The 72,089-nt window shown below is 39.5% G+C and overlaps 4 protein-coding genes across 7 annotated transcripts in view; 2 read left to right on the forward strand and 2 right to left on the reverse strand.

The window, feature by feature from the left end:
* Positions 1-1,865: 1,865 nt before the first annotated feature.
* zbtb7b (zinc finger and BTB domain containing 7B) lies at positions 1,866-36,891 on the forward strand. The gene is made up of 4 exons (XM_084726749.1): positions 1,866-2,373; positions 6,909-7,017; positions 32,714-33,792; positions 34,475-36,891. The coding sequence occupies exons 3-4, from the start codon at positions 32,720-32,722 to the stop codon at positions 35,097-35,099; spliced, it is 1,698 nt and encodes a 565-aa protein (XP_084582875.1). The 5' UTR covers positions 1,866-2,373; positions 6,909-7,017; positions 32,714-32,719; the 3' UTR covers positions 35,100-36,891.
* Positions 36,892-41,469: 4,578 nt separating this feature from the next.
* Positions 41,470-46,762, forward strand: LOC146321537 (NADH dehydrogenase [ubiquinone] flavoprotein 1, mitochondrial-like). The gene is made up of 10 exons (XM_084726753.1): positions 41,470-41,706; positions 42,955-43,037; positions 43,130-43,300; positions 43,427-43,610; positions 44,845-45,034; positions 45,167-45,379; positions 45,486-45,652; positions 45,753-45,834; positions 46,187-46,332; positions 46,435-46,762. Exons 1-10 carry the CDS (start codon positions 41,620-41,622, stop codon positions 46,528-46,530), a joined length of 1,419 nt encoding a protein of 472 aa, XP_084582879.1. The 5' UTR covers positions 41,470-41,619; the 3' UTR covers positions 46,531-46,762.
* A 545-nt stretch (positions 46,763-47,307) lies between these two features.
* khdc4 (KH domain containing 4, pre-mRNA splicing factor) lies at positions 47,308-59,727 on the reverse strand. Of its 3 annotated transcripts, none has more exons than XM_084726750.1 (14): positions 59,567-59,727; positions 58,933-59,116; positions 56,696-56,824; positions 56,513-56,592; positions 56,366-56,418; positions 56,095-56,273; positions 53,942-54,153; positions 53,770-53,830; positions 52,527-52,587; positions 52,045-52,355; positions 51,547-51,690; positions 50,858-50,967; positions 49,038-49,123; positions 47,308-48,114 (listed from the first exon to the last, which is right to left on the reverse strand). In XM_084726750.1, exons 1-14 carry the CDS (start codon positions 59,593-59,595, stop codon positions 47,882-47,884), a joined length of 1,872 nt encoding a protein of 623 aa, XP_084582876.1. In that variant the 5' UTR covers positions 59,596-59,727; the 3' UTR covers positions 47,308-47,881. The 3 variants fall into 3 exon arrangements, 2 of the variants coding, with proteins under 2 accessions (XP_084582876.1, XP_084582878.1); XR_014771404.1 differs by having other exon boundaries at positions 48,052-48,114; positions 50,858-50,939; XM_084726752.1 differs by lacking the exon at positions 47,308-48,114 and having other exon boundaries at positions 48,981-49,123; positions 50,858-50,939.
* An 11,775-nt stretch (positions 59,728-71,502) lies between these two features.
* uts2r3 (urotensin-2 receptor 3) overlaps positions 71,503-72,089 on the reverse strand; it is a 2,975-nt gene continuing 2,388 nt past the window's right edge. For both annotated transcript variants that reach the window (XM_084725693.1, XM_084725692.1), the window contains exon 2: positions 71,503-72,089. This exon is cut by the window's right edge. In XM_084725693.1, the coding sequence (XP_084581819.1) occupies positions 71,545-72,089 (545 nt within the window). In that variant the 3' untranslated portion in view covers positions 71,503-71,544.

Here is a 72,089-nt window from a genome sequence, read left to right on the forward strand (position 1 = left end):
AGAGAGGTGAAAGAACAATAGAGGAATATTGTACTTTTGACCCTACTACATTTATGTCACATCTGCAGTTACTAGTTAATTTTTAAATTTAGACTTTACATACAAAACACACAATCAGTTTCTAAAATATGATTTAGTTGTTACAGATTAAGCTGCCAAAAGTACATGAAGTACTCCACATCAACTAATGACATTAAAGTAACAATTACAAATTAATACATACATAATAATGATGCAAAAATGTAATATTATAAAACTGATGGTAAATGCTCTGCACTAGGAGTACTTTTACATTTCATACTTAAATAATTTTACTTTGATAGATTAAGCACATTTTATTTTGGATACTTTTGTACCTACAAAAGTGAAATTTTGAATGCAGCGTTTTTACTTGCAATGGAGTAGTTTTATTCTGTTTTTTTAAACTCTACTTTTACTTAAATAAAAGATGTGAATAGGGGATACTGCTAGCAATAATAATTGGGGCTGTTACACACTCAATTCAGAAACTAGATAGAGTGATGACACTTACTCTGCACATGCTCAGTAGGATTCTCTCTCTGCCTGTAGAAGCCAGGAGCAAGATCTGATGTATAAAAGCTACTTTTTGGATGTAAGGTACTTTTGTTCTGCAGTCTAAAGTTTAGATGACTGCGAAATTAAACTTAGATCAATCTTATCTCTAGGCTATTGGCTAAAAATGAACATGGACAAACTATGCTATTATGATTGTTGCTAGCTAGCATGTAATATTTTTCATAGCTGCAAGGGGTTAGATGTAACGCAGTGTTTGAATTGCCCTTCAGGCATATGGCCCAGAGTAAGGTCCTGTCTGTCTGTGCTGACACAAAATGTACACATTCCAATAAATCCGAATGTAAAATGACTTTTAATTCAATTCAAATAATTAAAATCTAGTTATAGACATTTGCTTTAAATGCATATGATGCCTGTCATCTACAAGCATCTGAACCATAAACCAAAAATAATCTCATATTATTAAATACTACAGCAGTAATGCGATTACATTGAGGTGTGCAGATGCAGTGGTTAACATGACTTATTTTTCAGTTTCCCCACCAGGGAGGCAATTATAATAATCTGACTTTTTATATAATCTAAATATTATAGTCTTTTCCTTGTTAGTGGAAATATGTCAGCTGTATTATTAATAAGTGCACATATATATGTTTCTTATATCAAAAGATGACAAGTGTATTTCAAGCAGGGGTGTAGTGGTAAATTCAAAGGTGCTTCCCCTCATTGATTTATGCAGTTGATCTAAAAATAGATGAGTAAACCCTCAGTCTAATTTCAGAAAGGCAGATAACTGAGTTCACTTAAGTTTACCCCCCACTATACTTTCAAGTAGTCTGTGATATGAGGGAAATGTTAAAAAGCCCCATTATTGTTTTTCCAATTGTCCCCTGTCTCCCCTACACGCAATTTCAGTTAGTTTAATTTATTTTTACTAAAGTCTAGTTTTTATGTCAGCTAACTTGAGTGTTTTTTCACATCTAGTTTTTAAGTTTAGTTTTAGTTAACTATAATAACGTTGCTCTCAGCCTCAGTCCAGCACTTGTGTGGACTTGTGTGCTGGCACTCTTCCTCCTCTCCATCCGTGGTCACCTCCAGATGGCTTCACAGGGAATATTGCTGAGTCATGAGGAGGCTGTTTCCACTGAAAATGCTTTTGTATCTGACAGCAATAAGCAGATATCCTTCAATCCGCTTTCGCTGCCCGCTGTAGGCTACTCAACCCACCTCTGCAATCATGCGCTCGACGATGCCCAAGGGAGAGAGGAGGAGGAGGGAGGAGGAGGGAGGAGCGGGGTCTCCAAACCAAACCTGCCCACCTCTCTCCTCCCTCCGACAGACACCGCTGCTGGCCTATCGCACCCGAGCTGGACCCCCTCCCTCCCTGCCTGCCTGTGCCCTGCCCACCCCGGCGGTCTCTTCTCCAGCCCTGCCAGAGCCAATCCGCGACTGGGTGTAAGTAGGGCAAGCCGCTTCCTGGTTCTCAGAAAGAAGGAGCAGAGGGAGTCGGAGTGGGCCAGCGGAGCGGAGGCAGCACACAAGACGCACAGGGGGGTCAGAGCAGCCCAGAGAGGAGCCGGCCGGCCGGGCTGCACAGAGAAGAGACCGGAGCGAAAGACGCACGAAGAATAAAAACCTCCTGGGTGTCGAGCTGAGGTAGGCAGGAGCGGTGACCCCCCCCCCTCCCCGGTGGAAGAGAAGAAAAGACGAGCCGAGAGGATAAAAAAGAAGAAGAAAAAGTAGAAGTAAGAAGGGTGGGACGGAATAATCCAGGAAGTGTGGAGGCCGGTCAGGTGGGAGGCGACGAGTCTGAACAGGTGACACACCGGCACTCAGGTAAATGAAAACTATAGCTCACCTGCGCTGTGCGTTGAATGTGATTTAGGTGACATGTCAGTTTTGTCATGCCAGTCAGCACCGGCTTCTCGTCTCAACCTATAGCCTCCCTCCCCCCCTCCCTCCTCCTCGGTTCTGATCGGGGTCACGGGAGGACAATCCACGTCACGGGTATTCGGTAACTCCCGTCGACGTTCATTCCCCCCTTTATAACGCAGCCAGAGCTAGTTTCTGCCTCGGGTTTTTAGCGCTCAAATGGGGGAAGAAAAAAAAGAACACGCAGGCTGTACGGTAGTGTTTTCTTGTTTTTGGAGCAGGTGTTTGATATGTGCGTCTGCGCGCGGCGGCCAGGTGAGATACAGAGGGAGGAGAGAGCGGGGTCGGCGGGTACATTTCTGGAGACTCGGGCTGCTAATTATAGCCGAGAACACCGGCTGACATCCAAAACCTAACCTGCTCTCTCTCACGCACATCACCTGCCTCTCTGCAGCTCCATGGGCACGCAGAGCAGTGTGGATCTGGTGGACTTCAGCCCAGTGTTGCCAGACTGGTTTGATGTTTTCCAGCCCATCATATTAAAAATCCGCCCCAAATTGACAAAAATCTGCTCAAAAACTGTCTGTAATGCAGTGGTTCTCAGCCTTTTCTAGCCATGACCCTCCAGAAGGAGTTTGTGACTACTACTAAAAATCCATATTGAATAAAGTCAGGGTGATATAGATATAGAGCCCAAGTCCCTCCCTTCCAGTGGACCACCATGGGACCTTACTTCAGAAAAAATATGAATGGTAGTCAATGCAAATCATTTTACGTTCCTGTTTGAATTGTGCCTTGAATTGCACACAAGCTGTCTGTCAATTTAAAGTATAATTGTAAAAATCAAGAAATTTGTTTTAGTGTAGTTTTGTTTGAAACCACCCATTCAACTACATGTTTTGTCTCGCACAATATACATCACCAACGCAGACATTACTGTCCCTTGTAATGTTATCTTACCTCATTTATTTTTATTCAACGATTCCTGGTGCTTTAATCAGCCGGGAAGCAAGTGAGAGCTTGCAGCTTGTGTGACTACATCCCAGTACGAAAACACACATCGTATCTTCAGCGGCCAAGGTTAGCTTTTGGAGGGAGAAAGTTATGACATCACTTATGCCGCCATTGGGTTTGTAGTCTCTCTAATTATGTACACTCACAGTCTGATGCTTCAACGGTTTTTGCATCAAACACCGATTTTCTTGACATGAAAAATTATCTTATAAACTGACAAACATCATATTTGTGACTCATGGCACAATTCAAACAGGATCAAAATGTCTGCCTTTTGTCATTGACTACCATTCATATTTTTACCAAAGTAAGATCCCATCGAGGTCCACCAAAAGGAGTGTGACTTTGCTTCTGTATTTCAGAAAAAATATGCAAGACTCAGGGGTGAGAGGCCTCGTGTTTCTCAGTTGATGGTGGTGATATCTGACTTTCAGGTTAGACTGACTCTCTAAAACACACTCTATAAAACCTGTTCTAAGGCAAATTATATCATTGATACAGGGAATGTAATGTAAAGACCATTCCCCAGTCTATGACAAGGAACTTTTGTATTGTGGGTCAAACAATTTGACAGAATGACATGATAATATAATAACAATTATATGTGCTAGAACACAGATAGATGGCTACATCATACAGTGCAATGATAAAACAATTTTCCAAGTTTGCTCTCTGCCTTAAAAATAAAGGGAAAGTTCTAATAATGAAAATAATAAGTTTTATCTCAGCTGCTGAGCTGTAAGAAACCTTGACAGTATCCCAGCTTAAAGGGAAAACTCAGCACAGCATGTGGTTGTCCAGTAAGTCAGTGTTGATGGTAAATGTAGTGAATACATTTCTCAGTGTGTGTGGTGTATTGACCCAAAAAAAAAACTGAGTTCTGCTAAATCTGTTGTTCTTCCTGCATCCAGTGATGTCACAGTGATGTCACTAGATATGAGGAAGAACGTGTGTTTATAGAGTGAACCGTGGGTGGATGGTAATAATATCATCTCTTAGCAGCAAGAAAGAAAGTAATATCAGTGTTTGGTTGAGTGGCTGGATGTGTTTGCATAACTAAAGGTATAAAATTATGAGTATTTTTTTAATATACTGTCATTTTTGATGCACGAAAAAAAAACAGCCCTGCTCATAGCAAACCAGCCCAAATCCTGTCCACCCACTCAAGCCCAGTTTATCCCTCACAGTGCACTGCACAGCGCAACACTGATTTAGCCTCTTGCACCTAAATGATCCCTCTTCAGTGGTCTGTTAATCATCATTATCATTATCATCATCATCGTCCTCATGGCGCACCCAGTGTTTTATGTTAATCCTGCCACTATCCTGTGTTACAATAGGATGTGCTCAGGCTGTAATGTTAGGTTAAGGCTTCTTTCTGCCTACCTCATGGGTGGGGAGGGCTGTCATGCCAGTGGGCTTTTGTGTGTGTGTGTCATTACAGAGGTAGATGTGTTACTGCTGACTCGCCCCTCTGACAGACCGGCCTAACAAGCTCGACTGGCTTGGGTTTGGTTTCCCTGTCTTGGGCACAGCCTGTAAAAATCTTTAGCCGGCCATGCAGGTAGTTAATGCCTGTATGCCCTCTAGGCTCAGGTGTTGTCGCAGCTCTTTTGGCAAGCCTCTCAATTCTCAGAGGGGCTCGAGTGGGAGGCACCAGCTCTGGGCCTCTGTTTGTGGGAAAGTTTCTGACTGGAAAAAGAAAAAAATCATGTTGCAATTATTTTGACAGATTGACAGATTTGACAGATTGCAATATGATATGATTAGTGACGATCGTTTTTGCAACATCATTTTCACTGAAAAAAACTAGGATGATGTGACATTTTTTGTGGTCTGTACCAAACAAACATGTTTTCTTATCTAGAGAACAGGATTTGTAGGCCAGGACGTCTCTGCAGCACTACAGTTCTTCATTATAATGCTGTTTTGTCACGCATTTTTCATTTATCACAAAATTGCAGCTTCTGCGATTTGGTTTTTGCACTTGGCCATATTGTGATTTTGATAATATTTTGATTAATTGTGCAGCACAATTAATCAGTCCATCATTTTCTAAATTAATCAGTCAGTTATTTTGTCCATAATATTCCAGAAAAATGATCACTGCTCCCCAAAGCACAAGGTGTCATCCTGAAATATCTTGTTTTGTCCCCAACCCAAAGATATTCTGTTTACTGTCATAAAGGACTTAAGAAAGCAGGAAAAAAATACATTTCAGAAACTGAAATCAGAGACATTATTTCTAATTATAAATGACTCAAAATGATAATCAATTGTCAAAATAATTGGCGCTTAATTAAATAGTTGACAGCTAATCAATTAATCGGGCTGGGTGATATGTCTAATCAATAATATCTCAATATTCACTTTTTCTCTAAAATAACATACCCTGAATTCTAAAATAGTGCAAACATATGATGATCTATTAGAATATGATGCATTGCTGTAGATTAAAGTTCCCAACAGTATATAAAGTAGTTGAGGCTGGGCAATATGGACATCGGTGCTTTCACAAAATATTAACACAATGAAACTTTTGATAATTAATCGTCAGTAATAAGGTTCAGAAATGACTGCACTTGACTGTATTTCAGCATTTAAAAACAGGAAAAGACAACTCTTACACCATAACCAAAATCTAAGCCGTTATCTAGTCTCACATTACAATATTGATATTTACTGATCCGGCACTAGACTGAAGGGAACAAAGGAGGAACAGAGGAGACAGCCTTTTTGTCTCTCTGTAGTTTTCCTGTGCGTGCTGTCGTGTGAGGGGACATTTCTAATGCTCCCTCACACTGGGATGCTTCCCCACACATGGAAGAGCCATCAGGCTTTTGAAATAAATTCTTAATGCCAGCTCTGTTTGCCCTAACTTTGTCTGCAACATAATTAGACATCTGTGCTTCATCCCTTGTTCCTGTCGTCCTGACATGACCTGCATCCTGCTCTGCTCTCTACAGCCTTTAGTCTGCATGTCGTCCCCTGCATTTCTTGAATATTTCTTAGAGAGCTGTGCAAATCAGAAAAATGCATGCAGACAGGCCATCACCTCTGTACAGTGTGGTGTTGTGTGTGTGTGTGTGAGAATAGATGTCTGTGTGTGTGTACATGCGTGGGCTTTCCCAACCATTACTGACTGTTGTAGTGGTTCTTTTCCGAAGAAGTCAAAGTAGGAAGCGGTTGGTTTCTATCTGTCTTTTACAAGAACCCCCCCCCACTCCACCCCAAATTACATCTGATGCATCATGTGATTGCTTGTGGGTGTGTGTATGTGTGTGTATCCACATGCACCATGGCTAACCTGTTTCACAAAAGAAAAGACAACATATGCCTCAATTAGTAAGCACCTCGTATTTTCTTGATATCACTTCATCACATCCCCCACCCTGACTCACAGCCCCTTCCTTTGGGATGAATGATGCCCAAATTAAATTAGGTTCATTTTTTTATACTTCTTCTGTGCCTTTTTTTTCTCTCAGGTGTATGTGACCTCTGCTGACCTCTGAGCAAAGCACCAGAAGAGGAGGGGGACGAGTGAGAGGCAGAAGAAAGCAGGCACCCATCTCCTCCTGGGTTTATGGACTGGAGGTAGGAATCATGACATATACCTCTGTGTATATTATACCATAAGTCCCAAAATTAAATGTACAGTAGGACAAAAGATTATCTTGAGGGTTCAGTATCCCTCAAACAAAGTAGTTGGTTTAAGTGTCATGTCAACGCTTCTCTAGGCAGAGGTAATAATACTTGTACCAAATGGTCACACTCGAAAGTGGGGCAAAAGAAGATGTGATTAATTGTGCAAGTGGAGATAATGTTGCATACTTGATGACGCACACTTTTTCTTAATCATATATGCTATTGCACCGAGTTCAACACCAGAAAAATTGTGTAAGAATGCTAAAGGAGCTTGAGACATAAGTTCAAACCCTGCCTATTTTGTCACCTTTGCAGCCAGCCAAGTGCTGGATGATGTGGACGTGATCAGGACTGGGCTGAAAAATTGATCACGATAAAATGTTTCATTTCAGGTGATATTTATAATTCAAAATAATTTTTAATATCCTATTTTTAATAAAGACTAGGGGAAAAAGTAGTCTTAAAAAGTTACCAAGGCACACAGGTAATTGACTTAATAGACCAAAAAAAAAAAAGAAAAAGTCATGCTGATGAGCTGAACTGTCGTTCTGTCATTCATTTTCCTCACTGGCTAGAACCTTCTTCTCACTGCACGCTGTTTCTGTTGTATTACATGTCGATGGCACAACTGAACAACACAACACAACAACTGTTAGCGTGTCACTCGTAGCACACTTCATTATAAATGGATGGATTTGTAATGAGCTTTAATCATGTGTGTTTAGTGCATTTAAGTGAAAATATTTTAACATTTTATTGAACAATTTTATTATTGTTATTGATAAAGTGTCCATTTCTGATACATATAACTATTGTTTTATTGCCCAGGTCTCGATGTGACTGTTGGACTGTGTGTTTTTGGAAATTTGCAATAATTCTGCTGATCCCTTAACAAGCTGTGTGGGGGCGGTTTTAATGCTTCCACAGGTGTTTTGTTTGAATCATACTGATGTCTTTAAGATACCTTCAAGAAATGGGGCTCAAGCTCAGCTCAAACAAACAAATGCAATATGAAAGTAATGAGATGACTGGTGACAAAATATTTATTTAATCATCAAAAATGCTTGTTATCAAATGAAAATGTCACCTTGAAAGGTGTATGATAAACTTATGTTAATTAGCACCCCTGGCATGCACAACGATAAATCAGAATATCAGCCTACATGAGTCTAGTATTTTTTAACTTAACATTTTAATGCCTTTCTTCATCATTTTGGATGTGAAAACATCAGATCACAGTCAGAAAAAGTAAAACTGTGCGTCCTGCAGATCTCAGTGCACCTGCCAGGCAGACAGACTGGAGTCAGCTGATCTTTGTGTTTATCACCTTTCTCCGCTTCCATCACAGTTAATTTGGGACTCTATTTGTAATGACATCAACACAAAAAGAATCAAATTACAGATGAGTCTTGTGCCTCCTCCTGCACAGTCTATATGGATTATTTCAAACGTGTGTGAACACGTCTGACAGGGATGATCTCGTAGTGCGTACTGCATATGTGAAAGGGTACATTCGGACGATGTCCTGACCTGATTCTCAGGGCATAGTTTGGAGTGCATGTGTGAAGACGGCTTATGCAAAGGCTGAAAGCCGTAATTTTCTGCACATTCACATTACAGCAAAAATAACAAAGTATCAAGAGTCACATTTGTAAAGTTGTTTCACCTCTTTGTTGCTGTTTATGGGGTGTTTTCAACCTCATCCAACGAACCCAGTCAACATTTATTTCGTATAAAGAACACTTCTAACCACACTAATTCCACTATTTTTTAGTGTTTCAACATACTACCATACAAATGAATTAAAAAATAATATACTTATAGAAAAAGATTTCAGCTTTAAAAGAACAGCAAACCTGCTTTCATCCTGTTTAACATTAAGCTGCACACACAGATAGTTACAGATGAAAACAAGTTAAATCACTTCCTATATGAATGAAATTAAAACACACTGAGATCCTTTGAGTTTATGGAGTGCAGCCCAGCCTGTGTCCGAGTAACACAAATAAAATGTACTTAGAAAAGAGCATGACTAATTTCCCTGATGCGAATCATCCAGAACTGCCAAATCGGTATCCGTTTTATTCAGTCCGTCGCACATTTTTTATTCCTTTCTCACAGTTTAGACCATAAACACACGGCTGTGGGAGTCAGACCTCACGGAGGATTGTTTTTTATAGGATCGCCTTAGAAAAAATATGAGCTGAATAAAGTGGTCAAGCAGTTAAATATTTTATAAGGAACCTGGAAGTTAACTCCTCTGTTGTTTGTTGGCTGCAGCCGCTCTATGACCGCAATCGGCTTTTAAAGATTGCTCAGGAATGATGCCAAAAATAAACTCTTGTGTTTAAAACGGGCCTCCGATATTTATAGGTTTTTTTAGGAGGTGATCACCACAGAGCAACACTGCTTCTGAGAAGATTTAAAGCCTTGTTGATAGTAGTATAAGAGGAATACTAGGTCAAAGCTTCAGGCTAATGTTATGCTAAAACCTGCAATAAAATCCAACTGTAAAAATCAGAATTTGTAAATCTATAATAAATACAATAGGCATCAGTTTTTTACACAAGCCCGAAGCGCAAAGTTCAATTTCCTGCCATGTATTTTATCAGGGAATATAACAGCCCAACAACTGAAAAATCCATTTACTATTTAAACAACATTGTTTTTTTATGTTAAAAATAAAGAATTTTACTATTAGTATTTGTTATGCACAGATGTATTTCAGCTCAACCATTCAAATGGTAATTATTGTTCAACAGAGGAAACCTGTGGCTCAAAAAATAAATCTATCTCTAGATTTTAAGATTTAACACTGGGCCACATACACACACACAGCAGACAGCAACAAACCAAACAAGGAATACATATTTTTGACACACCTTTCTTCAAATTATCATCAACTCACTGAGAATACTATATAGTATAGTATAGTAGTATAAAGAACATCTCCAACTACACTTAATGCTTTGTTTAGGTTTTCAATGCACAAAACTTTAGCATGAATCTCTAACATTTCCCCTCGTCCTAATCCACATAAAAAAAGAGGGAGAGGTTACAGCTCAACTCTTCTCATAAGAAAATTAAATGTCCACTGTGAATAGGAAGCAAAAAACATAGTTACCTACTCCCAAATATTACAAATGTAATATAAGTGAAATTTTCTGCATTTTAAATTATCCACACGTTTCAAATGATGAACTTATTGCATTGCTCACTGTTTCTGCAGCATCTTAAAAAGTCTCAAATCCAATAATACGCTGAATTTTAGGCCTTAAAAATTGAGTTACAAAGTTAATGTTTCCTTTTATAAAGTTGGATCAACTTCAGTCTCGCTTTTGAATGTGTTTTTGTGAAAGACTTATATTGATCAGACTGTAACAACTTCAAAATGAAACCAACATCGGACCTAGAAACACTTACTGTGCATACACTTTTTTGCCAGTGTGGACGAGAAACGGATCTTAAATGATATTCACAGTGGTCTTAAAAAGTCTTAAATTTAATGTGTTGAAACCTGCAGAAACCCTGATTACTGTAAATATGAGCTGTAAATACATCAGTCGCTGAATATGTCTTCAGTGAACGATGTAAACGTCTGCTGTTTTACATATGAACTTAAATCATTGCATTTTTATCTCTACAGGCTTTTACACATTGTATTGAGTTTTTAACACACTCCAGCACACAGATGAATTTAATAATGATATATTAATTAAAACGTTTCCGATTTCAACTCTAAAATAACTACAAATATGCCTTTGTTCCCTTCCTGATTACTGCTGATCGTCCTCAGAGGCAACACGGAAATTCCTGCTATTTCAAACAAATTATATGCACGATAGAGGACCATGTTCGAGCATGAAAAACGATTATATGTTACATATAGTTATTAACACTCGTATTTTATTTGGATTATATGTTACATATAGTTATTAACACTCGTATTTCATTTGAGCTGAGCATGAAATTTTTTGTGACTTCGGTGTGTTTGTGTGTGTGTATAAATATATAAGTATGTGTTTGTGTGCTTCTGTGTGTGTGCGGTGGGCAAGTTGGTGTGACAGATCATGTGACCTTGGCTTTGCTGGAGTATGACTGGTGACAAGCATGTGTCCGTGAACTGGTGGGTAGAGGGAAGTGAACTCGAGTGGTCTGTCAGGCGAGGAACACACACTCACACACACACACACACACACGCGCACTCCAACACATGCATATATACATGCATGCACACAGTTCCAGGAAATGCTTTAATTAGGGCATGTGAGCCCATATAAATTCCCCCTTTTCAGACTTTGGGTCTTTCAGTTTCATGCAAACCGACTGAGTGGGTGGAAGGTGGGGAGAGAGAGACTGTTGGGGGAGGGATGATGGGAGATGAAAGAAGTTAGGTTTCTTTCTTTTTGGCCGTAATATTTCAGGGTGTCTCCCTTTTTTCTCAGCTTCTATCGATTCCACCCCTCTCTGAAAACATCTAGTTATTACAAGAATATCACTCGAGTCTCTGTTCTTACTTTGAGTTTTGTTCATGAAAAGAGAGAAATTACGCCTCCGCAGGCAGACTTGTGTGTCACCCAATGCAAGAAATGGGGCTTCGCTTGTCGAGAAGACAGGGTTCATATGGGTGCCGGCGATCCTTGAAAAGTCGGACTGAACGTGAATTTTAATGTCGTGATTTTTGCAAAGTCTGAAACACTTGCTTGGCTTTTGGGTAAAGTGCTTGAACTTGTATTTGCATTACTTTCATAATAAATCACTATCTGACTGAATAGCTCACTTTCTAGATAAAGAAATAAGATAAGTTCCAAAGAACCTGATTGTTTTTTTCTGTTCCTTTCTTTGCCAAGTCTGTGTGTGTGTGGCTAAGTGTCTGGATTGTTGCATTGAAAACAAAAAAATAAGTAAAAAATAATTAAAAAAAAAAGTCATTTTTGAGACAAAGACCAAAACAATCCTTGATCAGCCTCCTGTAAAATCTGCAAAAAGATATGTAGATTTTCACCACGTAATTGGAAATTTTTGATTAGGCTAACATTACATTAAAGTTGGCTATAATTTTGTTTAGCTGGCAAATCCACAGTCTAAATGAAAAAAGTCAATTTTCAGGAGGGATTGAGAGTGATACAATATGGTAGTATTGGTATTGTATGTCAATTATGGCAGCCATTCTCAACCACCGTGCTGCGGACGACTGGTGGGCCTCAAAGCCAAGTGGTTAGATTAAGAAATTTCTTTAATTTGGGGGAAATTTACAAACTACCGTTCTTTATATCCAAATGTGCTCAAGAATTCACAAGAATAAAAAAACGTCCAATTAAAATGCATAATTTCAGTGACCATTTAAATTGCAATATTGTTATGCCAATGAAGATATATCATCAGGCAGAGACAAGCATGTTGGCTGGCTGATGTTCCCTCAGATGAAGTGACACAAAATGGAGCACTTTTTTGGAAAATGGTCCTCAAAATATTTTTTAACCCCAGAAGTGGGTCTTAAGTTACAAATGGTCGAAAACCCCTAAATTACGGCAGATTCATTCATGGAATATGCAGTGGAACAGCTAACGTTACCACAAAATGACATAGCTAACAATTTTAACTATAATATTGTTCCGTTCCACAACTGAAACCGTAGCAAACATTAAACCAATGACTATCTAGCAAATCAGTGGTTAACGTTGCTTATGCTTTACAAATAAATTAGAAACGTAAACTTCCGCTGCATTTACCCCCTTTAGTGTCGTGTCATCATCTCATATAACTGGCCTAGTTTAGACTAGTCTCACACAGCCACACCTCTTTCCAGAGCACTCAGCGCTGGAGAAAGGTCTGCTATGGCTTGTTCATATTTCTCTAAACCAGTCACTACCATCTTGGGCGGAGCTAAACCCAGGATGCAGTGACGATGATCCTGCCACATAGTGTCAGAGAGGAGCTTGTTTTAGTGCAACATTTGCACATGGGGTGGCGAGCCCTGGCATTAAAATGTTAAATCACCGCAAAAGAAAAGGTAATAGCTGGTAGTTTGTTTATGTTCGTGTCATTAGTGAGCCAGGGGCCAGGGGCAGCCATTTTTAGTGTGTTGGTTCCTAGCTCGGAGGTTGTTGTTGTTTCCCAGGGACGCTGAAAATGCAGACAGCGGAGGCCAACTGAAACAAGCAACCTATGGCAGGCCACAGAGTACATCCGGTGAGTCAGACTAGGTTTAGGCCATCATTAGATACAGGTAAAGCTGCAAAAATTTGATTGGAAATGAAGTTACTTGTCAAGTCATTGTTTGCAGTGACTCAGGTTAGACAGGTGACACATTTTGAAACATGAAACTTTGTTTTGTTTTTCTTTACTTTGCAACCGTTCTGTTGAAGGTTATCACAAAAAATCATTTTGGTTGCTCATAGCACAATAACATCTGATTTAATTTGAAAAAGAAGTGCAATAATAATTTTTAGTATGTATAAATTATGTATATAAATATTGTGCACATAAATAGGTAAGCCTAATTTACCACAGGTGTATGGTGCAGGAAAGGCTTGAAAAATGCTTGAAAAATGCTTGAATTTGACTTTGGAAAAGGGGGAGGGACTCTGAGAAGAATATATTTCAGTTGATGTTTGGTCCCATGAAGTCATGCCAATTATTTCACTGCCATAACTTATTGGTATAACAATTGGAAGTCCCCTCGGTATCCCTCTGACCTCTGTACACATTTTCACCATATATGGCAGTTGCTTCTCCACATTGAGGCAATAATGGCGCAGGGGTGACTACATGGTGTCCGTAATCCAGTCTGCTGCGACTACCGTTGAGTCTTGCCCCCACTCGATCTGTGTCAATAGAGGAAGTTCTCTATCAGCCATTTCCTCTTTTCAGTCATGAGTTTCTGTAGCATTTGACAGCCTCCCTCGCTCTCGACCACCAGCCAGCCTCGCAGCCCACGCCACCCAGTGCTAACCAGACAGCAGGTGGCCGTGACTCTTCTTCTTCTTCTTCTTGTAAAGAGTCAGAAGCCAGGCCTGAGAAAAAAAAGCTACCGGCTGAAGGAGTGATCATGATTCAGCTCTTCTAGTAACAGTGTAATTGTTTCTGTACACATTGAGCGGGCGGTTATCATAAATAGGTACAGTGAGACAACACTTCAGGGAAAGTGAGAATAAACACCCAAACACAAGCAGGCGAAGGGAGTCATTGTTGCTGAAACTGACCCCTTTCATGTGTGATGCTCAGAGGGGAACTCCAGCACCAAATGGAGGCTTTTTTTTCCAAAAGGCTTGTGTACCACCATCCTGTGTGGAGAATGAAATCACTTTTTCTTTTCTTTTGTTAAAGGGATGGTTTGGATTATTTAAAGTGGGGTTTGTATGAGGCTCTTATCGACAGTCGGTGTAATAAATAGAATAGACATATATAGAACTAGAATAGATTGACGTGCCCTCGGTTTGGAGAAGCAGGAGGATTACCAGTGCAGTTAAGCAATGTACTGCTGTGGATGGGGTGAGCAACAAAATATTATTTTAGCCATTTTTTTTTTTTTTTTTTAAAAAGGTTCACCTAAAAAACACAAATTTAAGTGTATGCTCTTTTTATATGTTTTATAATTTATATTTTCACCACTTTGCTTCGCTGTCAGACAGCCTTTTCTGACGGGAAACTGCCGTTATAGAGGTCAAATATTGCTTCCTCCAAACCAACCAAACTCCATAGGTGAAATCAGTAATTTTACCTCACAGAACACGAGAGTTGCCTCTCTGACACTGCCTCCATCTGTTAGTTTGTTTGTGTTATTGTGTGACTTTGGTGTTTTAAAAGGATCATTTGGATTCACTGAAGTCACACAATAACACAAACAAACCAAATCTATCAGGGCAGCGGTAGACCACTCCCGTGTTCTGCAAGGAAAAATTACTGATTTCACCTCTGGAGTTTGGTTTGTTTGGAGGGGGTGATATTTGTCTTCTTAACAGCGGTTTCTCACCAGAAAAGGTTGTCTGACAGCAAAGGAAAGTGATGCAAATATTCTAAAAACAGTGTACACTTAAACTGGTACTGATTTAGGTGCCTCTCTGTGTTTCTTCAAACTGGAGGCATGCCGACTGCCATCTACGGAAGGTAATACTTTCACTACTGATAAGTGTCTCATACAACCTCACAACAAATAATAATCTCGGAAGAAAAAAAAACATTATTGTTGCAGACAGGGCATAATATGACCCATCAGATTGTTCATATTTTCTTCTTTCTATTCTCCACAAGAGATGATCATCAAACCTCCAGACTGTGAAAGAGAAAATCATGATTCTGCAACGATGAGACGTCCATCAGTCAGTTTAACCTCACATCTGTCATTGTTTCTGCACGTACGCAGTTGTTTAGTTCCTGACTTTTTCAACACCACAGTAGTGGGTGATGCACTTGTGCACTTGTGAGCTGGACCGCAAGTCATGTCCTGCCCCTCAAGTTCTGATATAATTTGTGGATCATTCTTACAGTAAAAACAAACGGTCTCCTCCTCCTTTCTGCATCACTACCATGCTGTTAGGCTGTTTTGTCAGGAAGGTGACACATCTTTCACTTACATCCTCTAATTGGCTTTTTACTTCTCTCTGCTGCTACAGACCTGAATATTTGTATTTTTCTGCTGGAGTTTTAGCCTGATTTCTGTGTCAGTTTGTCCTCCATTTATCTCTCCATCTCCTCTAGTGGTCGACCATCTTTACTTAGTACAGGAAGAGGAAACTGATCAGGATCAGTTAGTTTTGCGACATTTTTCTCTCTGTTATGTGTGTTTGTGTGCGTGTGTGTGTCCAGTGCTTTTGCAATATCTTCCTCTAAAATGAGAGGTCATTTGTGTGGGAGAGCAGCAGTTGTTGAGACCCTCCCAGTGGTGTGGCAACAGAATTTAATGTAAGACTCACAAGCATGTGCACAGTAACAACATTCAGTATTGGTAGGTTTTTCCAAACTCGTATTCTTATCATCAGATGTGTGCAGACTGAAACACAAAGTTCAAAACCCGTTTTTGTTGTTTTCTGCAGCCTCCATCATGTTTTTTCTTTGGTTGAAAACGTTTTCACTCATTGGGCCTCATACAAGAACGACTCGTACAAACAGATTTGTTCTTAAGTGGCGTGTACAAGTGACTTAGGAGGACTTGTTCACCAATTTTCTTGTATTTTGAATTTTCTCTCGGGTACGAACACAATGTGCGAGTGGTCCAGACCTGTCATAGAGTCATGTGCAGTCAGTCTGCTGTTATCCAAACTTTTTCACTAACGACTGTATATTTCATTAGTTTGAAGACATTTGTAGTTTGAAAAATAAATTACACTTCATAATTATGAATTATTATAATTATAAATGATGTCATCATTAATGTAATGATCTATTATGAAGTTGATGTCCAGGCGAACCTCCTCACTTATTCTGTCCTCTGTCTCCGTGATGGAAACTTCTCCTTGACTCCTTCCTCCTGCTGCTGTCATCGATTGCCCCTCACTGTGGCGAGGCATTTTTCTTTTTCCTTTGAAGCCATTTTCATATCAGGGCATGTCCTCTTTATTTCAGTGTCAGTCTGACCCTCAGGTGACATGGCATTAACGTTTCTTTGCTGTAGCACATCTCTTAATTCCACGGTTGACGTTGTTAAAATTGCAGATTTTCCTTTATGCATCTCTGAAAGCAGGACGTCAATCTCCAAGTTTTTTTTTTTACTCTTTGATGCCATCTTCATGAATAAACACTTCCTGGCCTATAGGGCAGGAAGTGCAGCCTTATATGGTGTTTTTGGGGTGTTAATTATCCTAATTTCTAATTATCATGCATGTGCACTCAAAATATGCACCAGCGGATCATTGACATAGTTATCTGAAGTTATGAGTGTTTGTTGATTTCGAATGTGGCATGTTTGTATGAGCCCTTTGTATGAAAAAAAAACTAAGAGAAATTTAAGATAAGAATATGAAAATGTTCTTGCATGAGGCCCACTGTTTTGCATGCATGGATATGCATGACTTACACAAGGAACTTTAATATTGTGTTGATTTTGGACGACCCTGTGGACAAAAGCAGTGGTGTTTCTACCTTAATAACCATAAAATATAACACCAAAAATAAAATTATCTAAATAAAAATGTCCTCTTCCTCCTTTTTTAACTAACTAATGTACTACTCAGTGTAACTTTGCCTGGAAAAACGTAAACACAGACTCTTCCGATTTGCACACTGTAAATCGTAAATCATCTGATTCCAAGGAGAATCCGACCCGGTGGCAGGCGTTAAAAACAACTATATAGAAATAGCCGAACTTCTTGCTGATGGCCTCATTTTCTTATCTAGGTCATATAGAGGCATCAGTATTAAATTGAGACTGTTACCAGTTAAAGACTTCTTGCAGCACATTTAAATCCATTACACTCAGAAACTATATGCACCACACTATAAATACACATCATTTCTTTTACATCCCACATCCCCTGGTCTACGCGTCTCCAAAACCATCCTGATTTTCCCACCACCACAACTAAGGGCAAATAAGAATGAGGAAAACGATATACTAAGGGTTGTATCTTCCAATCATTTCTGTACTCACACGGACAGAGCAGTACACCCACAGGAATCTACACATCCACATGCAAACACGTACATTCATAGATTTACAAGGAGAACAAACCTTAAATGTTTTTTGCTCAAGCTATTTTTGTGACATTTATTATATTTAGTAGGGGTTGACCAAAATTCAACATTTCTTCAGAACTGGTGTTTTTTTTTTATGTGATTGCCAAGATGATAAATGAATTTAAAAATGCCGTACTTTGGCACTGATGCATTCTGTGGTCTCACTCACAACATTATATAATTTGTTACACATCACTAGTTTTACTTATTATTATTTATTTACTTTGTATAAGATCGGGAGCTATTTTGTTTATGTATTTATTAAAAGTGTAAGTTATAGTTTTTGTTTTAAGATAATGCCGTATTTCAACAAAGATTTATTTTTTATGAAAAATGAAAATTCCCATTCAATGTTTTTTTTTTTGTTTTTTTTTTTGCTTGTTTGTTTTTTCTTTAGTTTTAATATTTTCCTACTTTTTAGATTAATACTGGAGACATCAAAACTATGGAAAATGGACTTACATGCAATTATGTAGTAAGCACAAATTGTGAAAACAAGTGTTTGTATGTTTTTGTATGTTTTTACTTTTTAAGAATCTAAAATATAAAAGACTCACACTGGCAAATAAAGATTTAAAAACACTGTTGTTATTAAATCTTTGATTGCAAGTGCATAAGATGTGTGAGTTTTTGCTTTTTATTGTGGACCCATAGTCTTCTCCCACACACCTGTGTGTTTTTTGATTTGATATTTTAGATTCTTAAAAGTAGCCACCTTTTGTTTTGATGACAGCTTTGCACACTGTTCACTGCTCTGAACCATTTCTTTTTCTAAAACGTGTTTTGGGACTTTTTTGCCTTTAATTTATAGGACAGCTGAAGATATGACAGGGATTGGGAAGAGAGAGTGGGGATGACATGACGCAAAGGGTTTTTAAGGCAGGAGTCAAACTCACGGCTACTACAGAGGACTCACAGCCTCAGTACATGGAGCAAACGCTCTACCAACGTATCAGTCAACCCCCAATACTTAGAGTTGTAGATTCATTTTTGCAGCTGCAATTTGCTGTGCTTTTGTGACAGACTGTTGTTTTCGACTGCATGTATTGTTACATAGTTTATACAATCCCATAAAATAATGTTGTGGCTTCACAAAGGAATTTATAGTAATGAGTAATGATAGAGCATTTAGAGTTTAATTAAATTATATTGTTAGTTGTTCACTGTTGTTCACTCTTTCCAACTGTAGATAGATGCACACATATAAACAGTTATATACAAACTTGGAAAAACTGAGGCTAAGATTTCTCTTCTTCATGCAAACATAACAGGGTTTATACCTTTAAATAAATGATAAAAAATATAAACATAACATAAAAACTAGACTTGACTTTGCAGCTACTTACACAACACACACATATGTATGTATAAATACAAGAATATGGCCTTTGATATCACCATATACACAAAAAAGTACATTAAAGGAACAGTGCAGCTAAATTCTTAATTGTTTTTGGTGTCTATTAGACAAAAAAAGCTGAATGCTCCTTCAAATACTGATTTTAGAAAATGATTTGAACATACAAACAATGTGTTAATATTACAGGTTTCTTAGCTCAGATTTTGAATCTGATACTGGGCTCAATGGAAAGTCTGACTGACAACTGACTTTCATGTTGTGAATGAACATTTCTGTTGTACTGTACTATGAATATTCTCCAAGCTTGTGTTTAATCAAGAAATGTATTTAAAAAGTGTTTTGCTCAAGATATTGGCCCGAGTTCCTGCGCTTGATGCTCTACTCCACTGCACAGTTGATTTGTTTGCAGCATAGGCCAACAGGTTCAAACGCCCCCGCTGAGTTACAGCATGTGCACCGATAAATTACTGCATGCATGACTGTAATAGCACTTTGTCACCCCTGCATTGTTTTCATTACAGTTTTTTTTTTCACATACAGTGTAATCAGGGGAAATGTTCCTCAACTTCATTAACTCAAATGAGCTCATCAGGCACAAACGTCATCAAAACCACACATACAAAAACACATGCTCTTGCATATTAATTGACGCAGAGTGCAGTGTGTGAGCCCACACACCTTGAAGCTTCGGCGTTCTCACACACGCACACACACACACACACAGTGTTTTGGGGGTAGAAACTGCTGACCAGATAAAGAGCACAGAGAGAATAAAGTGTGAAACCACTCCGTCAGCAGGCCTCCTCTCTCACATCTGTGTGTGTTCTCCATCTTAGGGTGAAACTCCCTTCTGGTGATGCTAATGATAGAGATGGCTGCTACCACATTTCGCCCTCAGACATCTGCACACACACACACACACACCCACACACAGACACACACACCTGCAAGGACTCTCTTGCTACTTCCTGTGGCTGCGTGCATGTGTTCACCTCTTGCTCAGTTTATCTCCCAGTCGTCATGTCACTGCTCCTCTCCCTTCTCTTCTCTTTCTGTCTCCCCCTTCCTCCTCTACCCTTGTAACTTAACTCTGTCTACTCCTGTTTCATGTCTCCTCCTCGCTGCAAACACAGATTGTTCAAGGCCGGGACTAGATTTTCCTGTCTTAAACCTCTCCCCTCTCATCCCGTGCTTTATCTTTCAAAGTATCTCGACACCCACTCCCCATTCACTCACTCACTCTCATGTGTTTCTCCTCCCCCATACCCTCCTTTTTCTGGTGTGATTTCTAAGAACATGTGTGTTTTTAGAAAACATACCTCCCTCATGTTCCTTTTGTTGTCTCTTCTCAAATCTCATACCGTTTTCCTCTTTCCAACCTCAGATTGATTTCTTTTCCTGCTCCTGCTGCTTTCTCCTTTGTTCACAACTGTAAACGTAGCAGAAATGTTGCACATTACACTTACTTCAGAAAAAATAAGCACTTAAAATGCATCCATCTTGTTTCATTTCCATATGAAATCATTTTATATTAAATTATCAGTTTCACACAAAGTAACCTTAAAAAGATGTACAGAACAAATTACTTTACATCGTAAAAGAGAAAAGTACAGGTAGAAGACGGAGTGAATGATAATTGGAATACAGATAAAATAAAGATAGAATAAAAGAATAAAAAAAATTAAAAAATAATATAAAATTAAGCCAACTACACACTCAATTTACACCAACAATAGACACAATATACACCTTTCACTTACACAGATATATGGACATATGGACAGATACATGAATAATTATGCAGGATAACTGCACACATGTTGTGAAACACATATAGTGTGGAGCATTATATTAAGAGAAAATAATATTCATCTGCACAGAGAAACAGATTGGATTACACAGAATACAAGCAACCATAAGAGTTACAAGGAAATCTTTAATCAACCTACTTGAAAAACGTAAAGCCAAGTGAGCAAAATTAACTGAAACGTACAGGTGTGTTTAATCATTATTAAATATCAACAGAGAAACAGTGGAATTAATCACAACATACAAATACTTTGGAATTGAAATAGAAACAATAAAAACATCGAGGACTGTTCCACTTCAAAAATCTGTAAACTGTAACAGAGAATGTACTTTTTACACAGATTTTATGATTTTAATGTAAGCAGTCAGGTTTTACAAATGCTTTACACATCACCGCTGCAGAGTGTTGTTTCTTTTGATTTTGTCTGTGTGTCTGGTAACGTGCGAAAAGGACCAAGCCGGGCTGAAACAACGAATCAAGACATCGGGAAAAATTATATATTATTCTATATTTTAAAGGATACGCATCCCCTTCAATACAAATTATTCTCAAGCCACTGACGTGATCAAATGTGTTCCATTAAGATTAGGTTGTGGTCTTACTGTATATGTATATATACTGTCTGGAGGGCTGGACCAAATCAGTTTTCCCATGTGGGATAATAAAGTTAAACAAAATCTGAAGATATCATGCAGGAATTTGGGGAATAAATTATGTCTTTTCCTAAAATTATGATAAAATAATATTATTATCTGCTGTCATTTAACTATTCAAAATGTATAAAATGTCAACTAATTCCTTAAAATTGTATCGTGAATAGAGCTGCAACAGTTAGTTGGTTTGTCAATTTGCCGATCGAAAGAAAAAAAAGGCAACCAATGATTAATAACTGATGAATGTTTCAGGAATTTGTCAAGAAAACATTAAATGTCTTAAGTGAGCATTTGTTGCTGCTTTTCTTTGCATTTATGATAATAGACGAAGAGTCTTTGGAGTTTGGGCTGTTGTTTGGACAAAAGAAGCAATTTGAAGGCGTCACTTTGGGCTCCTTGAAAGCGTGATGAGAATTTTTGACATTTTATAGACTACACTACTACAACTATTTATTATTTGTAAAAATAATTGTCAGATTAATTGATAATCATTAGATGCAGTCCTGCTTGTTTGCAAATATCCTCTAAAAAGCCCCTGTAGACTTTCTTCACAGCAGCCATTTTGACATAAAGTAAAGTAAACACAGGTGTTGCCAGTGATACTAATTAAATTTCAGTACCATTCATGTGCATGTATGCATGTTGGCTCACTGAAAAGTCTCTGTTACACTAAATGGAACTTGTCCTTAATTTCATTAATTAAACCTGTGTTTACCTGCTGTTTCATACCAATATGGCTGCCATGAAACAATCTTAATTACTAAGTTTAAAAAGTTTATTGTTTATTATTGGGATATTTGATGTCAGTGTTGCCGAGCTCTCACCAAGAGAGGTTAATTTCTGCAAAAAAAAAAAACTGTTTTGTTGACATTAACTTCAGGCTAGAAGATGGTGGTGGATATATTACGGGGCAGAGCAGCGAATATGTACACCCAAATGTCTTGTCCCATGTGTTGATAAGCTGATAATCCTCCTGCAGATTCACATTGGTGTTTAGGTCTGGCATGCAAACTGGCTGCTGTTATAGCTCACAGTGGAGAGTTTGTGGTGTGGTAGGGCGAGGGGATAAGGGCCTCTGCTCTGCCAGCCAAATGAATAATGTAATGTGTTCTTGGAACTAAGGCCACAATGTGCGCATGCGTTCACACACACACACACACACTCACACTCACACACACACCGTAATGCCCCAGTTACAGTAAGAACAGAGAAGGGCTAAGCTGCAGTGTCTTTCTCATGAATTTAAGACAGAACAAACTTCTGCTGAGTAACGTCCCTCACTGGACTTCTCTTTTTTTTTTTTTTTGAGAAATTCCCCTCTACATCCAGTCATGGCAGGGTGCAATCACTCTAATTATCACGATGGTGTCTCAAGTCTTGTCTCTGACAAATTCAAATGCTGATTCAAATTCTCCCTGGTTGCGTCTGTTTTTATATCTCCTGGTGGGATGCAAATGTTCAGTCCGAAGGGGACTGTTGGGACGCAGAGCGAGTGCACGGTGTTTTATCTCCTGGCAGAGTTGAACTGTATTATTAGAAGACCTGGATGTGTAGCCAGTATTCTTGGGTGTATTTGTTGCTTACATTTTTTTTTTTCCAACCGCTAACATGCATTGGTCAAAACTGAAGTCACATTGTCAAAACTCTTCACACAGTCGGGGAAACAGAAGCCCGTGTGGACCAAACTGTGAATCATTTTCCATTCCTTTCACACAGAATTCATTCATTGACCACATTTCCCACAATCCAAGAACTCTTTTCTCATTCACACTTCACCACCTGCAAAACACTTTATATTTGCAGCACATTTTTCAAATGCTAACACACTGTTTTCAAAACTGTTAGAAATACATTCAAACAGAATGATGAAATTTGTGCATTTCTGCTGGAACTATATTGAATAAATAGAACATCTTGTCAGAATATATATAATAGAATGAAATAATAATCACAATCATCATACAGCTGTTTGCAAATTCAGCTGAAAACCCTGACATCTTGTTACCAAACAGACAAAAGGACTGTACAGTATGAGTGATTTTTTTTTTCTTGTAAATACATTATCATTGCAGCCCTGGAATTTAAGAGATTTGTTGTTTGTTTGTTTGTTTCAACTTTCTATTTTTTACAAGTAAATTACTATATGCAAAGGTATTGACAAAATAAAGATTACTGAAGCAAAGTACTACATTTCATTCTTGTTGCATATACTATGATACCATCAATATAAGTTATTCTATGGCACTAAGTATACTAATACTAAGATAAAAGTTATTCATTTATGTAATGATGTCTGTTTGTAGTGTTTTTTTTAAGTCAGTGTGTTATGACTGATAATGTTTGCTTTCTAAGTGAGAATTGTCGTCTTTGTTTCAGCTGAATGAGCTGATTTTGAGGCATGTATGAAGTGTTTTGGTGGTTTGCTGGTGAGATGAATTGTTTGGCCAAGACACATGACAAAAGTAAGGCAGAACTGTTATGAAGCATTTTGAAAAAAAGTGGCTTCAGTATTGACCGATGCTTGTTAGCGATTGAAAAAAATATAAAAATGTGAATCTTCTTCGCTCATGTAGTCCTGAGAGAGCGCTCTGTTGCTGCTGGGCTGACTGAGTGCAGCTTTGGTTTGGCAGACGTGTGTGTTGCACTCTCATCTCTGCTTGTCATCCCCCCCGTTTCCTCCTCCCCTACTCTTCCTCAGAGAAGGTGTCCCAGTACCACACGACTCCACTCACTAACCTTAAATAAGTGAAGTGTAAAGAGAACTTTTTGTCTTTTTTAACCCTTAAAAACTGTCACACAGAGAAGACGAGTGGTGAGAGGAAGACGAGTCAGTGTGTGGAGGAGAAACGGTATGAGCTTGAATCTTACTTTCCATGTGTTTGGCCGTTTTGTTGTTTCTCTGCAGGCGCAGGGTGGTTTAGCATCATGATTTGTTATTTTGTGGTTATGAACAACCTTTAAAGTGCTAGGTTTTACCTGAGTGAAAAAGGGACAATGTGAGTGCATGTAGTGTTTAATTTGTTCCTTATTCATGAGCATTTTCACCGTGATAAATACATTTTATCTTGTATTTGAGCTGCTACAGTGGGTAGACATCCATCCCCATGCATTCATTTTATAACTTAATATTTTGGACCTAAAATGTTGCTAATTTTTGTCATCTTTTGCTTTTTTTTCACTTGTTTATCTTTCAGGTTTAACTTTAACATATGAACTTGTTAAACTCGAAGAACTATCCATATTCCTCCCCTTCAGTTATTTAAGTAGTAAAAGTACTGAGAACACAACACATGCAACCAACCCTACATGCTCACATTAACTTACACACACACACACACACACACACACACAGAGAGTCACAAACACACACATGTACAGGCACTTTGGAAAACATCTGACATCAGAATTTATAAAAGCATTTCTCCTTCTCCCTCTCAGCCACAGTTTTCTGTGAATAGTATAAAGTCATATTTTCCCCCTTAGCGCCGGAGCCTGATATAATTGAGGTGGACTGGGAAAACTTACAGCCTTTAACGGAAAATAAGACCCATAAAAATAATACTAACAGTTCTAGTTCCAGTCATCACACACTGTGAGCGTGTGCAGAAGGATATTTCATGATATAGACGATGGACACTGGTTTTAGACTCAAGAATAAATCTTGTGTGTGCGCAGGTTTGGTCGATCCTGCTGTTGTCATTTTCCTGGCCTCCGCACAAATTCGTCTACAGGAGTCACACTGAGTCGTGGTAGTGGACAGTAATGGTGGATTTAAGTTTCCATTTCCTCGTCAGTAAAAACGAATCCACGCTGGATTTTCTCTAAAGACGTTTTATTTGATTTTTGCTTAGTTTTATGGACTGGCTGCACAGCTAAGTTGTAGGTTTAGATCGGTGACACTCAGCCTGGCAGTTAGATGAAAACAAGATTATTAAAAATCTCCAAATGTTACCAGTATTTTTTTTTAACAGCTTAACAAATAAATCCTCGTTGTTAAGAGAGAGGAAGAGTGTGCACATAATGAAAGTGAGGGATGAGGAAACCGTAGAGTTGCAGAGGAGGTGAATTCCTCCACCGTCGACAAAAGAGTGGGAGGTGAGAACAAAAAACAATGAAAGCGATAAGAGGCCATTGTTGGAAGGATAACATGTTAACATCTGTAGCGTTAAAAGGCTCAAAAAGTGAAAAGAAGGCAATCTTTTCAGAGATAAAGTACTTCTGAGTGTTTTTGTGGTTTTGTGTTTTGGAAAGACTAACAGTCACATAAATGACACACCTAAAGACAAACAGTGATATCAGTTGTTTGACTTTAAGCTATACTGATCCCTAATTAACATGAATAAACTTACAATGACAGTAATCATGTTTTATGATAATGGCTGAACACACGCTTGTCTTGTGTGCTAACATTATTATTTTGTAGGCAAGACAAAATGTGTTTGTGGTATCTGCCTGTGGGCTGTTTTAACATTAGTTACACTGTGTTGCAAGATTCAGCTACTTATGCAGACATGTCCTCAGTGAGCAGAAACAAAAAACAGAAACAAGGTGACAAGGAAGGAGAGAGGGGGATCTGAGCAGTGTATGTGTGTGTGGCTGTGCATATCATGATGTGTCAGTATTAAGTGACTCACAGACAGACAGAAAATTGATGGGAATCACTGCAACTTCTTTGCAATCTTATTATTTTCCGAGCACGTCTGTGTTCTAAGGAATATGCCTAAAATAACAGTCTCGAACCACCAACAACCCATGATGCTTCTTTTTTTCTCTCTCTCTCTCCCCTGCGCCGGAAATTTAATGTGCGTTGTTGTGTGCTCCTCCTAAAACCCCTTTGTGTCTCATTTTACTGCACTGCTTCACTCAAGATTTCTGTCTTTGTGTTTCAGTGACTTTTTGCTTGTTGATGGCACTTCAGAAATCGGGCCAAACCTGATATATTGTGTATTTATCAATGTAATAATTATCAGCAACAAGCCTGTTTTGCTGTGGATGCATTAAAATCATGGTTGCTTTTGTTGGTGATCATTATATATGACATTCAGGCCTATTATTGTGTTGACTTACAATGAGACAAACACACAAGCAGGGTCAAGGGATGCGTTTACATTCAGGTGGTGAGTTTACGGTGGGATTTTTTTTTCCAATTATGGCGTTTTTTCATTTCACATCTGTGTCTGATGTTGGGCTACATCCAATACATCTTTTAATTAAAGATTAAGGACGAAACATGTACTGTTTTCATGATAAACTACAATAAAATTCCCAACAATTAGTATTGCTGTTTGAAAAAGTGAAAGTTTTTTTTTTTGTTTTGTTTTTTTTTAAGCATTTTGAAAAACTCCAGCATCAACCAAAGTCAGTAACTGTCTCCTAGATGCAGGTGTAACATGTAACGTGGGTTGGTTTTGTGTCTCCGATATCATTCCGAATACAATAACATATAAGACATGACATACTTAGAATAGAATAGAATAGAATAGAATAGAATAGAATATTATAATGTATTATAATAACTATAATGACAATATTATGAATTTGATACAGGTCATGTTACGCTTGCATATTCCACATAATTTGTATTATTAAGGTTTTAGGATCATCCTCCTGATATGTATAGAGCAAATTCAGAATATGGGGGTTTTTACTGCAGTTTGCAACACATGGCCAACTGCCTGTTTACGGTCAGCTCTGTGTGTTGTTAACAAACCAACTCACCAACAGTTTGAATGATGCACACGCAACAGGAAGGCCCACATATCCAGTCGGAAGAAGAAACACACCTACTTTTAACCATTCTGAAAGACTTGGATATCAACAGGTTTTTGGATATGCATGAATATGCAACACTGAGCTTTATCTTTGATTTTTTTGAAAGAATGAAAGAGGCTGTATGGCGCATTGTCGAGCAAGTCAAACTTAGAGAAATTATCATTTTGACATTAAGACGCAAAATGGCTTCCATAATTGGAGTATGTCTGCATGTGAATGGGAATATTAGTGGGATATACATTCTCATTAGCCATATAAGCACCTTAATAGGAATATTGTCTTTTGGGAATAAAGGCAAAAATTGGAATATTTTGTGCATGAAAATATAGTCGATGAAAAAAAATGGCATCGTAGATAGGTTTTCAACATAAAACTTGGCAAAATGATTTCAGTGTGTGTATCTGATTTGAACATTTTCACCACACTTAAACAATACCATGATAATACTGGTAAGTGCGATGATTTTGTTCAAAATAGTCACACTGTGAAACCTACAGATTATTCTTACATGTAAACATTTGTCCAAAAGATATTCAGTTTGAAATCATGAAACACTTTTGAAAATGGTTTGACTGATGTGTGTGTGTGTGTGTGTGTGTGTCTGTATGTGTGTGCAAAGGGCAAACCAAACATGTGCCCCTTACCTTCGTCACTCGTCAGCGGCTAAAAATGCAGTCTTTGTCGCCTCAAGTTGAAGAGATAACTCTTATGAAAATGCTTTGCTTTTTACAAAATATCTGTTGTAGAGGCTTTGGTTTTGCTTCATGCCGACGAATCAGTGGCATTAACATGCGTAGGTTTCAAAGGAAGAACTTTCTGCACCAGTTTGTCTTTGTGGTACGACGTAATATGGTTTAACTCTCATATTGCACCTACCTGAATGTTTGTTTTTGAGTGCAATATGACTCATAATGCCAATATGATCTCTTACATGGCTGTTAAATTTTGACAGCGGTATTTCTGAGTAGTTTTGGTTGAATGAGCTGGTTTCCTTCCTGCCAAACCAGTTCAATTAATATGTGAGGTCTAAAGTATTAAAGTTATTTGTTCTACTTCATCCACAGTCCTGCCATGACCTCAGATACGCTGCACCTCATCTACCTGTCAACCTCTTCTAGAGGTCGACGAGGAGACCGTGTTTATCGGAAAGTGTTCGGAAAATGGGCCGTTGGTTTTTGGAGACAGGGGGCGCGTGGGCGATCGGGGGGGGGAGGGGTATCTCTGAATCTTGCCTTCGTCACTTTGCACCCTCTTTTGATACAACAGGAAGGGGAGTAAGTGACAGAATGTGCGAACGAGGTCGAGATCCTCAAGGATGAACGCTTAACCCCGACTTCTGACAACCAGACCTTTAAGTTACACATCTGAGGGTAGAAGGAAACGGAGAGAGAAAAAAAAGTGGTTTTCAAAGGCAGAGTAAAGGAAAGGTGAGGAGGGAGAAGAGTTGTAAAGAGCAAAAAGATGGATGCCATGAGACACACGCTGCCTCGTCTCCAACTGACTATGCCCATGCCCATGAAGATGGGGAAGGTAGGGTTAACATTCAGAGATGTTTTTCTACTTTCTACTAGCACATCCTGGGATGAGAAAATTAACATTTGGGAGTTTTCATATCGATTGGAGTAATGGTAAGGATAAAAAAGTGCTGGAAAGCTCTTGAAAAGTATTTACTGATTTGGCTGTACTTTTAATATCTTTCGCTGAAAGGGTGGAGTACATTCATATGTGTTTTAAATAGTCTGCTGGCATCAAGACTGTCACATAACAGGTTAAATATAACAATAGTGGGTGGGGGGAGCCGCAGATTGGCACGCAATGTGTGTATGTGTGCATTGGTATCGTGTGTGTGTGTGTGCGCACTTGTGCCTGTGTGTTTAATAGGGTGTGTTTTGGAGCAGGTTAGTCAGGTGGATGTAGTGTCGTTGTGCAGAGCCCTCTGGGCACGGTGTGAACACTGTTATTGGATGGCCAGGGGGCTGCCAGTTGCTATGGGAGGGAGATGAAGGGCAGGGAGGGGGAATCTGGAGGGTGAGTTGTTTGTGGAAAATCTGGTCTGCTCAGGTGTGTGAGAGATATTGTTCAGCAGGTATAGTGTGGACAGGGTGAGGTGCGAGCTCAGGGAGCCAAAGAAGGGAGTTGTTGGGTCTTATTACCGCCGGGCCTCGTTGTGTCTCACAAAGAGAAATAAAGAAAGTTGTTGACCTTATTTGACTCACATTATGACATTAGACCAGAGGTGCGAAGTACTGAAGTACAAATACTTTGTTACTGTACTTAAGTAGAGTTCAAAACAGACTTGTTACTTGAGTTGTAATGCAAAGATCATTTTTGTTTTGTGTCACTGTATGCCGCCTTCCCAATGTCAAAGCTGGTTTGAACCAAAATGGATAGGAAATAACTCATGGAAAAGTAACTAACGTTTTGAAATAGCTTCTTTTGTCCCACCAACAGTCCAAAACCCAAAGACTCTGCATTTACTGTCATAAATGACAAAGAAAAGCATTAAATCCTTACATTTAAGAAGCTGGAACCAGCAAATGTTTGACTTTTTTAATTTGAAAAATGACTAAAACGATTAATCGATTATCAAAATAGCTTTCAGTCAGCAGCTCTAGTAAAGACAACTCCTGGGTGTATCCATCTGTGTGTATGTACACATACACATATATGTGAGTATGTATGTACGTATGTATGTATGTATGTATGTATGTATGTATGTATGTATGTATGTATGTCACGCGTCACCAACATAAGTTGACAATGACAGAAAAAGATGAAACACTCAGGGGCAGACTTGATGGTGGCGAAAAGGTGAGATTGAGTTAGCTTTGCACAGTAATGTCCTTCGGAGGGCTACTTTTATACTTTGGGTACATCTCAAGGCCTGTACTTTTTCACTTTTTCTTGAGTAAAGTAGTTGAATCGGAACTTCTACTTTTAGCTACTACAAGGAAATTTAACATTGTGCTGATTTTGGCCCCTGTGGAAAAAAGCGGTAGTGTTTGGACCGTAAAAAATTCTGCTTGCTTCTTTTTAACTGACTAATAAAGCAGAATCTAACCCAGTGGCAGACATTTAGAATAACTATATAGTAATAACCAGTGTTCTCATGAATTATTTTGTTTTCTTATGTAGGTCATGTAGAGCGGTGGTTTACAAATAAGGGTCCAAGAGGGGTCCGAGGACACCTTGCCGTCTGCGGTACTCTGCCATGGGGTCTGTGACGAATTTGTAGATTAATTCATTTAAATTATCATGACAAAAATAATCAGAACAGGTTTATGCATTTAATTTCATGTATGCACTAAGAGTGAAGAGCGTATTCTGTGTTGACGTTAGAAAAACATTGATACACTTGAGTATTGCAAAATATTGTTTCGCGATACTGAATCTATTCTCAAAAATACTGTATCATGATATTTATTTTGTGTTGTTTAATTGCCCAACCACTAGATAATAGTGTTGTTATCTCTCTTCACAGTTCTGATTGCATAATAAATAACCTTTTAACTTGACTTTAATGCATATGGTGTTGTGTTCTCTATGCTTTGACAGTTTTCCTAAATTTACTTTTAAAAATAAATAGCAATATAGCACCTTGCTTACAATATCGCAAAAAAAAAGTCAACATATTGAATTGTAACGCCTGTATCGTGATACAGTGTGTGTATCACCGGTATTGGCAATACACAGTCCTGCTTGACCTGGTTCAAATATTTTTAATACATTTCTACTATATTTCCAATACGCTTTTCTCGTGTTGCTCTTTCACATAACCAAGTTGAAGTTTTTCCAAGGGACATACATGACGGGGTCTCCAGGATCTTGTAAGGGGTCCTCAGCTGAGAAAAATTTGAGAACTTCTGATAGAGGCATCAATATTAAATTGAATGTTAAATACTACTTGTAGTAGAAGTTGCTGTTAAAGATCTTTATTGGGTCAAAACGAGACTAAGAGACGACTGAAATTAAGGAAATCTAGTAACTGACTGCACTGTCTGTGTTGCAAATCAAGTTTTTAGTGACGTACTTTTATTCAAGCCCTCATAAAGGTTGTAATTCTTTTGCAGTTTTTTCCTTCCTCATTCTTTCTCTGGTACTCCCCCCCCCCCCCCACCCCGTTCACCCACTCTGGCCTGTCACTTCCTCTCTCGTTGCCTGTGTCTCTTTCTTCTCTCTCCTCCATTAGTCCCTCTCTTTCTTCTCCAGGTATTTTAATCAAAGGGCTAATGCTATAAAGGGTTCACACGGGAATTAACCTACTGCCTACTGTTACAGCGCCTACAGTACATGTTGCATAATCCTGCATCCATCCATTCAGGTCACTCTTATCGACCATTTGGTTTTATATCTCTCTCTCTGTCTCTCTCGCCTCTGACGATTATGTCTTCTTCTCCTTGCTGGTATATTTTGCCTCTCCTGTTGGCTCTGTCATCTCCATCACATTCGTCCTCTGATGCCCCCCCGTCTCACTGGCCAAAAACGCTGCCTCCTGATTTAGTAATCTGGACAGGGGGGGTGGGGAGGGCAGGATAAGGGGGAGAGTTGTTGCTAAGCCTGGTTTAAATTGTCCCTCACGTGAAAGAAGCTCCCTGTGTCAGTCACGCCATGGAAGATTTACTTTTAGGTCCTTCTAGGTATATTCATGGATTTCTGAAATACTAACATTCAATAGTGTCAAAAGTACTAAAGCTATAAAATAAAAGAGACTATCTAAGTGCTCATTCAAGACCTCAGTTCAGTTTAGTCTTTATTTTCCTGCCTGAAATTTGGCTTGCAGCAAACCCAGACTGTAAAAACAAAAGTTGAAAAGTATCAACATTTCAGGCAGCTTAGTTCAATAGATTCATAGAAGTTTTAAGCCGAACTCAACTGTTAAAATTTACCAAATAATCTTTTGTTGAGATAATTTACTTTTCTCCTTTAGATAAACTTGAATCTTTGAGTTTTAGAAACCTGCATTTAAAAAAATTAAGTAAACTTAGTAAACTATTTAATTTTCAAGCATCCAAATCACATTCATGGCTCACTGTGAACAATTTTTGAATTTATTTTTTCAAGTTTATCTAAGGAAGAAAAGTAAATTATCTAAACAAAAGATTGTATTTTATGTTTTGTCATTTTTTTTCACAGTGCAATGTTCAGTGACTTGATCTGTATAGGCACTGTGTGCAGGGTGCTATTGCGTGGTATTGCGTGGTTTTATATGTACAGTTTTGCATCAAAGTTTAAAATTCTGGTATTGTGACAATTCTATTAGAAACTGCTAAAAATCATAGGAAAACAATCATTTCATTCATTATTCATATTAAAGGCAGATTGTTACTTGTACAAAACTGTTCCTCCGCTTACTGATCTTCCTCCTCTTTCATGCAGGTGGCGATGTCTCCAGGAGAGGACGGTCTGATTGGGATCCCCTTCCCGGAGCACAGCAATGAGCTTCTATCCCATCTGAATGACCAGAGGAGGGCAGGGCTCCTGTGTGACCTCACTCTGACGTCCCGCGGGGCACGCTACCCGACTCACCGCTCTGTCATGGCTGCTGTCAGCCTCTACTTCCGCCAGCTGTTCGGGGCAGAGGAGGGTGGCGGTGAGGGAGGAGGAGGAGGTTTCAGCGTGTGCCAGCTGGACTGCGTGGCACCTGATGCCCTGGACGCCCTGCTGGAGTTCGCATACACAGCCACCCTGACCATCCCCAGCTCTGGGATGAGAGATGTGCTGCGTGGGGCTCAGCTTCTAGGCATCAAGTGTGTAGCTGATGCGTGCAGAGACATCCTGGGAGAGACGGCGGAGGCAGAGGGGGAGACAGCAGAGGAGCAGAGAGCCCAACACACAGCTGCTGAGAGGATGGCGCAGGAGGAGAGCCATATAATGAAAGGGTCCCGAAGAAAAACGGACAAAAAGAAGGTGAAAAAAGTTGGGTCACATCACATCAACTCCTCTGCACTGAACCCCCAGCCTGCTTCTCCCGTCTCACACCCGTCACCTGCATCCGACAGCTTCCGCTCCCTGCCATCCACCCAGCCACCCAGCCCAGAACAGGAGGAGCTCCACCAAAAATCAGGGCAGAATGGAGACCCCAGGGTGATCGCAGAGCCAGGGAGAGGGGCCACACTAAACGGAGGGCTCCTTCACTGGCTGCATGAGCGGCCCCGTATAGCCCACCAGCCTCCGGTCCCGCCTTTGAACGACAAGCTCTCAGAGGATGACGACGTGGAGGGTTTTGGTGACGAGGGCATGCTGATGGGAAGCACCTCCATACCTACCTCTGTAGCTGATCGAGGAGCGGCGGCATCAGCAGCGGGAGGAGGGAGGAAGAGGAAGTCTCAGACCCCCCAGCAGTGCCCCGTTTGTCAGAAGATCATCCATGGAGCAGGAAAACTACCCCGACACATGAGAACACATACTGGAGAGAAGCCCTTCCAGTGCTCTGCCTGTGGAGTCCGTTTCACCCGGTACACAAACTTTCATTACTGCTTCCATTTATCATGAGTTTACGTTAAAAATCTAAGACTTTTTCTGTGCACATGAAATGTATATTTCTCTTCAATTTTGTTCACAAATTTGTCAAAATCTTTGTGGATGAACATTTCTCCTTTATGAAGATAATCCATCCATCTGACAGGTGTGGTGTATAGAGATGCTGATTAAACAGTATGATTATGGCATACCTGTGCACTTGTCACAATAAAAGACCACTCCAAAATGCACGGCAACTCTTAAATACATAGGGCTACAGATACCATTTTTTTTTCCAGGATGGCAAAGTTAGGACCTGCCCTACTCTGCTTCTGATTGGCATTACAAATACTAACAAACAGTACTATTTGCATTTTGGAATATAAAATAGTAAACTTCTCAGTCCATCAGCAGCACATGTGAAAAGCTGAAGGATACCAGTTACATTACACAAACTACACAAGCCTTTCAGCCTCATGTAATCATGTAATCTCTGAAAAAGAGGAATCAGTACATCTCTAGTAAGAATATCAGGGTAGGCCATAGATAGATTCAACTTAGGAATCACGGGAGCAAAAAGCGTTTTTTTATTTTTATTGTTGTTTGATCAAATGTGGCCTGATTGTCTTTTAATCATGTTTTGCTCTTGTTGCTCTTCCTCGTCTTTCTCTTCTTTAGGAATGATAAGTTGAAGATCCACATGAGGAAACACACAGGCGAGCGTCCCTACCCCTGCCCACACTGTCCTGCCCGCTTCCTTCACTCATACGACCTCAAAAACCACCTGTCCCTCCACAGTGGGGCGAGGCCTTTCGAGTGTCCGCTCTGCCACAAGGCCTTCGCCCGAGAGGACCACCTCCAGCGTCATCGCAAGGGACACAGCTGCCTGGAGCTGCGCACACGCCGGCCCAGACGAGGGCCTGAGCACGGCGAGGATGGGAGAGGAGACGGAGGCATGAGGGAGCAGCCCAACCCTCTGGAAGCTCTGTCTTTACAGGCCCACTCCTCGGCATTCCTCCCTCATGCCAGGCTGGATGGCGGGGGTGGGGCTGGCCCTCCGCTGATGTTTCCAGGCGATATTGAGAGGGAGCGCTCTCTCACCCTGCAGGCTTTGGCTCAGCTCGGGCCTCGCAGGCTGGCCGGCTACCCGGAGCTCTTTCTGCGAGGTCTGGAGCTGCAAGGGGGCCGAGAGCCGGAGGGGGAAGATCCAGGAGGAACGCACTCACCGGTTTCCCAGCGTGACCGATGGGTAGACGACGTGGAAGAGGAAATTGGAGAAGAGGAGGCGGAGGAAGAGGAATAGTGAAGAGTGTATGCGTGTGTGCGTGTGCGTGTGTCTGTGTGGTAAAGCATCCACAGTAAAAAAAAATCTCACTCAGGTGGCTGGACTAATGACCTGCTGCTCCCATATAGAGAGCGCTTACTAAATGATAAAAAAGAAAAAAATGGAAAACGGGTTTTCTGAGATATTTTAAATATTTGTCTTCTGGCTCTTGGCATTTGATTTCATTTGTCTTTTAACTTTTATTTTTCGTTTGCTGTTTATTTTTATGTATTTCAGGTTTGGTTTGATTTTTCTAGCTGGACATGTGTGTTGAGTGTGTGGTTACCGGGATGCTTTTCACTATGCAAACTAAAATCCAGAGCTGCAACTTATAGGGATATTTTGAAGATGTATATTTTAGTTACAATATAAATGTATTGATTCAGGTGCAATTCAGAAGTCATATCACCTAGATCACAAAGAATGAGTTTGTGTGGCCACTGTCCTCTGGTGGTTATCAGTGGAAATGCAGTCTAATTGTTCTGTACATTGTAAGCAATAATGTTCTTTGTGTCTTTCCTTGTTTGTGGTAGGATCGTTGCTTTGATTTGGTGCTTAAACCAAAGATTTTTAGTTGAACTGTTCTTAAATTTTAAGTTAAGAGGAGAGGAGAGAGGTGGTGAATTGTAGCCAATGTTGGGGTTGAAGACACGATTCCTCCCAACCGTTTTGATAGCCATGAGAAAGAATCTGCTTCCATATTTGAGTGTTTCAGAGCCAAAGAGCTCTGTGTTAAATGCCTGACCAAAAGAGACAAAGTCTGGGTCAATGAGTTGATGTTGATTATGTTGAAGACAATTCCTTTTTTTTCCCAAAGGCTGTGGATTTCAGTCTTCCAATGCACTCGTTTGGGTTTCTTATTTGAGAAAAAACAAATTGAAAAGGGGCAAGTTGAGGGGACGAATGAAACAGATTGCCCCCTTTTTCTGTACTTATTTATTTATTGTTATTTATTTTGAATCTTCTGCTGAAACTCTTTTGTGAGACCAAATCTAAAGTGGGGCACAAATCACATCCACTTCTTCTCGTCTAAGTCTTACAAGAAGCTGCATTGCGCTTTTTCGCTCAACATCTCCATATACCTAAAGCTGGGCATACATTGTATGATTTTAGCCTGTTTTTGAGCCGTATGTTTCAATTTATGGTTGAGCCAGATTTAGCTTTGTTGGTCGCTGTTTGCCTGTAGCATTCAGCGGGGGGGTGAGGACCAATCCTGAACGGCCATGGGATGGTTGGATGAATTTCTGACATATCAGAAGTTTTGGTGTGATGTTTCAGGCTTTTGCACAGTTGAAGCAGAACTACAAGTTGATTCCCTGAGGTCAGTGCCTTTTTTTATCACTGCACCTGTGTGAAGTGGCAAAAAGAGAGTCTAAAATTGTCATGGCAACACAGCGCGTCATGCAGATGAAAAATAAGGACAATAAAATGTATTTAGCTTACCTCCAGCTGTCTCTGCAAAATGGACAAGCCATACTGTCAATGCCCCTCTTTTTTAGCACACAAAATGTCACAGACAACCAAGGCAGCATGTTTCTGCTTTGTTAGCAAACAAACTTCTATCTGTGTTGGAGCTTTCAAACGAATCTTTATTGACAATTGTCAATAGCCAGAACAGTCCACAGAAGCCAATGAGCCATTTTATATTCAAGTAAACAGTGTAAACTCAGTAGGGCTAAACCATAAGTATTCTCCACCTGCTCAGGACAAGTAAAATGCCATGTCGGGCTATGAAATTTAGCAACTCACTTGCCCAAACAGGCAAATGGAAAAGAAAAGGAACTGAACAATTAGACTAATCAAAATAGTTGGGTTTTTTTTTTGTTTTTTTTTTTGCAAACAAAAATTGCAGAAAATGCTGTCTTCAGCCTCTTACGTGTGGAGATTTTCTGCATTTCCCAACTTACTATTATATTAAACAGAAAATCTTTGGTTTTGGACTGACAAAACCAGATATTTAAAGACATCACCTTGGACTTTGAAAAACTGAGATGGACATGCTGTTAAAGTCCTAGAACAAACATGAAGAATAACTTTGACAATTGGACAAAACAGTGTGAGCACATAAATCATTGACTCTTGCTTTACAGTGCAGACTGTTTTCTTGTACAGTAGAAGTTGGAAATGAACAACTAAAATCGCACACTGAATGCCCAGCTTAAACGCCTTTTTACGGGCTGCGTCATGTCTTCTTTTGGCGATTCTTCCTCAAATGCATTCTTTGCACATTTTTAACCCCGTCAGGTACTGCAATAACACAGGCACATTCCATCCTTCGGGGTTGACAGAAGGGAACAGAGCAAAGAAGAAGTCAAGGGGTTTAAAACCTTTGTAACTGTAACACAAAATGCTGTTTGACATTTCCATCATGCTTCTCTGTTGATAATTCAACATGTATAGTACTGTATAACATGTTAATGCATGGCAGTTCTTATAGATCGGCCACCGCTCTGTGTCTGAAGGGGCCATTATCTTCTATCTTCGACCAAAAACCTCTCTAGCTTCATCATGCTTTCCCCGGACCAGTGCATTAAGGCCTTCTGCAGGGTGCAATGCAATCATTAATGGCTTTAAGTGACAGCAGTTGTCTTTTTATTTCCAATTCTCCTGAAACCCATGTAGTCAGAACCTGGTGTAGCAGTCGCGCTGGTCTGGCCTTGTGTGCACTATCCACTCCTTGTTGTGTAGTAAATCATTTTTTATTTCCACTTTATTTGCACTATGATATTTGAGAGCTTCAAGCCTTTTTGTCTGACCTTTAATATCTAGTCCATTAACTCACTTGGTACGATTTAAGATTGTGATTGAGATTGACTATACTTCTTTAAAATCCATTGAATACTCTTCCTCCTGCATAATGTACAGAATTATAGTCAATATAATATATATGTATATATATATATATATATATATATATATATATATATATATATATATATACATATATGTATATATACATATATGTATATATATATTGGGATGAAGTTGCCTTAGATTTTTTTGTGCTGCAACTATTCTCAGGAAACCTTGAGCAATGCACTAAGTGATTATACAAAATATAAAAATGGGAAGAAATCGTTTGGTGCTGTAGGCTGACCAACACTCTTCATGTAAGTGTAAGGCCAGTAGTTTAAAAATAAGAGATTTTTGTTGGGATGTTTGAAAACCAAATGAATTAAACCTATCATGAGATAAAAACTGGTAGATAATAGTGGTGAAAGTGAACTGCTGGCCTTACTGGAACCAGTCCTACTGGAATGGCAGTATGACGGTTGCTCCTGTTAATGAAGGGTGTTGGTGTTCCCAGTCAGAGCTTTGTGAATGAATGAGGGTTATCTGATGCCAGCTGTGAAGTGTGTGTTTCTATGTGAGCTGTTTGTTTTCTTGGCTTCGGTGAAGGGACATGGGGTCCAGTCTGAATAGAGACCCCGCTATCAGGGATACATTTTTGTCTTTCAGTTTTTAGTGGAACCTTCTCAGAGATATGAATTCATTTTCCCATCATTTGTTTCAGTTAATGTAAGGACAATAAATAAAGATCTCTAAGCTTGCTGTTTCCTCTCTGTGTTATTGATTTACATTACACAAACAACTCTATACCAACTTTAGCAACCAGAATCTAATCAATACTGGATTTTTGGGGCTGATATCTATATTTGAGAATTTTAAAAATCCAGGAAGGATATATATAAGGGATAAGGTAGAGTGAGTCAGTCGTTATTATGAAATAAACCTCGACAGGTTGATGAAGGATCCTGATGTGAAGTGGGGACGGCCTTGAATCACCTTGAAGTGGTTTAAAATTAACACAAAATATTCATTCAGAATAACTTTTATTCTTTTTCTCCTGCAGAGTCAATGATCTGAACTGCGCCCATAGCAACAGTCTGCTCTTCATAGCAATGGTCTGCTATTCATAATATATGTTATAATACAGTAATTTAATCAGAATCAAGTATTAAACGAAGCTATGTAATAATGATACCATTTTGAAAACATAAACTATAAGATAAACACAACGTTACAATAAGTAACCCCTTAATTTGGTCATTAAAGAGTTGTGATTAAGAAATGTACTGAGTGGGACATTTCACAGCTGAAACTAACCTGTGCTCTCTGGTGGACGAACTATGTAATACTTTTAACATGCATGTGGCATTACTTTACTTAAGTATTTCCAAATCACATACTTTCTACTGCACTACATTTATCTTTGTACTATCTACACTAGATTTATCTCTGTTTATTTGACAGGTTTAGTCTCTAGTTACTTTTAAGATTAAGAACTAAACTAAACCAGTGTTTTCTAACCTGTTTTGACATCTTACAAAAGGCAGCGTAGTCAGGGTCACATTTCAGATGTGCGATTTGTTCACAGCTGCACCAAACAGAGATTTTTCCAAATTTCAACATAACAGATTTGTGTGCCATAACTGTTTTTTTCTTATTCTTTTCCCATTATTCATATCACAAATCCTCAGATTTATCTTTTGTCCCTGTATATGAAACTGTACATAAAGTAGTTGAAGTTAACCCTCAGCCGCTAAAATATGCTGCTTACACACCGACACTTCAGTATTAATTTTTCTGCTAGTACTTATGTACTTTTACTTAATTAGGATTTTTCGTGCAGGGACTTTACTTGCAATGTTGTTTTTTCACATGGCTTTATTGGTACTTTTACTTGAGTAAAGGATCTGAATACTTCTTCCACCACTGAATCAATGATTCCCAAAGTGTGGGCCGTGGCCAATTGGTGGGCCTTGAAGGTACTGCAGGTGGGCCGCGAGCAGTCATTAAAAATAAAACTTTTACTTTAACCCTAAGTTCAAAATTACCATAAAATATTTACAATTCATTTTATAAAAAGTAATCAGCACTAACAAAACAAAGCCATTGGATTTTATTAGGCCCAACATGTTATTCTTCATTTTCTGACCTATTTTTTCAGGTGTTACAGGTGTACTTGGTGACATGTAATATTAACATCAGATGGTATCTTATATCTCGTCACTGGTACAGTTAATGTATGTGTTGATCAGAGTTGTGATTAAAGGTTTGGGTGGGCCACAGAGGATTTTCAGATTTCAAACGGAGCCATGGTATTCTGAAGTTTAGGAACAGCTGCTGTATATAATCCAATATATCTGTAGTAAGATAATATCAATCATATCAGCCCAGTGATTTATCGGTCAAGCCAATGATAATATGACCCTTGAAGCCGATGTTCTTTAAATAAACTCACATTTACATGCATCTCGATTCATGCCAGTCCTCCTTGAAAGTAGTTAAGCAAGTCTCTTGAAACAAAATACATTTTAGAGACCACTTTTAAATACCCCTTAGTTCTGTGGAGAGCTCACTTTCTGTTACAGATCTGGAACTTCCCACTACCACTTCCCTAATCTTATACCAATAATTTCTTAGTTTAAATGTACATTAAGAGCCTTATCATGTTTTTTGTGATTAATGGCAAAACATCCCTGAGGAGGAAATAGACCTTTTTCACAGAAGACATTTTGACATCACTCAGTTGGAAAAGCACAAGTGTGAATCATAAAATTACTGATGGCTACAAGTTTCAGGGTCCTGGTATAGATCCTTCTCAAAGCAGCCATTTCAACATTAAATAGTAATACAGCATTAAGGTAATCTGACTTGAGAGATGAGATGTTGAGTCCCTGAATGATGACAGTATTTTCACAGCTGGAGGAAAGATTTAGCACTGTACTGTGATCTTCCTCCTTTCTGATTTAAAGACAAAATAATAATTCAACCTTGCGAAAGCATTTTTTTTTTTACTAGAGGCCATGATAATTAATTGGCAACTGTAAGATTAGCTTCTAAATTAACCTGTAATCTAATGTCTTTATTTTTTTCACTCTAATGGTAATGGAATACAGTTATCTTGTCTATTTCCTAATTATGTAATCCTGTTACATGTAATCTGTTACTCTCCAAGGCTGGTGTTTACTCATATCAATATGGTTGAAATGAAAGAGGTCGATTGTTCATGTTGATTCAGTCACAGCTGACTGGGACATTGGAACAAAACAGAGTTATTGTCATTGTTATTTTAACACCTGTTCTTTCTCTGCTATAAAACTCCAAATATCTGCTGGTGTCAAACTGAGAAACTCGTCTAAATCAGGGAGGATTTATAGGCCTTGGTTATTGTCACATGAATAATCCATTTATATCCCTCTAAATCATGCACAAAGTCCCTCTGTTAGTACCGACCCCTGATACTGACCAATTAATTATGTGCACCCGTGCATGGTTACCTGTCGATCGCCGCAGGGGAAGCTGGGATAGGATGTGACGCGCTACGTTAATCCTCTTAGGTTAATTAAGCTGAAGCAGCAGGCCCTCACTTTAACAGCAGAGGTTTCAGAAATCGATTTGATTGTGTGAGGAGTCAAACGGAGGCCGGGAGGCGCAGCTGTGGAGAAGAAACCAGCGTGAAGTGGAGGTGTGGAGGTGTTTGTCTTCCTGCAGGATGATGCTGCCGCGGCAGATGCTGCGCGGAGCGGCGGTGCGTCAGCTCGCTCCGCGTCTCACCTACAGCACCGCAGCGCAGCCGCAGGTAGGCCTGAAAACACACTGCAATATACTGCAAGACTCAGCACAGTGGCCTACTTTCATACTGCAAAGTTGAGTTTTTAGTCACAAGTAACAATTTACAGAGATTATTAACAGGACGGCATTTCCCAAGCAGAGAGAGACAAACATAATATTCTTCCACCAATGTGAGAAAACTTTGTTTGGAGTATTTCAAGTCTCCATTATCAATCAATAGCCAATAGCCATTGGTTTTATTTATTCATACTGGCAATTTATTTATTGATTAAATTGTTTAGGTCTTCATTAGCCACTACAGAGGCTGCAACTACTCTTCCTGAGGTCCACACAAGTAAACATTATATCATAATGTAAAGCAGTTAAAAATCCATGGCAAAAGGAGACATAAAAACACAAAAAACAGCAAATATTACCACATTTCACATACAGTAAAATGTATTGCCAAATGTTTCAAAAATGCTGTTTGAGTCCCACTTGCCAATTAATTGAATGTTGTTTTCAGACATTTGTTTTGTGGTTTTCAGGCATGTTTGATTACTGCAGTAATCACAGCATAAAATATATTAGTCATTTTGAAACCATTTGAATTTGAACCATGAACAATAAATTGAAAAAATATATATTCCCAAAATTTAGACAATTCACAGAAATCAGTTTTACCAACTCACATAAAAATCAGCGATGCACATTTCCTCACAAAATTCCACCTATTGGAATGTAAGACAAAATATATGTGAGTATATGTGAGGCCTCTTATGTGTTAAAATGCTTTATCTTATAATGTGCTTTAGTTTTTGCTATTATGTAAACAATGTAATTAAGTGATTAGTAGATCAACAAGAAATTAATTGGAAATTACTTTGATTAGTGAATAATAATTTTTCATTTTATAATTTAAGTAAAAATGACAAATATATGCTGGTTCCAGCTCCAAAGATGATTATTTTCTTGATCATAAAAAAATTGTTAGATGAATATCTTTGAGCCGACTGTTTGTCATGCAAAAACAGACATCTGAAGACGTCACCCTGGGCTGTGAAAAACAGGAGTTTTTGCTATCAACATTTTGTTGACAAAAAGATTACTTAATTATTAAAAACATAATCTGCAGACTGATCCATAATGAAAATAATAGTCAGTTGCCTGAGGTGATGACAGCTCTAATTTTCATGCATCCATCGTTGCAGTAACATTATAAGACATGGCTGCTTTATGAATCATACATTTCTTTTATCTTGTTATCTGTCACCAGGTGAGGCCAAAAAAGACCAAATTTGGTCCTCTAAGTGACGAAGACCGGATATTCACCAACTTATATGGCCGTCATGACTGGGGGTAAAAACAGATTCGACAAAAACAATGTTGCACTACTATCCTCTCAGGACCTGAAAATCAGTAGAAATATTTTCTCTCTCCCTTCCTACAAGACTGAAGGGAGCACTCAAACGAGGAGACTGGTATAAGACAAAGGAGATCATACTGAAGGGACCAGACTGGATCCTGAACGAGGTGAAAATCTCGGGCCTTCGTGGCAGAGGAGGAGCGGGCTTCCCCACCGGCATGAAGTGGAGCTTCATGAACAAACCCAGCGATGGCAGGTAGAAACAAGGAGAAGAAACAAACGAGATCCGATTCGTCAGAGACACTTCAGACATGCATCACTGTCCACACCAATAATTACACTGTGGTGATGCCCTTGTGTTTCCTTCTTTCCTGTGTTTTAGGCCTAAGTACCTGGTGGTGAATGCTGATGAGGGGGAGCCTGGGACATGTAAGGACCGTGAGATAATGCGTCACGACCCCCATAAGCTAATAGAAGGCTGTCTGGTTGCTGGGAGAGCCATGGGCGCTCGTGCTGCGTACATCTACATCAGAGGAGAATTTTACAATGAGTCATCAAATCTACAGGTACACAAAGGCAAAAAAAAGTGAGATGTTGTGTTAAACGTAAATAAAAACTGAACACAATGATTTGCAAATACTTAGTGACCTATATTCAAGTGAATACACTACAGAGACCATATTTTTAATGGTCAAACTGATAAAATATTTGTTTTTTTATAAATATACACTCATTCTGAATTTGATGCCTCGCCTTTTCTTAGCTCAGTAAGCATTTGGGAACTGAGGATACTAATGGTCGAAGTTTTAAGGGCCAAATTCTTTCTTATTCTTGCTCAATAAACAACGTAAGTTGTTTAATGGTCCTGAATTGCTGTTGTTATGTTTTGCACTTCATAATGCACCACACGTCTTCAGTGGGAGACGGGTCGGGGACCTCAGGCAGGTCAGTCAAGTACCTGAACTCTTTTACTACGAAGCCACACTGTTGTAACACGTACAGAATGTGTCTTGTCATTGTCTTGCAGGGACGTCTCTGAAAAAGAAGTGTGCATGTGTTGCTCTCAAACCTGCATGTACCTTTCAGCATCAATGAGGCCCTCACAGATGTGACAGTTACCCATGATGCCATGGGCACGAACACACCCCCATACCATGGCTGAACAATCTGAAATATGAATTGTGAAACCACAGCACACTTTTCCACTTTACGTCAGTTGATCTTAGATGAGCTTGAGCCCAGAGAAGTCTGCAGCACTTCCTGGATATAGTTGATATGGTAGTGTCTTAAGTTGCATTTGTAGACGCAGTGACAAACTGTGTTTACTGACAACGACTTCCCAAAATACTCCATGTAATAGTCCATGTAGAATCTAATATACAATTATGTGGGTTTTTGATGGAGTGTTGCCTGAGGAGTCAAAGGTCACAGGCATTCAATGTTGATTTTTGGTCTTGCTCCATACATGCAGATTGAATCTGAATCTAAATCTTTTAATGATATTTTTTAATGATGTTTTTTGAGCATTTCACAACTTTTCTAGTCTTTTGTTACACTTGTTCCAACTTTTTTGAAACGTGTTGCAGGCATCAAATGCATAAGTATTGTATATTTACAAAAAAACAGCAAAGTTTGTCAGTTTGAACATTAAATATCTTGTCTTTGAACTGTATTCAAATGAATCCAAGTCAAAAATTATTTGCAAAACATTGCATCACATTTTTAAGTATTTTTTTTTAAACAGCATCCTGATGTTTTTGGGATTGAGCTTTGTTCACTGTGTGTTGTCTACTCAAACAGTTGGCGATCAATGAGGCATACAAAGCAGGACTGATAGGGAAGAACGCCTGTGGTTCGGGGTATAACTTCGATGTGTTTGTGATGCGAGGAGCTGGAGCGTACATCTGCGGGGAGGAGACGGCCCTCATTGAGTCCCTTGAAGGCAAACAAGGGAAACCTAGACTGAAGCCTCCGTTCCCTGCAGACATAGGTGAGATTAAAGCTCCTACATCCGGTTTTCCTACTGGGGTTAATTATGGTTTAAGAAACTGCAAAATAAGGTTATGTCATAATTACAGACTTTAACTGGTTATTCACTGCTATTCTCTCTCTCTCCCTTAAGGGGTGTTTGGATGCCCAACGACAGTTTCCAATGTGGAGACGGTTGCTGTGGCGCCGGCGATCTGTCGTCGAGGTGGAGCTTGGTTTGCCAGCTTTGGGAGGGAGAGGAACTCTGGGACGAAGCTGTTCAACATCTCCGGTCACGTGAACACGCCATGCACGGTGGAGGAAGAGATGTCTATTCCTCTGAGGGAGCTAATAGAGAGACACGCAGGTGTGTGTGTGTGTGTGTGTGTTTACAGTCCTCCTCTGTGTTGATGCTGGTTTACTTTCTAAGATGCTGACATGACTTCCTTTCTTCTCTCGTGTGATTGGTGCAGGAGGAGTGAGGGGCGGCTGGGACAATCTATTAGGAGTGATCCCAGGGGGGTCCTCCACTCCCATCATCCCTCGCCATGTGTGTGATGACGTTTTGATGGACTTTGATGACCTGGTCCGAGCAGAGACTGCACTGGGAACCGCTGCCATCATAGTTATGGATAAATCGGTGAATAGACGTCTGAATAATGAACATGACAGAACACGCTGCACATTCAGTGATAATCAGTCTTTAAAGATAATCCTATGAATTGTTTTTTTTCCTCCAGACTGATGTGATCCGAGCCATCGCACGTTTGGTTGAGTTCTACAAACATGAGAGCTGTGGCCAGTGCACCCCCTGCAGAGAGGGTAAAGAACTGCTGCTATGATATATGGTTGGATAGAGACAGGTGTACGTGTAAAAGGGGGAAAAAAGAAAGAAAAGCCCTCTCTCAAAGACTATTCAGTATTGTTTTATGTTTTATATCACTAACAATGAAATCTAAATAGTTTTAAAAAAGAGAAAATACTGCCTTCAAAATTGTGTAAGTATTACAAACAAAATGTTCCAAGAGCATCAAAGGAAAAGTATTTATTCATTTCCTTGCCAGAAGACAACCTATATTATGGTTGGAACATTTCTAAACTGGCGCTCTGATTTCAGTGTGAGTACTTTTACTTTTCCGTTATTCACCTTTTCTCTCTGTGTCCTCTCCCTCAGGAGTCGACTGGATGGATAAAATGATGTGGAGGTTTGTTAAAGGAGAGGCAGCCGTTTCAGAAATCGACATGATCTGGGAGCTAAGCAAGCAGATAGAGGGACACACCATCTGTGCTCTGGGGGACGGAGCTGCGTGGCCTGTGCAGGTGACCACTCTGTTTTTTTAACTGGCCTAACAAATTAAGCTGTTAATGAAACAAATTAACAACCACTTCTCTTCTTCTTCATCTTCCATTTTGTATCCACAGGGACTGATCCGCCACTTCAGGCCGATTATGGAGAACCGCATTTCTCAGTATAACAAGAGCAACCCTCCAAGAGAGCCAGAGATTGAGATGATCTGAAACTAAGCAGATGTCCATTCCAGCATTCAGTGCTTCACAACAGTATAATAGGTCATCATGCTGTACTGATTTATGTACATTTTTAACATAGTTCTTAAATGTTGTTTTCTAGAATACACACTGCAAGTTGTAATAATGAAACGCAGGATTTAAAGTAAGGAATTATTAACTACTCACATTACTGTAACCAAGTTATTCCTTGGATATTTGGGGTACTTATTCAAGTCTGTCTTTTACTATGCGTTACACTGTGTAATTTACAGTTACTTTTAAATTCACTACGACATATAGAGGTAACTGCAGCAGGCAAAGGTTTGAGGATGTGACTGTAACCACTGAGCAGAACAGTGCAGGAGTAATTTAGACTTAAGATTTGGACAAACCGAATCCTCAATTGAATGCCTTCTACTGATAATTCATTAAACATCAATGGGTAAATTGTAACTAATGCTCTTGAGAAGTTTTTGAAAAACAATATATTGTACTTTTACTTAAATATTTTTTAATACCACAACTTTTATCTCTAGTCGAGTAATGTTTCAGGACTGTAACAGTACTTCAATACTCTTTCTTGTCTTCAAAGTTAAAAAAACTTCAGATGCGACATGCGTTGAGTTGTCAATGTTTGTATTATCAATTCTGCAGCAAGTTGGTCACTTAGTCCATTGTTTACTTTGGCAGGCAGAGCTGTTGACGCTGAAAGGCAGATGTGACTGGTTGTGATGAGCTGCTCGCCAAGTGAAGAACATACATGTTACAAAGCATCACAAGCTCAAACACGGCAATAAATTAAGTTTATTTATTTCATAAAAGCATGAAATAAATTCAATAAGTTTACTACATATTAGTCCAATATGATCTGTACAAAAAGACCAGAATAGAAAAGGATGGTGTCACTGACATGAACAGGGGGAAAAGGAAAGAAAAAGGGGTGACAATGTCAGAAAAGCTGTATTAGGAAAAAATGAAAAATATTTAGTGATGTACAACATCATTGCCTTGTGATTTACCAAGACACTATATTTAAACACTTCACCTGGCATGTGTTCTTATTCCATTCCAAATAAAACTGGAGGCTCATCTGACCATCTATACATCCACAAAATAGTTTGGAATATCAGTCCTGCAAATGTTCATCTTCAAACTATCAAGTGAGCACCAAAATAACACAAACAGGAGTTTTCCAACACATTAGTATTTCCATTTGGACCCAAAATAATGCTGGAACCAACAGGTAGCTGTTTAGAGTCATCCATGTGATGAATGGGTGATGAGTGATGGAAAAGACAGGCTCAGTTTGGGTGAACATCCTGTAAGACTCGGCACAAAGCACTGAGGGAGTTTTCCTGTTTTAGGGTGCCATCCAGAAAGGCATAGACTGCGGCTGAGGCTGTGTTTTAGCACGAGGGGGTGGAGGAGGAGGGCAGCGGTAGCCCTGCGTCCAGCCTGAGGAGGTGGAGGTAGGGGGAACTGCCCCAGGGTTACCTGGCCCTGAGGCTTTGGAGGTTGAGTGGTCTTCCTCTTCATCAGACGAGTCGCCGGTGTACGCCACCAAACCAGTTTTCAGTCTCTTCACTGCAGGCTCTGAAAGAAGAGGAGGGGGAGGTACACAGAAGAGGAAGAGGTGGCACATGTAGGGAAGGGAGGGAGAGAAAAAACACCAAAAAAAAAAAAACAGGAGCAGCAACATGTTTCAAATAAGACAGGTGCAAGTTAATTATTTCAAACACATTGTGGGAGAAACAAATAGTTAATAGATTTAAATCATAGTTTGTCAGGAGAGTAGAGGAGGGGGGCAGCCATTCGAAAGCAGCCATTGGTTGGTGGGGAGCGACAGTGATAGGGCCGTCCAATCGAGTAGAAGGACGGCGTCACAGGACGAGTCGTGCCCCACCCCCAATCAGAATCCAGCATCACCCCAGAGATACATGGAAGAGAAGAAAAACACAGAGAAAAAGAGAAAAACACAAAAACAGGAGAGATTCTCGTTAGTGAGGAAAGCAAAACAATCTACAGACACCCCAGACTAATGATGTCATCAGAATGGGACGGTAAGGTGGACTCGACTTTTTACAAAAGGTCTGAACAATGCACAAAAGATGTCGACCTCACTATGTTGAGATTTCTAGTCACAGCAGCAGAATCCTGTAAGAGTCATAAGAAGCATAAAGGACCAGGCTGAGTGTGTGTGAGTGTAACGCTGCATTTATCAAATCTGCCACAGGAAGGGGCTTCATTATTCAAATCCAAAGAAATAAAAGCTTTTTTTTTTAGGGCAACTACTGTATGTGTCTGCTGGGGCTTTATGGAACAATCTCAAGTAAAATGGGTGAAGTTTAGCCACGGTCTGCTGGCCCTGGAGAGGATTTACATTTGACTCTTTGCAGCTCTACATTAAGGCTGTGAATAGATCCAGGCTGAGCTTATAAGGGCCACAGTCCACAGTCAGGAACTGTGGATTTGGATTTGGGCAGGGATTTTGTCAATCCACAGGATAATGTCCTTACCCACGGGGCCTTGCGGTGCCCTTCTCTCCTCCATCTTGGGTCTCACCCCATTCACAGGCAACGGAGGTGGAGGCATTAGCTGCCTACTGCAGAAAACAAAGAGAAACGGTGTCAGTTAACTGTGCTTACTGACCCCAACACAATAACACTATCAAAAGTACTGATACTTTGATAGCACATTAAACATACAATCAGTAAGAATTATCGTGAGGTGGGGGATGGAGGTCAATTAGGGCTGCAATTAATGATTAATTTCATTTTTTTTGTCAAATTAGTGATTAGTTGTTTGGTCCATAAAATGTCAGAAAATGATGAAAGTTTCCCAAAGCTCAAGGTGTCATCCTGAAATGTCTTGTTTTGTCCACAAACCAAAGATGTTAGGTTTACTATCATAGAGGAGTAAGGAAACCAGAAAATATTCACATTCAAGGAACTCAAACCAGAGAATTTGGACATTTTTTATTCAAGAAATGACTCAAAACAATTAATCAATTATCAAACTAGTTGGCAAATTAGTTTTATAGTCAAGTAAGAATTCAATTAATCATTACAGCTCTAGTGTCGTTCATGAGATGGTTTGTGGGGCTTATATAGTGTTGTGGCTCCAGCACATTACCTTGCCATATTTTAGATCTGCCAAAAAGCCTGAACACAGAAATCATGAAACAGTTCACTGGTCTCCACGCTCCACAGTTCAGTACTACACATTTTTATGTGTTGTTAGTGACTATTTTTTAATGTATAATGAGTTTGGTAGAAAAATCCCCTTTTTTCAGTTACACAGACAGTTACAAATGCTGCAAAGAATTTGACCAACATAGGAGGGCCGGTAACGGTTGAAGCTCAACAACGGTTTGATACTGACTGACTTGAATTCGACGTCAGCATGTTAAGTGGCTAATGTGGCTACTAACACAGGCTGGGTGATGTTGTACTAATGTTCCAATATTGAGGGACAGTCAAGAGAAACTGTTTTGAATGTTTAGACTCATTTGAAGCCAAGTGAATAACAAAAGTGGTACGTCAAATGTAGGGAACAGCCTGGCTGTATTTTTGCTGTTACTTTTTGTGGAAGTTAATCCAGCAGCACAAGCTGTGTTAGCTTTGTTCTTGTGAGGAAGTGGACCAACTCTGCTCTGTGATTCTGTCACCGGTGTATATGTGTTTGTGTTGCTGCGGTATATAAATTTACCTGAAAGACATGCTCCAAAGGTAACAATATAGCTACGTGTGAAAAAGAAATTGTCAAACTGCAGGAATTCATTTGCAACATTGTGTAACTATGATTAGCACCCAGCAACTAGCTTTCTCAGACCATTAAGTTGCCTGCTGGGCAGTGAGGTGAGATTCACAGATAACATTACACATAGCATTACTGCACCAGACTACTTCATTTATCATAATTGAAGTAATCTGCAAAAACAAACAAAAGAAGCATGCTAATACCACATACCATGCAGTTGAGCCAACCTAAACAACTGCAGGGGAAATTCCATCACCACAACAGCTACATTCAAGACCTCAGGTAAGTCTTCATTGTCTTGCCTGAAATTTGGCCTGTAGCATTGCAAACCCAGACAGTGACTTCGTCTTTATCAGCACTGTGTGCAGGTAGTTAATAAAGAAAAAAAAATCTTCAATTTGTGTGCTGTTGTGGTTTTCTTTTTGCTAGGGTGATACCATACCATCGAAAATGGTATCAAGTATTTTTTTTTCCAAGTAGTGCATCAAAGTTTAAAATTGTGGTATTGTGATAACATTACTGCACACTATATTTTTCATAAATAAATTGTAGATAAATGTAACCAAACTTTGTTTACCTGTCCCTCTCACTCGGTGGGCCAGAGGAACTCGGTGGTGGGGGTCCTGTAGTCTCTGGGCTGCCCACTGGGAAGCCTGCACCTAAATTAGTCATATGAATGGGTCCATGCTATGAGCAGAAAAACACACAGGCCCGATTAGCAGACATCCTCAACTAAACCCTGTCCTGACACTTTAATATGATGAATAACTAATAACTGGCATCAAAGCGAAAAAAACAGTCACTGTGAATAGCTTACCACAAGTCTGATTACATTGACACGTTTCCCAAACACTATGAACTTCTGTTATTAGTATTAATAATACACCTGTTTCTGAAACTCCTTATTACCAGTAGAAAGACACAGGTAAACTGTGAGTGAACAGCAGGAAACAGCAGCAAGCCATGCTGTCACAACATAAAACATTTGAAGAAAGAAAGGATGACATGGTGGCAGATAAATCGCACACAGTTAAGTAACAGACCAGCTAAAGAAAAGAGACTGCATATGATTGGCTGATTAAACTAATTGGCTTTACACACACACACACACACACACACACACACTGCAATCAGGTAAAAGTGTAGACATACAAACGGGAGCAAAACTGGCAAAGGGAACAAGGTTGAGAAAAGAAAATGTGGGTGAAAAATAAAAACCAGTAAAGAAGGCTGCAGGTCTGTAAAGGTGGAGGAGCTGTTTATCACCTGGTATCCAAGCAGGCCGCTGTTCCTCTCATCTGGGACCTCCTCTGTGAAGCGTCTTTTCTGTGGTGGGTTGGCTGTGGCGGCAGAAGGTGGAGCTTTGGGTGGTGCTGCAGCTGATGGAGGAAAAGGTACAGGAGGAAGAGTCTGCAGAGAAAAAAAACAATACACCGAGTTTAAGTATTTATACCTCCTATACAGTACCTCAAAAAAAGATCAACAGTCAATAAAATTTTTTGATAGTACAGAGAAAAATTTACATAAAGTACATATAGTTTTGTATTAAAAGATTAATTCAGTGTTTCTCTTATATTTTATTTGAATTATGCAGTGAATTCTTCACATTTGGGCATTTATTCTGCTATATTATAGTTTCCACTTCCTTCTCTTTCACCTTGTGAGCTACACAGTCACACTGACAGTATATAAAGGTCATCATTAAAATCGTATTACAGCTATAGGTTTAATGCAGCGCAGGAAGATTTGATGGTTCTGTCCTACCTGTGCCATGGTGCCTGGTGCAGGAGCAGGAGCTGGTGCAGGGGCAAGCGCTGGAGCTGGAACAGGGGCGGGAGCAGGAGCGGGAGCAGGAGTAGGGGCAGGGGCAGGGGCATGGGTCGGGGGGAGGGGGTACTGAGGAGGCACACCTGCAGGTGCTGCAGGAGGGATAGGAGGGGGGACAGTGTAAGGTGGCGGGACAGGTTGTGGCTGAGGCGGTGGTACAGGCATGGGGTAGCCTGGCTGGTATCCAGCAGGGGGGTAGTAAGGAGGCTGTGGGGGCATCCCATTCACCACTGGAGGCTGTGCAAAGCCTGGAGGAGAAAGAGGAGAGAATCAGATCTAGTCAGCCTCTTTCAGTGACTCCTACTATCATATGCAGTATGTCTGAAAATGTTACAGCTGTTAGCTGAGGCAAAACAACAGTGTATTGTTAAATCAAGTGATAAATCTAAACCAGAGAGAGACAACCAGCTGTGTTGTACCTTGTTGTGTTGGCATCATCGTGCTCATTTGACTGAGAAAGCGAGAATACTCTGCATGAACCTAGAGACAGAGAAGCATGGTACGTAAGTTCCAACATTTCAAGGTGGTTCAAATAACTAAAATATAAGGGTGTTTCAGGATAAAATATGGGTATATTTTCTATTTTGTGTGTAAATCTCTGAAGCCTGTCTGCCACACTGGTGGAGGAAACCTACACCTGAATGGCCACAAAGTTTGTTTAAAACATGAATGGTTCTATTATTTATTTATTTCCTATGTTAAAATACACAGGCATTTATCTGTCATTATTTTCTTATTCTTTCACTACAGGATCTTGAATAAATGGATGCTAAAATCATAACAATATCCCATTTATTTCTACGTGGACAAATTTTAAAAATTGTACTAAAAAAATCTTTAATCATACTGCTTCACAACAGTGATCAGTGTCAGCTAAAACTGCTTCCAACGATCGGTGACTGGCCCCAAATATTCAGATCGAAGCACACTTACTAAAATATGAAAATTCATTTTTGTATTTAATTGTATTCAGAAAGTAACATATTATGAGAGCAAACATTGTATAAACCTATGAAGGTTTCACAATTTGTTGTACTGTCTGAAAAAGCTGCTAAAAGAAATACTACTCAAGCTTGTATTGGTATAGAGGTGCTTGGTACATATGCTAAATAGGTTTTATCTCACAGGCACATCTGTAAAGGCTCAGATCAATGATGCCACAAGGAAGTGCATGTTTCTTTATGTATTCAAACAGTGGGTTTTAGCTTTGTTTCCCACAGTGGTAACAACAAGCCGATAACAAACATTTTTGTTTGAGAGGTACACAGTTATAACAAAGTTCAGTGGAGGTCAGTAGAGACATTCTTGATTAGTCAATGATATGTTATTCATGACTAAGATATTTATTAGTCAAGAATATATTGTTTTAACTGACAAACTGCTAATTTGAAGTATATCACTAGGACATTTGCTTTAGCCAAATGCCAAATTTCCAAACAGTTCTAATAACTACTCTGTACACAGTGAGCAGCCGTGGTCAGCTGGTGGTGGTCAGTGAGTTGGCTCCTCCTCCAACCAGTTAACAAAGCTTGCATAATTTAAAGGCATGCATTTGTATTTGTATGGTCTTGCAATGGAGAGTCAATTGCAGTTGGAATGGAAAAGCACAGACCTGGATAAAGTACTGTGGTTTACAAGTCAAAGAAACAGGAAATTACTCACCGTCTGAAGCAAGTTCTCACACAAGGTTTTTGCTGCTGCAAGCCCTTCTGGTTTAGGATGACTGAAGAGAGAGCAGACAGCAATTAATGCTGCAAAGATAGTTGCACAAGCAGGAATCACCTCTGACAAGCAAATGTTCTTACTCTTTGTTAACCCATGTGACAACACCCACCTGATGTAGATGTACATGGGTTCAAAGGCCTCTCGTCCAGAGGCAGGCTCTAAACAGCCCGATCCCTTTCCTCTCAGGAAGACTTTGGCCCCGGTTTCAGCCTGGATGTGCTGCAGGTACGAACAGCCGGGGCCCTCGACTCGCTCTTTGACCACAAAACCCGGAATAGCATGCTCCAGGCCCACAAAGACTTTATCTTGAACGTAATGCATCTGAGAAATGAAAGACAACATGAGAGCTTAAATTTAAACATGTCACTATAAGCAATTTCAACATATTTAAGTCCATTTACTACAAATCACACCTGTTTAACATTAGTCGTAATACTTGATTGATGAATGTACGTCTTTTATCTTCAAGGAAAACACTGTTTTACGTTTATGGTAGTGACATATGAAAATTAAGTTACAGAGAGTTGAAATAAAGTAATCCATTACAGTGGCCATCAAATGTCTGCTGTGTTCAAATTATAGTAACAAGCTTGGTAATGCAATGGACTCTTTTGAAGTCTTCCAGGTTCTTGTGTTCAAAATATTCAACATCATAGTCTACAGATTGATTTATTTATTCTCCTTTTAAGGGCATCAAAGGTTGCTTAGTATTTCTCATTGATGTCTCATCTTACTCCTCACAACCTGTCTCAATACAATACATGCTTGGAAATAAGGAGAAGAAGAAATATTGTCCTCTAAGGAGAAAAATACTCCGCTTTTTTGAGGTCTGTCTAAATAATGACTAAATGGTGTGCAATATTCATTTTTTTGTATTAAGGCAACAGAATAATTTGCATGGAGGAGACAAGTGTCTGTCCATTTGGCACTGAGATATAACTTTTAGTCTGTAGTGTTTAAACCACAGACCTGTACAGTAACATCAGAATTCGTGAACAGAAAGGGTTTTTATATCACATCCACACTTCACACATATGCTCCCTTCCTCTTCTCTGCTACCTGTCTCTCCTCTCTCGCACTTATGATTAATTGGCATGGAGTAATTAAGTATTTAAAACTACACAAATCAAACTTGAGAGTTAAAAAAAATAATGAACTTTACAGGAAAAATATGATTCATGATCACAAAAAGTTTTTACGTCAAGTTGACACATTTGTCCATATATACATCAGCACACGCTCCTCACAAACATGCCTTTTTTATTCCATTTAGCTGTTCTCAAATATGTAGTGCAGCTGCAGAAAAAAAGCTTTGGTTCTCATTTGACACTCTAAAATTGAAACAAGTTTGGAGTGCAAGTGTAAAGGCAGTTTCATGCACGTCAAGACACTTTCAGTGCGTGTTCTGCAATTTAAAACGATGGGTGTACTTCAAAACTCAAGTGTCAGATGCTTTTAGTGAGTTTCGGTCTTCAAGACTAGCCACAGACAAAATGCACATTTTAGTTGACAAATGGATGGATATAGACAACATATTTAACCTGAGAATGTAAGAATTACTTTAGGCCTAAAACAATGAGAAATTCAAAATATAATGTTAAAAAGAACTGTTCTTAACCATTTCCACAGGGAGCCACTGGAGAGGGGCAAAAAGCTGCATGTGGCCCTGGAGCCACAGGTTGCCCCCTGCTATGGGCAATTTGTAAAAAAATGACTAAGATGAGCAAAATAATTATGAACTTTGAAGTTTGTCTAGTCTATCAGCAATTTTTACAGGGAAAAAAATAACATTTTTAGGATCTATACTAAGCTCTTCATTTGGGGCGGGACTCACCAGAGGTGCCACAATATCATCACTACACAGTATTATTGCAATTTGAAATGTTTTGAAATATGCTGACCATTTCAATAACATATCACAATACCATTTAATTGCAAATCAAGGCAAGGATTGTCAACATCTGTTTTATCAAATAAGATAATGTTTTCAGTCTGATAGACTGGCCAACCAATCACGATGGCATGACATGACGTAGCATGAAAAAAAATAATTCAGCACCATCTAGGGGACTAAAAAAGCAACTGATTTTATTTTTTCCAGCACCAAAAAGTTAAATGTGCATTTGCAATATTAATAACTAATATAACACAAGATCAATACTTGGCATTTGTTGATACAATAATATTCCTGCCACTCCTACTTTTCGTTGTTGTATCATTTTAGTTTATGAGATCTGAAAGGACAAAACGAAACCATCTTACCCCAGACTGAAAGTGTGGTTTGTGGTGGGTCATGGGGGGCAGTGAGGGAGGAGGTGGGTTATGCTGCTGGTAAATTGTGACTGAAGCCCCACTAGGTGAGAAAGATGAAGAGGATGATGAGGCAGTTGCAGCCTTCACCACACCATTGGTGATGATCTCCTTGATTCTATTAACTGCCCCTGGAGAATGAGGAGAGAAACCGTCAGTCTGATTACAACATATTTGAAGATAAACATTCATGACTGACTGAAAATAAATCCGATGTACTGACTGTCAACAAGCTCTCTCGTCTGTCCTTGGACGTGCAGATACAGCGGGCGATCCCTGTATGGATAAAGCAGAAGGGTTGGGTTAGCAAGGCAGGAAGTCAACTAGTATTGATGATCAGTTACTGAAAATAAAAGGCAAGAAAAGTTACCCTGGTAGGGCTTTGCCCTTCTCCTCTGCTGTCATGTAACGTCCTCTGGTCGAAACTGCAGCACCACTCACTTTACTAATCTGCAGGCGAACAAAGTGAGGCAGAGTGCATACCAAAAAATACTCCACAAAGCCAATGATGAACTTTATTCTGTGAGATATGATTTCTCATAATTATACTGACCTCATCCTGCGTTTGTCCGCGTGTCAGGAGGTTCCGACAGGTGATTGGGACGTCATTGATCTCAACTTCAGCTACAACCAGGTCATCTTTGGCCTTTGTCGGCACCGGAGGCTTCCCAACACCTACAACCTGAGAGGAGGGCAAGAGATAATATGTAACAGTGTAATAACAATCTTTTAATAATATAATTGTGATGCTGTTAAAGAAATATTTGAAGAAAACTTGACGAGGCAGCAAACTTGTGGTGAACTTAATATGCGACGTGTGTATATCTGCTCTCATGTGACTGAAAAGAGAATGAGTACTTCTATATACAAGGACTTTGCAACTCATAGCTTGTGCAACATAGCGATGACTCTTGGAAAAACTAATCTTAAGAGAGAGAGAGGCTGAAAAATTAGTAAGGAATGTCTGTATTATCAACACTCTTATGCTACACTGACTGGAAATATTTCCTTAATATCACTACAAAGAAACTGTGAAGACAGATTTCTACCAGATTCTTATCAGAAACACTTAGATAACTCAGTTTCAGTTTGACACCCCATCAGCCCCATGTGATAAAAGCCAACTATGCAGCTGAGCACAACATTTTCTATAACTGCACGGATGTTGTGACATACTGTTTATCAATATGTGGAGAGGGTCCTGTGGTTTTCATCACGATGACTTTATAGAACTCAAGGCAAAGATAACATCTTGTGTACTATACCGCCAAGGTAGGCAATATAGCTAATATCTTCTATTATGCTATGTAGGCTGCACAGTTAATTGAATATTAATGTTGATCAGAAATAAAATAATTCTTCCCACAGTTAAATGAACATGATCAACTGCAATATTGATGTTTAAAATGCCTGCTCTACTGATTGAAAACTCTGCCACATATCAAATCAGCCAGCTATCCTGCCCTGGCAGTCTGTGCAAAATTTCCTGGATGTTGGACCTGCAGTCCAGTAGAAGAGTAATATATAAGAGAGGGCAGACATGCAAAATGAAGATCAAATGTCTGCAGCAGAAAGCATCTGTTGTTTGGAAGTATTTTGGATTTAGGGCAAGTGATACTAGGCAAGAACAAATCATATAAATATAGTGAGCATGAGATTTGTGTCTCTGCACCACAAAGCAACACAACTAACCTGCTGAACCATCTGAAAAACCACCGCAGACTACAATATGATGAATGCATGAAGGCCAGAAAAATAATGTTGCTAACATTACCTCACTGAATCCCCGTCATTGACCAGTGTCAACTCAAACATCCACAATAGCAATGCCGTACTGCTCAGCATCGTGTGAATGTAGAACAATACTACAGTGAAATTGGAGTTCTGTTGATTTACTTTTGGGCAAAAAGTTTTAATTAAATTCTTTTCTGTTTGTGATGCACTGTAAATTAAAGCTGTAACAATAAGTCAAATAATTGATTAGCTGACAGTTATTAAATTAACTGCCAGCTATTTTGATAATTGATTGATCTTGAGTCTTTTGTTAGAGAAAAATTATCCAAATTCTCAGAATTCAGCTTCTCCAATGGTGAATGTTTTCTGGTTTCTGAGGTCCTCTATGACAGTAAACTGAATATATTTTGGTGGTGGCCAATACTAAACATTGGAGGATGTCATCTTCGGCTTTAAGAGACAGCAAAAACATTTTTCAACGTTTTCTGACATCTTAAAGCCCAATCAACTGACTGATTATTCAAAACAATTATAATAATTGATAATGAAAATAATCATTAATTGCAGCCCTACAGTGAATAAGGAGTGGTCCTATTTTGATGCACGGACTTGTATATTAGCAGGAATGTAGCAAAGAACAGAAGTGAAAGCAGTGCTGTTTCTTTAATGGATGAAGTGCTATAAAAAATATTGTCACTAGAATTGATAAATAAGTGTGATGTTAATACTGATCAAACTAATTGTGATTATAACTTTGGCTATAAATGTGCAGTCCTATCATCACACTGATGTAGCAAACCTCTTAGTACAGTGGTGCCATTGCCCACATGGACCTGGTACAACTAGATTTGTTCAACAGATCACTACCATAGTATAAAAACTATACGGGTATAGTTCCCTATGGTTGACAAATTTATAGAATCTCACACTATATATCAACATACTGACTACCCCTACTAACATACTGCGATGGAGCTGCATCAAAGATTATAAGGTTTCTGAATATTTCTTCACTGGGGGCAAACTAGGCATATAATGTTATATGAGCCTTATTACCTTATCAGGTGGTCCCGGGGTGCCTATCTGCGAGGGTTTAAGTTTGCCCTTGGCTACCAACATAGCATTTATCTTGGCAGCCACAGCAGCTGCAGCATCCAGAGCCCCGGTGGGGGCAGCTTCAGCCTCCCCCATCCCACCAGAGCCAGAGCCGGGGCCGGGCTGGTCCCATTTACTGCGGCGGCTAGGACAGGAAAAACAGGACAGGAAGATAAAATGACTGCGGAAAAACTTGAACTTTGATTTTGTAGATAGAAACCAAGGTAACGTTTGCCATTAGCGTTACAACACCTGCTGCCGTTAACTATCAGTACAGTACAAAATTGACTACAGTATTGTTGATATTTTGGAAATTGACCAAGACTTGAGACTCTGGATTATATGGTCTGATTTCTTCATCTGTCTGGTGTTTTCAGCTTATTGTGAACGTACAAGTACAAGTACACTGTGAACCTATATGCATTCTTGAAAATATCTTATATAAGATATAACTAAAGGATAACAAGCATGAGCCACAGCACAGCAGTCCGACAACACTCCGCCATGATTACATAAACTAGCTAACGTTAGCCAGCTAGCACTGGCGGATCAAATACCACAAAAATATACAAACAACCCGCTTTGACACACTCACCCGCCGTTTTGGGTTCCACAAAATGACATCAATATCCTGTCAAACGGAAATTTTCCTCTTAGTGCAAAAATAAATGCAAAAAACTCCCTGTGCTCCTGCACAGTCTACCCAGTAGATGTTGTGTTGGCTGCTAGCCGCTGATACATGCGCTGACGTCGAGAAGGGAACTCTTGATTTGCGAAACTCTCGCGAGATTTGTAAGCATTGTTTCTTGGTTTTGCTCGCTGGACAGACCAATTCTTATCTGACGTTGTGACTACAATCTGGGTAGGGTAAGAGACAAAAAGCACTGGGTCAGGTTGGGGAAAGATCATGGCTTGCGTTAAAATGCTCACCCTCGCGAGATCTTTAGGGGTCTGGGGTTCCCTTCTAGACACGACCGGTACGTGCCTCACCGTTTCCGCCTCCGGTTAATGCTTTTGTTGGAAGAAATATCACAAGGGGGCGTTAGAAACCACCACATGGCGGTATATTTTCAGCTTTAAAAAAGTTCAGGTGTGATGCTGCTACCTCACCTCCCCACCTGTACCCCCTTTCAGCATCTGCGTCGTGACAACCTTGAGTGAGTTTCTGCAGAGGAGACGTCGAAGTTTCCAGTGAAGGAAAAGGCTTTGAGCTGCAGCAGCACGGGCTTCATAATCAAACAGGTGAGTGCGAGCAGCTGTACTAACTACCTACTTCATAAAATGTTTTTCTAACTCTTTTGAAATGCACAAACTAATGTCTAATAACTTTTAAAAGTTTTTGACTGTGGGCTTTTACCCTACCATTCAACAGCAAACAATATAAATGTAGCTAAATTGTTCCACATTTTTGACTGTATGATCAGACCCTGGTATTTTGAGGTTTTACAGTAATCCCTCTGAATTAAATGTGACTCAGTATTTACGTTTGTACGTAATAAAGGCAGCAAAATTTGTATATCATACACAACTTTTAAAAATGTCTTTAAAATGTACCCTGTAATGTCTTTCTCGTCCCTAGTCATAGAGTGGGAAGATAAATGTATTAGTGGAAAGTTTAGTGCATTAGCACAATGTATTTGTGTCAGCAAACCTGTTCCTTTTCTTAATTATCTATTGTTGGATTTTAACAAAACATTCTCATATTTACAATAAAAGATACAAATCTCTGAGTTGTAATAGAAAGAGGCAAAACTGAATTAAAATAAATAACTAAGCAAGTAAGGAACAGTGAACAAAAATAGTAAAAAAAAAAATAAAATAAAAAAATATTATCAGGGTGTTTGGATGTGCCTTTGTTATACTCAAATAGTAAATAAAATATACTCAAAATAGGTAAGACAAAACAAAACAAAAGACAGAAATTTGCATTGAAGAATTGGTTGTACTACAACTTTCCCATCTTTTCAAAAACTTGTCCTGTTGCAGTCTGACAGAAAGAGCGGTGCTTTCCATTCTATTATGTCATAAATAATGTTAATCCCATCGTTAACCATAGGCATTTTGGGTTTTAGCCACTTTCTAATAATGACTCTCTGTAAACCTGTTCATCACATTTTAATGTACCTGACCGGCTTTTATTGCCTTTTGACCTGTTGGAAACATTCTCACCTCTTTTGCAAACAGATTGCAAATGAAAAGCATTCTGAACTTTTCAAACTGAACTTGGTAAAAGGTTGTCAGAGCTGTAGGTTTACAGTAATCTATGTAGGCTAAATTGCCTGTTTGGTCTCATTGGTGGTTGAAACTAACATCCAGCATCCTGTACAGAGACAGGGCACAGCATCATACCTGCCGGCTTGCAGGCTGTTCTGATGTACTGGGTTACTCAGAGTCTCTGACAGGTACAGGTGTTCAGTTACTGACCACCCAGGAGCTCAGAGACATGGCCAGGAGGTGCAGGTTACTGTGGAAGGTGAGAACGCTGTGTGGGGGCGACATGGATCAATAGATTGAACAACCAGCAACCCTCGTTGGATTTCTATTGTTCCATGATGAGAGGTGTTGAAAACAGGCTGCAAAACTCTGCTTTCAGGAGTTTGATTAGGATCAAGGTCTGTCGTGTGCGTGAGAGGAAAGCTTGTTTCAAAAGCCACAGTATTAGATTTCAATCACAACGTTGGCTTTGTTCATGTTCATCTATTAGGACTGAAGTTATTTCTACTTTGCTTGAGTGGAAGTAATGGATTATTTTCAGTCCTTGTGCAGCTATTCAATGGGCTTTCGTGCAGTTCAAACTAGGTTTGTGTTTGCAATTATGTTTTTACTGAAAGAAATTTGATTTGACAACTGCGGCATTTTCAGTGAACGGTCTGAAAATTTAGTTATTTATCAACTTTACTTTTTTAAACATAATTTTGTACTGTTAGTTCGATTTTACTTTTTGACTTTACATGAAAACCAAAGAATCCCTTGAAGGACAGTGTTCAGGATTCTTTGTTTTTTCCTACGCACCTTTCAGTAAGACTTTATGGTGTGCAATAACTTTTTTGAAAAGACATATTAAAATGATCTAGTTTACCTTACTATTCCAGTCACTGTTTAAATTGAGCATTCAGAACTCTAAATACAAGAGCTGAAGAGCTTTGACAGCTAAAAATTGTCTGTATGAAATTAAATTGCCCATATACCTTGGTTTTAAGTAGCTCAGTATTCATAGTGGAATTATATCATATTTATTTAAAGACATTTCTTCCTTTCTGTGTGAAGAGCACTTGTTCTGCAGTGTAGGGCCCTCAGGATGGGAGGTGTCTTCCTCTCTGGGGACACTGTCTGTTAGCGAGCCACCTGAGCTGGAAGTTCAGTTCGTACAAAGACAGATAAGAAGAAGAACGTGTTGTGTCACAGCAAACACGTGCAGCCATTTTATAGTTGTTGCTGGCCGCTGCTTGTAAAAAGTACACAGTATAATGTCACAACAACAGTGGCTGACAGGACTAACCTTGTGTATACATGATGAGTGACAGTACATATTAATGCCATCAGAGAGAGAATTGACATGATTTTTTTAATACATGGAAATGTAGTATTCACCAGGCTGTAGATTTCAGTGACATTATCTCAGCTACTGCATGCACAGTTTTTAAGACTTAGCTCTTTGTATTTGTGTTGTTTATTAGGGAGGATGAAAATTTATAGCATCTCCTGTCAGTGTGATGTTCAGCCAGTGGTGCTGCACACTAATGTGGGGAAAGATAATAGTCGAGACTTATTGCTGCCACCCTGGATGATGACTAGCTTGAGCAATAGATGGCTGCCCAACCATTGTGCTTAATGTTCATTCAAGTGAAATCTGTCTCCTCCATCCGTCTTCTGTCTTAAGTTACTTGGCATTGCAACACACAATAAAGTACCAAGGTAATGATTGCCACGCATTGAATCAAAAACTAGTTATTAAAAAGGTTCATTCGCATGGAGCTATGAGGAACAAATGGGGGAAAGTGTCGTGCAACGATCTATGGTTTCAAATACTATTTGTTACTTTTACCATTTGGTTTCAAATATGAAGTTCTTATATTTCACCTGTAGGTGGCACTCTTATTCTGTGACCTCAACACCATCCTGCATTCTCCACATCCTACACTTTTAAATAAGGAAGTAACAGTGATGCTACTTCTGTTCTTTTTACCTGAAGGATGAAATCAGTTTTTACTTTAGGTCATTACTTCACTATTTTCAAGTTTTGATTAATTTGTCATTTTATTTTATTTTATAACAAATATCCAGCTACAAAAAGAAACAAAGAACAGGCAGGTAACCAAACAGATAATGGTATAAGAAAGGAAATAATTTGTTGACAATAAACTGGTGAACATAAATGCATGGCAACACTTACTTATGTACTAAACCATCAGTTTCATGTCTTGTCTTGTTAGGTTCCCCCCCCCTCTGGAAATATACCCACTAAAGCTGTCCCGTTGTTCTTAAACCGTATAATTTTTACGGGTCAGTCTACCCAGCAGAGCTAGAATTTAACTTTTTATGTTGACACAACTGAATGAAGGAGCTCACAATTTCCATTTCTTCGTCTGAAATGCACCTTTGTCACAGCCAGCAGGAACTCCTTTGAGAGGCAATGGCACTTTAAAATGGTTAATTTGCATTTATATACACATTTCTTTCAACAGTTCAACAGTCAACAGTTCTTTCCAGATTATTATTTATCAATTAGTCAATTAAAATTGTGAAAATTGAATATTAACATTTTCTAATGTGTTCAGATGTCTTGCTTTGTCTGACCAATAGTCCAGAACCCAAATATACTCAGTTTCGAGTCACAAAAGACTGAAAAGGCTGCACAACCTCACATTTAAGGAGCTAGATCTAGTTTATTTTTTGGTATGACACAATAAACAGATTGTCACAGCAATAGTTAGAAGTTAATTTTCTGTGATGGACCAATAGATTAATCGACTAATCGTTCCAGCTGTAATTCATTATTGGCTACGCAGGCTTTTAGTGTCATAGAGATGCATGATGCTCCTCCTCTGCCATGAATAAACTCTGGGGTTCAGATGAGTAAAGTGTCAGAAGGTCAGAGGCCAGGGGAGCTTTGACGCCTGAGTTGACAGCGATGACTGTTTACGGGCAGTGTGCCATGAGGAGGGGGAGTGCAGAGAAACGGTGAAACGCAGCAAGAAGGAGAAGCAGCGAGAGGAGCAGACGTGCCATATTTACTGTCTTTCCTAGTAAGAACCCAAGTGCGAACCGTAATGTGTATGTCGGTTGATGTAACCTCCGGCCTTCAAGGCACGCAAGCCTGGGTCTCGCCTGATCCTGGCGGCTGACACAGAGGTGTGAAGTCAGGGGACGTGATGGGGAGGAGGGCGCCTCATGGTGGGGTTGCCATGGACTGAACAAAGAAACACTGTGAGCTACTAGATTTCAGTGTTTGCTGTCAAAACAGCAATTACAAACTGTTTTTTTAAATACCGTGTTGACTACATGTGCGGGTATTGTAAAACTTGAATTAGGGTGTTTGACTTACTTACCTGCAGTGCACCTAGATTTTTTTTGGTGTGAGCTGCAGAGTATGGGATGTCTGCCTTCTCTTGAATATAATGGATTTAAATGGCACTTGGCTTGTGGTACTCAAAGTGCGAAAAACATTGCTGTTGAGTTTTTCAAATGTTTTTTTTTTTTTTTTTTTTGGGCGATTTGGCATCTCAAGCCATGCCACTTAGTCCCATTCTTTTGATGTGAAGACTGACATCTCAACAACCGATATCTCAAAAACTCTGCAACTCACATCAAAACAATCTGGATATGTATTTTTGATTTGGGGATAAACTGTCCCTTTAAACTGCTGTAAAGATGTCAAAAGCTGTAAGATGATGAAGTGAATGTTAATTCAACTTGAGTTATTTATAATGCAAAAACTTGCAGTGAAACTTTAAACATTAACATCATATAAGGTGAGACCATGCAGAGGAATGAGTGTACACTCTTAGAAATAAAGGTGCTAAGTGGAACCATATAGGGCTCTTCAGCTTGTCCCCATAGGAGAACCCTTTTTGGTTCCTTTTAGACCCCTTTATAAAGGTTCAACCCACAGCCTTGTCAGGGGGTTTACCTAGAACCCAACATAAAGGGTTATTCCTAGAGCCATCTGTGAAATGTATCCCTCACAACCCCCTAGGAGAGGTTCTACAGATAATTATTCTAAGGTGCCTTTTCCATCAACATGGAACCATTCAGAGTTTTTCCTGAAAACCTGACAAGTTGGTCCCCAGCTGGAACCAGCAGGTTTTCCTTGGGAACCAAATAGGCTTGTCATATTCTGCTGGTTGTTGTGCATTGTGCAATGCCTGCTGATGATGAACATCCTTGATTACAATGGTTCCTCTCAAAACTGATGGAAACATGGGCCCGTTCACCAGATAGCACTTAGGTTCCAAAAATCTTGAATGTAATCAGTTCAAGAGATTATCTGGTGGAAAAACACCACCAAGGGGTTTTACCAAGAACCCCTTTATATTGCTAGGGTTTCATCTCGAACCCACTCGGGGGATTTTACCAAGAACCATTTTATATTCCAAGAGTTTTATCTAGAACCCACCTAAGGGGATCTAAAATACCCTTTTTTAAATAAGGTTTTCACTTATAACGCTCCTGTCGTCTGAGGGTTCTTAAAAAAATGAATTATATTCTACTGATGAGACAAAAACACAAGAAAAATTAATTAATTAAGGGGATTTCAGACATCTACATTTAAAAATACCAGTTGAAATATGAATAAACATTTGAATATTTGAGGGTGAGGATCTTTTAACACCCATGCCTTCAACAATCCTTAAAGAACTCTTTCTTCCAAAAAGGGTTTGTTCAATGTAAAAAGGAACCCTTAATCTTAAAAAGAACCCTTCAAGAACCCCTTCCTCAAAACAGGGTTCCTCAGAAGCAAATGGTTCTAGCTAGAACCACAGTCCTTCAGGAAGAACCACCGTGGATCCCTTATTTCTAAGAGTGTAAGCAGAGAGTGTAGCGGGGACAAAAAGTGATTGAGAGAGGGAAAACAGATGGGAAGATTGAATTTTAGAGGAGGGCAGGCAGAGGAGGAGTGCGAAGGGAATCTTTTTTGTGTATGTCTGGAGAGAATGGGAGCCTCTTATACACCTCACAGCGTGAATTTGGCGCAGGCTGTGGCCTCGTCTCGTCTACACAGCGGGATACTTTCCTGAGCGGGCTGCCCAGGGGAGGGGCACCTGCAGCTGCCTCAAACACTGGTCAAGAGGAGAGCCTGACGGGCGGGGGCGAGGAGGGGTGCTGCTGCTGCTGGGATGGAAAAGATGCTTGGTGGTTCCAGGAAATGGACATGTGCTGGATTTATGAAATCCTCAGGTAGAACAACAGAGCGATGCTTCCAAAACACAACATTTGTCCTTGTGTTTTTCCTCGTGGACCAGAGAGGAGCAGGAGGAGGAGGACAGTCCTGCCTGCAATCTCAGGCTGAAATCAAAAGCTTCTGGACAAAAGTTATGATTGGAGCGAGCCGGCCGGTGCTGGCAACTACCAAAACAAACAACACTAAGTTTATAGATCGGCCAGCCTGCCAACTGAGACAATATTTTCCATCCATTTGGTTGGGTTGACCAAACAGCACGTATTTGAAGTTTATCAAACACTCAGTCATCCCCGCAGACCTGAGGGAGGACTTAATCATCTGATATATTGAGTTTTAGAATATGCAGACACCCAAAACTTGTCCATTCTGCAGACTCAGAAAATTGAACAACAAGCTCTCTGTGCTTTAATATCCACGCTGCTGCTACGTGTCTTTTTTGGAAGGGTTTCATCTTTACACAAGTTACACCCTCCATCTTCTGTCATTTCAGTATGACCCAGGGGTCCAAAAACCACCTCTCATATGAGCGCTCACGCTTTCAAACGTATGTGGAGCTGGCTCTTTGTCCACAAGAAATTCCATTTAAATGGACAAATGTGCTTAGAGGGCCACGCTTGTCTGTGAAAGGTGGATGGATATTGCATTAACTTCACAACAGAAGCGCCCCCCGTGGTGTGACCGCACAGGGCTCTGGGTAATAACTGCAGTGGGAACGTTATGCTCAGAGGTAGCCGGACCAGGTAAATGGAAACACATGGTAGGCAGCGAAGAGCAGCCTACAGCCGCAGAAATAATGGCATCACCGTGCAGAGAAACGCACCCGCTCCCTTGACAAATGCTTCTGGTATGTGTCTCTTCAACCTGTTGCTGTTACCAATGTAGTAAAGCCCTGCGGCGTCTTTGGTTTTCTTTTCCTCACTTAATGTTCCTACATGTCTGAACTTTATATGCAAATAAATAAACCCAAACTTTTAAGTTTGCTTTCCCCACATAATCCAAGTCTCATTTTACATTACATTTAACATGAAACCACTCAAATAAGTAATTACCTGGGTATTATGTTCTGACAGAAGTTACTGAATGTCAAGTCAAAACACAGTTAAACCGCACTTAATATAGTTTAATGGTGTTTTTGTCTGATTTGGGTGGACAAAGAAAAACACAATTATCCAGATGTGTCACTTGAGATAGGATCAGTAACACTTATTTATCTGCTCCCCCATGCATAATGTCAAAATTGATTATTATTCAGTGTGTATATGTATCTCTGTCTTAAGAGCACGGATAGACAGACTTTTTTCCCTTGAAGGGCCAAAACTGAAACTTAACGGTTGGCTGCAGGCCAAAGGCAAAACCTATTTAATTTTTATTCTATTATAAAATGTAAATATGATCCCAAGTTCCCTCGATTGACTGACTCCTTACATCAAGTGTCTCTCTGCTAAGATTATGAAAAATAGTTAATAATTAGAGGTAATAAATTAAAGAGCATTTTTACCTCACAGAAACAGCATACACAGAGATGTATAATATATTATATATAAGAGCAGTCGTGCTTTAGAGGACAGTTTTGCTGTTTTTAACAAGAAAATTGAAATGTCATTTTGCCTTAATGGGGAATTAATGCATTGTATAATTCTGTAGCTTTACATTATTATTTTACATGAATGTCTCAGGTTTTTACTGTGCATCAAATTGAGACATTTTAAATGTACACTTTCAAAAAGCAGCGTCCTCAGAAATTGTTTAATGGAACACGTTGGTGATTTTTTATGGTTGATATTAATTGCTTTGTTTATTTGTGAGGAGGTTTATACTCTTTAAGGGAAAGGTCACATCCATCAGCACAGATGCAGACATATGCAGACATTTTAAAAGCTTTAGAAAGAAGGACTGGGAGGGGCATCAGAAGGCTTCTTTGGTGGAGCATGCCCCCCATGTACTGAGGCTATCAATCTTCTGCAGCAGCCACTGGTTTGATTCCCACCTGTGGCCCTTTCCTACATGTCACCTCTTCTCTTTCCTGTCAACTCCTCAGCTGTCACTGTCAATAAAGGCAAAAAGCCCCCCAAAATAATCTTAAAAAAACAGAAAGAAAAGCTGAGAGATATGGCTTATGTATAATATTTTGATATTTTAGGCTATGCTGCAATATATAATATATATCTTGATATACACATTTTCACTAAAATAACATACTGTAAATTCTCAAACAGTGCAGACAGCTGATGGCTTCATCTAATATGATGAATTGCAGCAGATTTAACTACCCAACAGTAGGGCAGGGCGATATGGGCAAAATTAAATATCAATATTTTTGACCAAATACCTTGATATTGTGCGAATGACTGTTTGTGCTTTCAGGAATTATTACCAAAATGAGATGTTTGATAAATAATCATCTGTAATGTGTGGGTGATGAGTGCCTAGCCCTATACAAAACAATACAATATTTGATTTATTTTGCATGAAGTTGTCTCGGATTTTCTGTGTATCAAATTTAAATATATTTTACATTTACATTTGAAGAAAAACAACCTCAGATTTTTTTTAAAAAAATGGAACAGTTTATGTAGTTTTTCATTAATGGTTTATTAATTAATTAATTAATTTATTTATTTATTTATGAGGAGGTGAATACTCTTTAAAGAAACATTCACATCCATGGACACAGATGCAGACACATTGTAGGCTTTAGAAAGTAAACCTATTAAATTTAAACAGAATGAACAACATGCAGCAATAGTCCCCTGCCGGACCCCTATGTCTCAAGGACGCCACCCACCCCCCAAAACACCATGTCTTTGACTGAAGCGCTATCCTCATACGATACCACACCACCCCCTTAGTCCCATCATCCCATCCCCATCCTTACTCCTTTTTGTCAAACAACAATATTTGCTCATCTGCGTCAAAGAGCAGCGGGGTTTGCGATAGAGTACAGTGCAGCCTTTGAGTCGGACAGACAGAGACGGACCGTTGCTACAGGGAGACACAGAAACACCAGCCAGCGAGTATATACACAAGGATGGGGAAGACCTTCTAGAGACACTGACATGCTGACACAGACACACAAACAAAAGAATGAACGCACCTCGAGGATTTTTCTCCACTAGGAACATTTTACATCTGCTTCTCGGCCTCCTTCTGTCTCACTTCAGTGTTGTATCAGATTTTTCTGCTTTTTTTTACATCTGTTATTGAACACCAAGATGTGTCATCCTTAGTTATGTTGTTTTTTGTTTTTTTCTTTGGCCACTTTCTCATCTTTTTCTGCAGTTAAAGATCCAGTCACACAGTGAATTACAGAAAGCATCATCTTTATTCAAGGCTATATATTATGCATTATTATAAACAGCAGTTACAATCAACAAGAGTCGAGGCCATGCAAAGCATTGCATGAGTCAAAATTATAAGTACATTTTCAAACCCAACATGCAGGTCGTGATTATGAAAAAAGTCAGTTGTTTTAGATATGTCAGGGTTCAGGGGAAGCAAACAAAAGACTGTTGACCCCCTCAAACATGATTCAGTAAGTCAACAAACAATGTCTCAGAAAAATGTCCCAATGAGGTCCTGACCAGTTACGACCAGTCGTTCAAAAACAAACATTTTCTTTGATAGTTCTCGGAAAACAAGCAGAAGTGCATCAGGTTTTTGCTGGAAATGCTTGTGCATGCACAACATGCAGCATAGACTCTGTTTTCCTAATACAGCAAAAATACTGTATAATATTACTGTATAATAATACAGTACAGGACAAACATTCTGTTGACTAAATACAACATTCCTCTCTGTTATTCCATCTGTTGGTATGACTAAATTTGTTTTGCACAGTTAATTACCTTAGTAACCACTTGATCCACATCCTTTTCACAGCAGCCAATTTTACATGGAATAGTAGAATAAACACTGGTGCTGCCATTGATAGTAATTAATATACAACATTTTCCTGAAAAACAATGTATAGACTCAGAAACACAATCCTTTTTAATCATCACTATCACCCACTAGAAATGTGTGGTGGTGCCTCTGCCTGAATAACTCATTATTTTTGCTGTGCTTGGGATACTTTATCAACCCAAAACATTGGTAACTGACATCCTGGGAATGAGACACAACAATAAACTATCTTGTGGTGCATTTATGAACAGCTTGGACAAATCCTACTGAAACTGCCTTTGAGGTTTGTTTTCAGGTCAAACATAGTCCAAGTGCTGCTGTTGTGCATGTTGGCTCACTGGAAAGACTCTGCTACACTAAATGAAACAGGAGCTTAGTTATTATCATTGATAACACCTGTGTGTACACTACTATTTCATATTAAAAAGGTCTGTTGTATTTCTTTACCATCGTCAAGCCATCACCAGTATGTAAACTTGGCCACTACAGCAATCAGAGACACATGATTTGATATGACTGTGTGCAGATCAAGGACACATCTTATAGAGATTGTCTTTGTGATTGTCTCTTCATAGGAAATATGTTCTGTCACAAAGCATTTATACAAAGTGCTATCATTTGATTAGTATTGTTCTGTTTCCTTAGTTTGCAAGCTAAGGATAAATCAATGGTCTTTGGTGTTTATCAGGGCTGGGTATCGATACTGCTTTACGGTATTAACAGAGCTAACTTACTGCCAAGTAGTATCAAAGCTTCTCTGGTCAAACAATACCTGCAATTGGAATAAAAATTGACTATTTTTATAGTTCTGCTCAGAAGTTATTCTATTTAATGAGTCGTGAGATTGGCCTACTACCACAGCAGCCACAGCCCATACAGTCTGTGGTGTGATGAAGTTGAGCACAGTGTATTTGACAGAGCTGGCAGTCCAGTGTGCCGTGAAAACATTTGAAAATACGGCTATACTTCATGCCCTTGGTGTCTGATAAAAATAATTGCATAAAATACAGAGGGACTATTTCAGGAATGCTTCCATTCACATGTTGGGTATAGAGTGAAGTACTGGTCATGTTGGTTTTGGTATCACTATAATGGCACTGATATTGGTACTGATATTGTAATCTTTAAAGTGATACCCAGCCCTACTATTATGGAACTCATAAAGCATTCATATACAGTAAATTTTCACTTACATTATTGTCTCTTCTGTTAGAGACACACACGCACGCATGCGCGCACACACACACACACACACACACACACACACACTACTGCAGTGGACTACTCTTACGGCAGAGCTGATTTGCTGATGTCAGTGTCTGCCGGTTGCGTCTTCGTTTTCCAGTCAATAGTGTGTAGAAGAAAGGATTGACACAGGAGTTCCCATAGGTCAGCCCTGTGAGGATACGATTCACTGTCACCTGCGTCCCCACTGGCACTGTCCGCAGCATGTCGGGCTGGTAGAGAGGCAGCAGCTGCCAGATCCAGAAAGGCAGAAAGCAGGCCCAGAAGGCCAGGACGATACCGAGGATGAGGAGCAGGACTTTGGGTTTTGGGGCACGAGGAGGACAAGCAGTGCTGCTCCCACTGGCCCAGGCTGGCCTGGTCTGAGAAACCCAGTAAAGCCGGCCCAACGTGGCATAAAGTGCGCCGATGGCCAGGCCGGGGCCAAGAATGCTGGTGCAGAAGAGTACGCTCAGATAGGCCTTGGAGCTCTGCTCGTCCCACGCCGGCACACACAGTTGTCCCTCCTGGTTGTCCCCATCCTCCAGGTGCAGCGTGATCATCATGGGCAAACTGAGAGCCACAGCGA

Source organism: Lutjanus erythropterus, chromosome 9, assembly GCF_056507025.1.
Source record: "Lutjanus erythropterus isolate fLutEry1 chromosome 9, fLutEry1.hap2, whole genome shotgun sequence".
Lineage (NCBI taxonomy): Eukaryota > Metazoa > Chordata > Actinopteri > Lutjaniformes > Lutjanidae > Lutjanus > Lutjanus erythropterus.

Excerpts from the sequence above, each read along its gene's own strand:
- LOC146321537 (XM_084726753.1), top strand. The coding sequence starts at position 41,620 with ATGATGCTGCCGCGGCAGATGCTGCGCGGAGCGGCGGTGCGTCAGCTC. Across the intron at positions 45,035-45,166 it reads TCCGTTCCCTGCAGACATAG|GGGTGTTTGGATGCCCAACG; the intron begins GTGAGATTAAAG and ends CTCTCCCTTAAG. Across the intron at positions 45,835-46,186 it reads GTGCACCCCCTGCAGAGAGG|GAGTCGACTGGATGGATAAA; the intron begins GTAAAGAACTGC and ends CCTCTCCCTCAG.
- khdc4 (XM_084726750.1), bottom strand. The coding sequence starts at position 59,595 with ATGTCATTTTGTGGAACCCAAAACGGCGG. Across the intron at positions 59,117-59,566 it reads TGTGGAACCCAAAACGGCGG|CCGCCGCAGTAAATGGGACC; the intron begins GTGAGTGTGTCA and ends TTCCTGTCCTAG. Across the intron at positions 52,588-53,769 it reads GTGAGAACTTGCTTCAGACG|GTTCATGCAGAGTATTCTCG; the intron begins GTGAGTAATTTC and ends CTCTGTCTCTAG.
- zbtb7b (XM_084726749.1), top strand. The coding sequence starts at position 32,720 with ATGTCTCCAGGAGAGGACGGTCTGATTGGGATCCCCTTCCCGGAGCAC. Across the intron at positions 33,793-34,474 it reads TGTGGAGTCCGTTTCACCCG|GAATGATAAGTTGAAGATCC; the intron begins GTACACAAACTT and ends TCTCTTCTTTAG.